The sequence below is a fragment of the Cololabis saira genome, chromosome 21, assembly GCF_033807715.1.
Source record: "Cololabis saira isolate AMF1-May2022 chromosome 21, fColSai1.1, whole genome shotgun sequence".
Taxonomy (NCBI): Eukaryota; Metazoa; Chordata; class Actinopteri; order Beloniformes; family Belonidae; genus Cololabis; species Cololabis saira.
This window is the reverse complement of record NC_084607.1, coordinates 35,774,655-35,846,508: the sequence shown is the minus strand read 5'-3', so window position 1 is coordinate 35,846,508 and position 71,854 is coordinate 35,774,655. Positions and strand designations below refer to the sequence as shown.

Below are 71,854 nucleotides of genomic sequence, written 5' to 3'. Positions count from 1 at the left end.
GGTTTTTCTCAACATTGGCTCAAGCCCACATTTTGCCTTTAGTTTGTTTTCCTTGATTAAATAAACCAGGAATTGCAATTTTGCTATCATCTGTTTTTCAAAAAATCTGCCAAGACCAAGTCACATAAATATGATTTTTCAGAGTATAGAAGAGGCCGAGAGTTGCTTACCTCTTGCTGGTGGACTATTCCCAAGGAAGCAGTGACGTCTCCCAGGCCATTAAATCCAGTGTGAGAATCCAGATCACTGTTGTATTCAATCCACTGGGAAACATGTTAGATTCCAACAAGAGGAAGAAAAGGAAGCTGAATCCATCCTCAATGTCTCTCCAATCTTCTTCCCTGAGAATAATCCAGAGCTTTCCGCAGCAGTGAGGCCGGCAGCGCAGCTCAGACTGCCAGACTGGACCTGCTGCAGAAGCAGCGGTGCTGGCATCAGCTCGGCTTCACAAAGACACTGATTGTCCACCTTGGGGGAGGCAGAGGCCTAGGAGCAGTGGATATTTGCATTCCCAGTGGGAATCTGGATTATTTCTGAAAGGATTTTAGGTCTTTATTTGAAGCCTGCATAGAGGAATGTGCACCTCTCTGATTTCAGACGACACAGGAGACTGTGTTTGTGGATAGGAAACCCTGTGACTGTGACTGGACACTGAGGGTAAATTGTTTGGGCTTCGACACGTTCAACATATATTATATATAAAAAGGTTTCTCAGAATGATATCACATACAAACAGATATGAGCCATCTGCTCCCCTTTTTCATGAAATATTCATTATTATCCGTCAATAAAATTAACATTTTTCAAACATGTTTATTTACAGGACCGTCTCAGAAAATTAGAATATTGTGATAAAGTTCTTTATTTTCTGTAATGCAATTAAAAAAACAAAAATGTCATACATTCTGGATTCATTACAAATCAGCTGAAATATTGCAAGCCTTTTATTATTTTAATATTACTGATTGTGGTTTACAGTTTAAGATTAAGATTCCCAGAATATTCTAATTTTTTGAGATAGGATATTTGAGTTTTCTTAAGCTGTAAGCCATGATCAGCAATATTAAAATAATAAAAGGCTTGCAATATTTCAGTTGATTTGTAATGAATCCAGAATGTAAGACATTTTTGCATTACAGAAAATAAAGGACTTTATCACAATATTCAAATTTTCTGAGACAGTCCTGTATGTTCAAATTTAAAAATTATATACAAGATCTTCCCTCTTCTTTTCATAATTTCTTTTGTGTTAATTCCGATATTCATTCTTATGCCACAAGGCTCAAAGATGATTTTAATTTACCGTTTTGTAGAACATGTAAACATCAATCTTTCCCCACTTGTGGAATTCACTCAATAAATCTCTTAAATCATCATCATCCTTGCCAATGTGTTTTTTGTTTTTTTTACTCCCCCTTGTGTAGATTTTGTTTTGTTTTTTATTCATATAAGGAAAGGATTCTATGTAAGCCACCAGGCTTCTTCCTTTCCTTGCATGTTATTTCAATGTTTTTACATTTATTGTTCAATTTGTCTTATATTGCTAAATAAATAAACTAAACTAAACTAAATATCTGAGTGGGGCTGATGAGGCCCGAGAACCGATAAAAGCAAAGAGTAAGCTAAAATAAATTAAGCTGGTGACCTGTCCGGGGTTTACAGCAACTCTAGACTGAAATGTGAGCGGCTCACGCCTCCCTGTAGTACCCTAAAATGTAATAATTTCCTGAAAATGTAATACAATTTGCACTTAACTCAATCAAAAATGTAATAAAACCCCATAATGTAATAACTTCACTAATAATGTAATAAAATATCCTGACTGATATTGTAATAACATTTTTACCGATAATGTAATACCTTATTACATTATTGGGAATTTAGTACATGGAACTCAAAGTCTGCAATTTAACCCAATAGTCATTCTGGTGTTTCAAATCCAGCGTAAATAACATTCAAAGATTCTTAAAACACAAAATGAAAAACTCTGGACTGAAAATGAACATATATATATTACATTATTTGTCAAGTATTACTATATCAGTTTTGGAAAAAAAAAAAAAAAGTGCAATAAATTCCCAATAATGTAATAAGGTATTACATTATCGGTAAAAATGTTATTATCAGTCAGGATATTTTATTACATTATTGGTGAAGTTATTACATTATTGGATTTTATTACATTTTTGAATGAGTTAAGTGAAAACTTTATTACATTTTCAGGTGTTATTACATTTTCAGGAAATTATTACATTATAGGAAATTATTACATTATAGGAAATGATTACATTATAGGGTGCTACACTCCCTAAAACCTGCTCCAGATTAACAAGGAAAAGAATTAGGGAGAGAGTGAAATCCAACGATCAAACTAATGATCATCACAGTTTTATTCCTTTGACACCAGCCACGACTCAGAATTCTCTTAACCAAAGTTAGTGTTTGGCAGTTCAGGACCTGCTGACCTGCATGTTTTAGGAACTTTGCTGCTCCAACACAGATGCTTTAAGACAGACATGCAGACCCTGCTGCCAAGGTGATGACATGATATTTTGCTGTATGTCAGCTGCAATTAGAGCCATAATAACGGAGGTGTAATGATTTTAACATGATTTTACAATAAAGATGTGATCAAAGTGCAGAATTTCAGCTTTGATTTAAGAGATTTCAGAAAAATATCATGCAAAATACTCCCATTTCTAGGGCCTAAAAAGTATTTTGGCAGTGTCTGAAAAAAAGATCAAGTTTCAACTTTATTCATACATAGCCATTTAAAATAAACGTATACAATTGTGACCATTCACACATCTATAATGGTCCTTTGGCCTGTATGAATGGGTCACCCAAAGTAAGATATTGAAAGTTTTTGGGAGGGGGCCCAAAGTTCATGAAAGAAAAATGAAATTTACAGTGCGATGTGGTACCGTTGGGAATATGAGAACAGTAGACATTACAATACATACAATCAAACAGACATGAGACATTTTCTTCCTCTTGAAGCTCTCCTAACTCTGTACCTGTCTCTATTTGAGCCTCATTTAAATTATTTTGTTTTATGGTGTAATACATATCCAAGTTATGTTGACAAACTACAGATCCTACAAAAGAAAGTGATCTGAGTTATATCATGGAGCAAATTTACTTACTGAGTGTAACATTTTCCACAATGCCTGTGTAATGTACAATAGTGTTTAGACTTAATGACAGACTCTATGCTCCCGCTCATGAACACGCCACAAGGGGAAAACAACTTTTAAAGGGAAAGAAAAGGAAACTGAAATGTACAAGTTTCAGTGTAACCTGCAAAGGTCCAAAGATTTGGAATGAGATTGATAGTTGCTATAAAAGAGTCTGGATCTCTCTCAATTTAGAGACTAAAACTAAAATTGTTATTAAATTATGTCTCTTATTGAATTGTTTATGTACCAATACCTGATGTATTATTTTTATAAGAATATCTTTGTATCTAGGAAATCTGAGGAGGTCTCAGGGTTTTAATGTGTGTTTTTTCTTATTTAGGTGATAAGGTTATTATATGTATAAGTATTATATGTGTAATTTATAGTTGTTTTGCTGTGTGACTGGGCCCCTATTCATAAGCTACAGTAGCTTCTGGGGAGAACCATTTTACAAACCAATTGATTGATTATTATCTGTATTTTTAATTATTTGTAAATAAACTCTAAACTAAACTCTAAACTAAACTAAACACAAATACATACAATCATTCATCCAGTCATCCCAATATCTCCATCATGTAGCAAGGGTATTTTATAAATGAGTAGACAGTAAATTTACTTTTAGATTTCTTTTAAAAATGGAGAAAGAACACAGCGTGTTCAGGTCGTCCTGCAGACAACACTCATACCAGTGCAACGTAAACGCTGTTGTTTGCCTGTTACGAGGTGTTTGTTCCTGGTTTGGTGTTGGTGCTGGGGGGGCAGATAGAGAGCAGGCCCATCAGTCTGGGGTTTAGACCATTTACAACTTCAAACATTATGCAAGCATTATGGAAGAGATTTGAATTCAGTAAGTCTTAGAAGACCAGGGCGATAGGAAAGTGGGCCAGTGGGAGCATCTATAGCAGACCAAGACATGGCACGTATGACTTACTTTTGTAGGCTCTCAAGTTTTAGAAGGTAACTGGGAAAAGTGTTCGACCATATGACCAGTACTGGAGTTGAGGGAGGATGAGGGGGGATGAGGGGGGACGGCATCCCCCCTGAAATAAAAACGGTCCAAATCATCCCCCCCTGTAAAACTGCCATCCCTCCTTTCCATCCCTTATGTCATTTCATCAATGAATGTGGTTTTACTGCTATTTCAACATTTAGAGTCATCACCAGAAAAATAACTTATTTGACAATTTTCACCTGTTTCAAGTAAATTTTCACTTGAAATAAGTAGAAAAATCTGCCAGTGGGACAAGATTTATCTTCTTATTACAAGCAAAAAAATCTTGTTCCACTGGCAGATTTTTCTACTTATTTTAAGTGAAAATCTACTTGAAACAGGTGAAAATTGTTGTTTTTTCCAGTGATGAGTCTTGTTTTAAGTGTAATGAGATTTTTTACTAAAATGAGACATTTTAATTAGAAATAAGACAAATATTCTTGTTAAGATTGTGAGTTTTTGCAGTGATCCATGTTACTTATCCTGTGAAGGACAGAGTCATATTGATAAGTTCAGAAAAGTGTTTTTTATTGTTGTGTTTTGATGTATTTGATGTAAGCCCAGTGGATATTTAAAGCTTACAGAAGGCTGCATTTAACTGCTGCTATGTCATTCCTGCAGTATTTCTGCAGGTGTTTTGGTCACTGCTATTATTTGTAATATATTATATTATTTGTAATCAGCACAAATTATCTGTCCCCATATGATCAAATCCACCATCCCCCCTGATTTTTTTTACAACTTGAGTACTGGTTCTTGTCTATATAATTTTAAATAACAAGGTCTAAGACCAATTTTAAAAAACAAGGTGGACAAACAACCATCCCCAAGAACACCTCAGAGGCAGAACCATGTTCAACCTGGGACCTGCACTCCAATCTTCCATCATCCCCAGACCCCAAAAGACATGCTAAAGACTTGAAGCACGACAGATCAGCGGCCTTGGCATCTGTTTTATGTAAATGTACTGACAGGGTTTCGGATAACTTTTTGCACAAAAGCGCCCCCAAGTGTTGAGAAAATTATTTTGTTTTCAAATTTGAATTGCAGTTTAGCAGTCCCTTGTTGAATCCATCTTGACCTTTAATATTTCCTCTTGGTTTCATTTCCCCAATACCAAACAACGCTCAAAATATGGAGATTTAACATGAGTGTGAAACGCAACGATAACTTTCGTAATATTGCTAAAATTAGGAACATCCTGTCTCAGATTGATGCAGAAAAATGAAACCAATGCATTTCATTACTGGACTTGGCCATTTCACTCAAGAGACATTCAAGAGATACGAGATAAAAGGTAAGATAAAGGATAAGAAACAAATGACACATTAAAAGCTGTTCTGAAGAGGTGAGTTTTGAGATGAGATTTGAAGGTCCAGGTCCGGGGCCGACATGATCCACTGCCCCTCACCCTTCTTCTCTTCTCCTCTTCCATTTTTTATTAATTTTTATAGCCATCATTGTTGTCCATCGTTCTTGTAGTTTGTTGTGCTCTGTTCTTCATCCTCTCTTTCCTGTATCTGTTTTCCTGCTCTGTCCAGCTGGTCTTCAGCAGGAGGGTCCCCCTTATGATCCAGGTCCTGGTCCAGGTTTCTACCCCCTTATGATCCAGGTCCTGGTCCAGGTTTCTACCCCCTTATGATCCAGGTCCTGGTCCAGGTTTCTCCCCCCTTATGATCCAGGTCCTGGTCCAGGTTTCTCCCCCCTTATGATCCAGGTCCTGGTCCAGGTTTCTACCCCCTTATGATCCAGGTCCTGGTCCAGGTTTCTACCCCCTTATGATCCAGGTCCTGGTCCAGGTTTCTACCCCCTTATGATCCAGGTCCTGGTCCAGGTTTCTACCCCCTTATGATCCAGGTCCTGGTCCAGGTTTCTACCCCCTTATGATCCAGGTCCTGGTCCAGGTTTCTACCCCCTTATGATCCAGGTCCTGGTCCAGGTTTCTACCCCCCTTATGATCCAGGTCTTGGTCCAGGTTTCTTCCTCCTAAAGGGGAGTTTTTCCTTGCCACTGTTCATGTTATGTTTATGTAATAATTGCTCGGGGGTTCATGTTCTGGGTCTCTGGAAAGATCCTAGAGACAACTGCTGCAGGGGGTCTCCCATGATGCACCTCTCCTCACTCTGTTCTCTTCTACTCTAAAGTCTGGGATAAACTTGCAGTTCAGACCGCGTGCGCATCATGGCCGCCACGCGTGTCCTGCGTTCATTTGACACATCGATGTGCAAGTTCTCAAAAAGACACTGAACGCATGGCGACCTGCAGTTCTGGCTCTGGTCCCGGTCTGATACCGGCTGGTCCCGGTCTGATACCAGCTGGTCCCGGTCTGATACCAGCTGGTCCCGGTCTGATACCAGCTGGTCCTGATACCGGCTGGTCCTGGTCAGATACCAGCTGATTCAACGGTCTAACATACCGTCTCCGTTGTCGCTGGCGCCATTTCCTTTGCCGAGATCGTAACCAAAGCAATGTTATAATCTCCTCTTCATCCAATGGTGTCATGTAAACGTGTTTGTTCTAATCTGCTACTGCTACTAAATATTTAATCACTTTTCCAACTGTTGCTCTGCTTACTGCCCCCTATCGGTCACCGCCGGTACGACTAATACTACGCGAGCGACGTTGCGGTTGGTGGTGCACGAGAACGGACGCTAACGCAAGCACCAACTGAAAGTATATCCCAGACTTAACTCTCATGACACTGTTATTGTTGATGCGCTTTGAGTGAGACCTGGATAAATACAATCGATTCACATCTTCTGTTGTTAACCTGGCTCTAAAAGGGAGGAACATAAGATCACACCCGACATCTTGACTAAATAAACAACTGATAATAAACAGCTGATATAAAAGCTACGTAGATGTTAACACACATGTCTGTCAGTGGATTCTGATCAGAATCATTTATAAGACTTGAAATTTCCTTTTTAAAACTAATGTTAGACTGCAAGAAGAACAGGAATGTTCAGAATGAGCTCGTACTCATCCCTCTGTTCCTCAATGTTTTCAGATCAGATCAAACAGCTGCTCAGAGACTGGGAGACTCTAATGGGACACCCCCACCTGGTGGACAATCCTTAAATCATCAGAAGGGGAGTGAGCAAGCATCACATACTGTACACACATACATGCACACAATGATTATTTCTTCTTTTCTTTCCCATTTTTTACTCAGAGTTTCTATAAAATCTCCTACTTTAACGATATCGGTGCAGAGGCTGGAGATGCTGAGAAGTCTTTTTTATTTTTTATTATTTTCCTTTGCAAGTCCGAATCACCTTTCAGTTAAGTCTTTGGTCACAAGTCCAAATCCCCTTTCTTATTGTTGTGATGTCCTGTGTGCCACCCAGTCCACTTCTAAAAAAGAAAGATTGTGATCAGGCAGCAGAGCTGTTTGTGTCGTTCCTGTAACGTATGACTGCAGAAACTCTGATGTGAACAGAGGTGAAACTCACTCAAACAAGAGGTGTTGCATGATTGTGTTATTAGGATGTTAAGAGGACAGCAGACTATTGACCATATATATATATATATATATATATATATATATATATATATATATATATATATATATATATATATATATATATATATATATATATACACACAGTGCATCTGGAAAGTATTCACAACGCTTCACTTTTTCCACATTTTCCTATGTTACAGCCTTATTCTTAATTTGATTAAATTAATTTTTTTCCTCGAAATTTTACAAACACCCCATAATGACAACGTGAAAAAAGTTTTTTTGAGATTTTTGCAAATGTATTAAAAATAAAAAACAAAGAAATCATATGTACATAAGAATTCACAGCCTCTCATAGACTATCATAGACTATTCGAGTATCAATAAACAGGAGACTACTATTATATCCTTAGACGCGGAAAAAGCATTTGATAAGGTAAATTGGACGTTTTTATTGGCAACTTTGCATAAATTTGGATTTGGCGAATCTTTCATTGACTGGATAAAAATATTATACAGCTCTCCCAAGGCACGTGTAAGGACAAATGATCAAATCTCTACAAGTTTTACCTTGCAAAGAGGCACTAGACAGGGTTGCCCTCTCTCTCCCTCATTATTTGCAATATTTATTGAACCGTTAGCAGCAGCTATTAGACAAAATCAAAATATTAAAAGGTATACAATGCAAAATATTAGAGCACAAAATAAGTCTTTATGCGGATGACGTACTCCTCTTCCTCCAGAACTCACGATCTTCACTATCACAGACAATTGCACTTATAGAGGGATTTTCATCTCTGTCTGATTATTCTATTAATTGGTCTAAATCCACTGTTTTGTGTGTTAACTGCAATTTTAGGAATATAACCAATACTCAATTACAATCAGGGAACATTAGATATTTAGGCATAGACATCTCCCCTAGGCTGTCAGAGTTAATAAAATTAAATCATGTTCAGCTTATAAAGAAAATAGAAGATGATCTTTCCAGATGGAGCTCTCTCCCCATTTCACTCATGGGTAGAATAGCCACTATTAAAATGATGGTTTTACCAAAAGTAAATTATTTTTTCTCAATGATACCATGCAAACCCCCTCTTTCCTGGTTTAAATCGTTGGACTCATATGTATCAAAATTTCTGTGGAAAAATAAAACTCCACGTATTAGTTTAAAGACATTGCAAAAATCTAAAGAATATGGAGGTTTAGAGCTACCTAATTTTCAGTATTACTTCATAGCCAATAAATTACAGTATATTGTAAAATGGTCAAAAGATCATCCTTTAGATAGTCAATGGCTGGACTCAGAACAAGTGTTTTGTAATGAACTAGAAATCTCAGAGTTACCATTCATTAGTCAAAGTATCAAACGTCATCAATGTTTCAAAAGCATTAATATTAGCACAACTTTATCAGCTTGGTGGGAATTTCTTAAAGTAGCTAAAATTTCACTTTTTCCATGTGACCGTACACCCATATGGAACAACCCAGACATCGTGAAAAATGATAAAAAGATGGTTAACTTCGTTCAATGGAGAGATCAAGGAATATGGTATTTACAGCACGTAATTGTAGGAGGACAGTTTGTACCTTTCAATACACTTATTGTTCAATACGGAGTTAGCAGGAATACAGTATCAACAACTTAAGGCCATAATAAATAAAACATACAAAATTAGCCAATTAGACTTACAACTTCCCGCTAAGATAACAGATTTATTGAATCTAAGTACGTTAAAGTTGTTATCAAAACTCTACAGGTTAGTGTCTAAACTGAACGATTCAGTCTCTCTCCAGATTTCCAAGTGGGAGGCGGATCTCTCTCTTAATACCGATTATTTTCTTGGTCACAAATATGCTTAAATACGTTTACTATGACTAAAAACCCAAACTTACAACTTATACAGTACAAAGTTCTTCATAGAATACATTATACTGGACAAAGGATGTTCCAGATGGGCTTTGTCACCTCTAATATCTGTTCACAGTGCACAGAGAACACCCCAGATAATTTTATGCATGCTTTATGGTTCTGTACACCGGTACAGAGGTTCTGGTAGGAGATTTGTGAGGATTTATCCACATGGATCAACTACAGAATACCAGTGTGCCCCACGGTATGTATATTAGGTCACCTGGGAGACACTCAAATAGAACCTAATTGGACACACCGGGTTCTCACTGCCTTATGTATCGCAAAGAAAACCATTCTAGTAAATTGGAAACAAAAATCCAGTTTATGTATCAACCATTTTAGGAATCTTTTATCAGATCATATTAGTAGTGAGATAATGTCTGCCTCCACTGAACAACATTCGGCTGAATTGCACTCTCTCTGGTCCCCGATTATTGGCTTTGTTACCTAGTGGGGGCGGGGGGGTGGTGATCTCGTAGCCCTTGGGGTTGGGGGTCGGCTTGGGGGGTCTGGGGCGCAGGCCTCTGGTGGCCCCTGGGGGGCGGTGGGTGGGGCGGTGGGGCCCTGTCCCTGGCCGGTGGGGGCCTTGGGGGCCTGTGGGGGGGTTACCTCATGGCGGTGGGGAGGGGGTGGCTGGGGGGGGCTCGGGCGGGGGGCTGTGGCTGGGGCGTCTCCGGGTCTCCCGGGGGGGGGCTGGGCCGTGGACGTGGGGGTCCCACTCGGAGGGCCCGGCCCTGCCTGGGTGGGGGGTGGCTGTCTGCGCTGCCTTGGTCCTCCGTCGCTGGGCGGGCGCCGCGTGCCCCTGCGGATGTGGGGACTCCGTGACCCTCGGGGTGTCCGCCGGGGTGGCCTCGGGGGGGGGTGGGGCCGGCTCCGGGGGGGGCTACCCTGACCGGGGGGTGCACAGGCGGGCGCGGCGGCGGGGTGGCACCATTCCCAGGTGTTTATGTATTATGTTGTCAGTATGAATGGGGGGATGTTGGACCGTTTCCCCCTCCGTCTGGGGGCTCCGGCGGCGCTGGGGGCACCCGTGGAGGTACGGTGGGGCCCTGGCCCGGCTCGGAGGGCCGGCCCCCGTCTACTGGATGGACGGTGGGGGGGCGCGGGTGTCTTATCAGGGCCGGCTTTGCTGGTCCTGCTTCCTGGCTTCGGCCTCCGCTCCCCCTCCTTGCCCCCCTACACGATTCATACGCACATAGGCTAAGGGGCGGGGGGTCCGGGTCGTGGGGGGCACTGTCCCGCATGGCCCGGCACTCCCCGCCTCACGGTTTTAACAGCAAAGTAGACACTGCACATTCAACACTTAATAAATACATTTGACAATGACACGTAGTTCAGGAGGGGGGGGGGTTGGTGTCAATCGATACTTGGCCCTCCCCCTCCCTGTTTTTATGGCATTAATCACATGCACTCAACACCAGGGGCGGGAGGGGGTCCCACATCACCCGCGTTCCCTCGCCGGCCTGGGATAGGTGGGTCGGGATACCAGGGCCTGGCGGGGCTCGCCGTGCAGCCTGGGGTGCCTTCTGGCGGTGCTGGACCCCCCCGGGGAGGGGGAAACGGTGCGTGATTGTGTGTCTGTGTCGGTGAGAATGCGGTGTGGAAGTGTCCTGCCATGGAGGATTTGAGCCTCCATTGGCAGGACAACAAAACTTAATAATTTATCAATATTATATTATACAAAAGGTGGTTATTATTATTATTATTATTATTATTATTATTATTAGTATTAGTATTAGTATTATTATTATTATTATTATGTATAGTATATATTATTATTATAGTATATCTTATTATTAGTATAGGTATCGGATAGGTGAATGGATGAATGAATGGGATGCCTGGGTCTGGGGCCCTCCGTTGTCGGGCCTGCGCGGGTGTCGCCCTGTTGGGGGGTTCCCTCTCTCCGGGCCCGTCTCCGGTCCCCCCCGCTGCCTCTGCGGCGGGGCGCCCCTCGGGTCTTGGAGGGCCACTTTCGTGGGGGCGGGTGCGCCTGCCCGCGTCGGCGGCCGGGGCGGCTCTGTCTCTCCGGGAAGGCTGGCCCCCTGCCGGGTGGGGGTCGTTGGCCTGGAGGGTGAGGGCCTCCTCACGTGTCCGGCCCTGACCGGGTGGCCGGGGATTGCCTGGGTCGCGGTCCGCCGCCGCGGGATCCCTGGCTGCTTCCTTCTGCGCCGTGGGGGCCCCGCCCGCGGGCCCCCTCGGCCGCCACCGCTGGGGGGGAGGGGGGGCTCGCAGGCGGTGGGTTGCCTCCCTCCTACTTCTCCCCTCTGTGGGGTTGCCGGTGGCCTGGGTTCCGGGCTCTTCCGTGTCGGCCTCTGGTCTCGCGGGTGGCGGGGTTGCTCTCCCCCCTCCCCCACTATAGATACACTTCAGGTGGAGCTTTGTTTGGTTTATCACACACACACACACACACACACACACACACACACACACACACACACACACACACACACAGCCACACAGATATATACATATACACACACACACACACACACACACAGACAGACATACTAACTGGCTTGTTCACCTGCATGCTGGCTCTGTAGTTTTTGGGGTTAGGTAGCGGTAGCGGTAGCTTAGCTCAGACTGCGATCAGATCTCAAGATTTGGGTCGATTGCCCTTCCTGTTTTGGTCGGCTCCGTGCCGGTTTCGTGCTTTGTTTGTGTTTTTTTTGTTGCAGATTTCCAGTGCTTGACGTGTGTTTCCGTGTGTTCCTGCTTCCTGGATTGGCAGTGGATGTCGTCACCCCTCCCCCACCCCCCCCCCCAAAAAAAACAAAAAAAAAACACTGGGTTTGTATGTGTATATTTATGTATGTGTATGCATATGTATGCGTATATATATGTATATATATTAAATATAGTAATAATGCACATATATATACACCTTTGGTTTCTACCGTCATGGTATCAATCATTAATATGTGTGCAGACAAGGTAAAAAAAAAAAAAAAAAAGAATTCACAGCCTCTGCTCAATACTTTGTCAATACTTTTTTGGCAGCAATTACAGCCTCAAGTCTTTTTGAATATAACACCACAAGCTTGGCACACCGACCTTTGGGCAGTTTTGTCCATTCCTCTTTGCAGCTCTCAAGGTCCATCAGGTTGGATGGGAAGCGTCGGTGCACAGCCATTTTCAGATCTCTCCAGAGATGTTCAATCAGATTCCAGTCTGGGCTCTGGCCGGGCCACTCAAGGACGTTCACAGATTGTCCTGAAGACACTGCTGTGAAATCTTGGCTGTGTGCTTTGGGTTGTTGTCCTGCTGAAAGATGAACTGTCGCCCCAGTCTGTGGTCAAGAGCGCTCTGGAGCAGGAGATGAACGGTGCCTGGTTTCCTCCAAATACTATGGAACCAACTTCCAGTTTGGGTTAAGGAGACTGACACCACCTTCACCTTTAAAACCAAACTTAAAATGTTTCTGTTTAGTAAAGCCTCTAGTTAGTGTAAACTCTGTGTTAGAGTCAGTAGTCGTAGCTGCAGCTGCAGGACCAGACTAGAGCAGCTGGTCTGAAAAAGCTTCATCCTAAATATGCTGCTATAGAGCTACGCTGCAGGGGGATCCAACATGATCCACTGACCTGCAGTCCCCCCCTACTAAACAAAAAGCACTGCTTAGCAGGACGGCAAAAACTCTGAACATGGAAAAACTACAATACCTGACATGGAAACACGGACGAAACAAACAGTACGGACCAGCAGGGAGCAAGGGAAAGACAAGACCAGATATACAGAAGGGTTAACGAGACACAGGTGCAGACAATCAGGGCAAATGGAAACAGGAAGGTCAAACTAGAACTGAAACACAAAGACACAGGCTTCAAAATAAAACAGGAAACTACCAAAACCATAACAATATCTGCTCTTCTTTAACTCTGACAATATATCTGTTTGTCTCTCTGTTCTTCATCCTCTCTTTCCTGTATCTCTTTTCCTGCTCTGTCCAGCTGGTCTTCAGCAGGAGGGTCCCCCCTTATGATCCAGGTCCTGGTCCAGGTCTCTTACCCCCCTTATGATCCAGGTCCTGGTCCAGGTTTCTACCACCTTATGATCCAGGTCCTGGTCCAGGTTTCTACCCCCCTTATGATCCAGGTCCTGGTCCAGGTTTCTCCCCTCCTAAAGGGGGTTTTGTACCTGCCATTGTTTATGTAATAATTGATCAGGCGTCATGTTCTGGTCTCTGGAAACATCCTGGAGACAACTTTTGTTGTAATGGCTGCTATAGAAATAAAACTGAATTAAATTTATTCTGTTGTAACCTGAGCAAGGGTATCTATGGAGTCTTTGTGACACAACCACACAGACATATACATACACACACATAGCCACACATACATACACATACACACACACACACACACACACACACACACACACACACACACACATAGCCACACAGATATATACATATACACACACACACACACACACATAGACATACACACTGGCTTGTTCACCTGCATGCTGGCTCTGTAGTTTTTGGGGTTAGTTAATTGCGGTAGCTTAGCGCAGATTGTGATTGGATCTCGAGACTTGGGACGGTTGCTGCTCGTGCTTCTGCCGGTTCCGTGCCGGTTTTGTGTTTTGTGTCTGTTCTGTTTTAGATTTTTTTTGCAGATTTCCAGTGCTCGACGTGTGCCTCCATGTGTGTTCTCGTGTCCTGGATTGGAAGCGGATGTCACCCCCCCCCCAAAAAAAATAAAATTGGGTTTGTATGTGTATATATGTGTGTGCGCATGTGTCCGTGTCTATGTGTGTGTGTGTCTGCGTGCTGGGAACGAGTTTGTCAAACAGATATTTCAACAGAGCAGCACTAAGTGGACTTTGCCTGCTGAGCAAAGACACAGTTTATTTGAGGTTCTGCAGACTGTCGGTGCTGTTTCAGTCCCAGAGGAAAGATGACCCACCCCAGGGAATCTGTATGTCTGACTGGTTAACTATGTGCTTGTTCTGTTGTCATTCATCATTTGTGTTCTGCTCATAAGTTTTGGTTATTATCTGGTGCAGTTGCATGGCTGTTTAGTTTATGTAGCAGTGTTGTGTGGACTCCGTGTCGCTGCAGGAGGCCCTGTGGATCTGGTGAGTGACCCGGCCGTCCATCTCAAACTCAGTCCTTTGCTTCCATCGGAACGAAAACAACATAACCTTGTTTTTAAATCTGCAGACACTCGGACATCGGACTACAGCTGGACAGCAGGGTATGATGTGTGTGTGTGTGTGTGTGTGTGTGTGTGTGTGTGTGTGTGTGTGTGTGTGTGTGTGTGTGTGTGTGTGTGTGTGTGTGTGTGTGTGTGTGTGTGTGTGTGTGTGTGTGTGTGTGTGTGTGTGATAACTTCAATGAAATGCAGTCATGTACAAAAATTAGCACCCTCTCTTTAAATCGAGTGCAACGTGTGTTAAAAAATATAAATATAAAATAGCTACCCTCACAAAAACATGCAACAGTCCTGGGCTATACACTGCCCCCTCTGGCCAACCGGGGAACCACATGGAGTGGGGAGGATCTGACTGGAATAACATGATCCTTCCAGGTAGGAGCACTGGGTGATAAAATGGGAAAAAATCAGGATAAAAATATTTTAAAAAAATTTAAAAAAAAACTTTTTTTTTTAGCACAAATGAATCAGAAAAGTGTGAGGGAAACAAAACAGGTCCTGGTAGTTTCAGCAGTAGATTAAATCCCCTCTGCCACACCAACAGACAGATGATAGTCCATGCTCTCACTGCAAAAACTCAAATATTTGTCCTATTTCTAGTTAAAATGTCTCATTTTAGTAAAAAAAAATCTCATTACACTTAAAACAAGACTCAAGAAGAAGATTTTCACTTGAAATAAAAAGAAAAATCTGACAGTGGAACAAGATTTTTTTGCTTGTAATAAGAATTCAATTCAATTCAATTCAATTTTATTTGTATAGCGTCTAATACAACAGATGTTGTCTCTAGACGCTTTCCAGAGACCCAGAACATAAACATAAACATAAACCCCCGAGCAATTATTACATAAACAATGGCAGGTAAAAACTCCCCTAGTGGGAGAAAAACCTTAAGCCAAACAGTGACAAGAAAAACTCTTTAGGAGGAAGAAACCTTGAGCAGGACCTGGATCATAAGGGGGGGCCCTCCTGCCGAGGGCCAGACTGGGGGAGTCAGGGACGTCAGCAGCACAGCAGGCAGGTGGAAGCAGCAACGGGATGACCAGAGGTGGGGGGGGGGGCGTCAGCAGCACAACAGTCATGTGGAAGTAGCAGCGGGATGACCAGAGGGGGGGGGGATAAATCTTGTTCCACTGGCAGATTTTTCTACTTATTTCAAGTGAAAATTTACTTGAAACAGGTGAAAATTGTCAAATAAGTTATTTTTCTGGTGTTATTTTTCTGGTGATGACTCTAAACGTAGCAGTAAAACCACATTCATTGATGAGATGACATAAGGGATGGAAAGGAGGGATGGCAGTTTTACAGATGATTTTTATTTCGGGGGGGATGATTTAGACTGTTTTTATTTCGGGGGGGATGATTTAGACTGTTTTTATTTCGGGGGGGGGGGATGCCATCCCCCCTCATCCCCCCTCATCCCCCCTCAACTCCAGCACTGGTGACGACCCTTGAGAAGAGCAGCCGAAAGGAAAATAAATGTATGCGTGTGTTTTTCATTTAACTTGTTCACCCAAATCCTAAGATCCATAACAATCATATGATTTTTGTTGGCTTTACACAAAAACCTTTAGCAAATAAAAAGAGGAGGTATTAACTGTTGCACCTGACTGTAAGTGGATTTAAAGAATGGATGGAAATGACAAGACTCAGTGATGCAGTGTGGTTACGTTTAATTGTGACTTTGAGCCTGTTTTCCAGGGAGTGCTGTTCTTTTTTTTGCGGCATATCAGGGACAGCTGAGAGAAGTCCTGTTTGACCCGATCATTTTCAACCAGGTGATGGTGAACCAAGGATCTGCTTATGACAATCACACAGGTGTATTCACCGCACCGTTCGCTGGTGTCTACCAGTTCGTATTTGCTGCACAGCTCTGCCGTGGGGACCACAACAACAACTGGTACTTCATGACTAACGGGCACCAGAGAATGTTATGTCATGCTCAGGTACGTGGGGACTCAACTAACCAAAATAACAGAACGCAATGTCATTTGATTAAATACATCTGTTATTGCATTTCAGACCTGCAACACAACAAATGAAATAAAAATCTAGTAACAGCAAAGCATTTATCACTATACAACATCACATCACTTAAAATGAGTTTTGGCATTGAGTTTACCAAGTTATGAAGATTTTCACGTGGTATTTTGTCTCATTCTTCATGCAAACACTTCTTAAGATGTGCAATAATACAGATGTACAATAATACAGACTTTTCATTGTCTGACTGCAGCCAAGCCAAGTCTAGTACCGGCTCCTCTTCTTCCTTAACCACGCCTTTATAATGAGTTCAAAGATGAACTCAGGTGGTAGAGCGGGTCGTCCAATGATCGGAAGGTTGGCGGTTCAAATCCAGCTCCGGCCCAGTTTGCTGTCGTAGTGTCCTTGGGCAAGACACCTTACCCACCTTGCCCCGTGTGAATGTGTTTGAATGTGTATGAATGTTGGTGGTGGTCGGAGGGGCCGTTTGGCGCGATATGGCAGCCACGCTTCTGTCAGTCTGCCCCAGGGCAGCTGTGGCTACAAATGTAGCTACCACCACCAGTGAGGATGTGATTGAATGAATAATGATCTCTGTAAAGCTCTGGGTGCCTTGAAGGGCGCTATATAAAACCAAGCCATTATTATTAGCCTGCCCCCAGCAGGTTATACAGTATGAAAAATGTGAGAAAATGAGAGCATGGAGAAATATCTTAGCAGCCTCTGTTCATAGAGACAATCTATTTAATAGTTTTTGTCATCTTCTTGAAGTGTTTTTTGAAGCTCAGATTGGAGTCGAGCAGCACACCAAGATATTTGAATTCAGTGAGCATCTCAATCTGTCCACCTTTAAAGGGATTGTGACATGAAAAACAAATTTTTCTTGATTTTTTGTGTTTTGTTGGGTGTCTTGACATCAATTACACCCAAAAAACAACGAACTTTTAACATTCAGTGTATTGTGTGCTTTCTGGGATTTTCCGCATAACTATGCAAAAACGGCGCATGTGGTTTGGTGGCGGATCGTTACGTAACGATCCGCTAAATCACCGCCCCCTCCACCCAGCTCCCTGCCTCCTCTCCTCTCCAGCGCGCCATAAAGGCTGATTTATGGTTCCGCGTTACACCGACGCAGAGCTTACGGCGTAGGGTTACGCGGCGACGCGCACCATACGCTGAACCCTACGGCGTAGGCTCTGCGTCGATTTAACGCGGAACCATAAATGAGGCTTAACACAGAGCGGTTTAGAGCCTCCTTTGTTCTAATCACCGGAGGAAAACTGCTAAGAAGACCCGCGGCCACTGACTGGACTTAAGATAAGGGGACAGTGCTGCTTGCATGCCTTTATTTTTATGATTGTTTGCTGTGGTTCGCCCTCCTGCTTTTCCGTGCATGTTTCGCCTCTCGCTCCGACGCCGCTGTGAGCGTATGGCTGGAGGAGGAGGAGGTTTGGAGGAGGAGCGGAGCAATGATTGACAGGAAAGGGGGGAAAGGAAGCATTTTTCACGGCGCAAAAAAACACTGTAATAAAAAGCCAGGAAAATAGTACTAGAGTGAAGTTTTTCTTGTTACACTCTTTTAGACACATTTGAGGGATGTTGGCCAAGACTTTTAATAGTGTTAAAAGCATGTTAAAAATCATGTCACAATACCTTTAACTCAGATGTTTACATCTGGGATGTTCAGCTTGCTTTTGGAAAAGAACATGCCTTTTGTTTTGCCTACATTCAAGGTAAGACAGGATCGGTCTAGCCACTCAGCCACTCCAACCAGGGCATTGGTTAGTTTAGTTGCAGCTTGTTGAGCTGATATTGCATGTGTGTACAAGATTGTTTCATCAGCATAGAGTTGTACCTGTACGTCCTCACAACACTGTGGGAGGTTGTTAATGTACAGACTGAAGAGTAGTGGGCCTAACACAGATCCTTGAGGTACACCCATTGTGCACCTCAAGTAGCTGGAGCATGCATTTTTGATTTTCACACACTGACTTATATTGGATAGGTATGATATTGTCTTAAACAAAATATCATCATTTTTGCAACTCCTGCCTTCTGGTCTCCTGCATCTGGGTCCTACTCAGACCGCTCCCTGACAAATTGTACTTTCATCAGTAAGTTCTTACTTCAGTTAATAAATACAATTAACATTGTGACTATCCTCTTTTAGATCTAACATAAGCAGTCATGCAGGCCTGAAATGCAAAAATGGATAAATATTTATATACAGGACTGTCTCAGAAAATTAGAATATTGTGATTTTCTGTAATGCAATAAAAAAACAAAAATGTCATACATTCTGGATTCATTACAAATCAACTGAAATATTGCAAGCCTTTTATTATTTTAATATTGCTGATCATGGTTTACAGCTTAAGAAAACTCAAATATCCTATCTCAAAAAATTGGAATATTCTGGGAATCTTAATCTTAAACTGTAAACCATAATCAGCAATATTAAAATAATAAAAGGCTTGCAATATTTCAGTTGATTTGTAATAAATCCAGAATGTATGACATTTTTGTTTTTTTAATTGCATTAAAGAAAATAAAGAACTTTATGACAATATTCAAATTTTCTGAGACAGTCCTGTATTATATGAAGTTGATGAGTGATAAACATTACTATGTGTAGATTGGAACTGTTTGCAAATAAATTAAAGTAAAATTTCAGTATCATCCATATCATTTCTGATTTGAGGTTTGAAAGAACTGAAATAAACAAAAATCTAAGCTGTCATCCTGTGCTTTCACAACGCAGATGTCTGGAGGGGACACAAGCCTGAACACCTGTTTCTACATGGAGGAACTAAAGAAAGGGGACCAGGTGTGGGTGAAGCAAAAAGTGGGAGGCTGTGCCTGGGCGAACTCCAACTCAAAAACAATCACATTCTCTGGCGTCCTGCTGGCTAAGGAGGGCATATCCATGCTGGGGGGGGGGTTAGACCCCCGACGCTCCTGCCCTCCATTCAGCCGGAGCAGCTCAGTGGTCAGGTCGTCTGGTCGGACCGTCGTGCCAATGTGGACGGGTGTGTCCATCATCCTACCACTCTGCTTCTTCTTTTTATAATTTTGGTTAAAACATGACTTGTATTTCATTTGGGCTAATATGATTCTCTTACAAAGTTGATAACCCTCTACCTTGTTTGCTGGTGTCCGATTTTGTGTCTGCCATTGATTTGCCGCGGGGACGAATGGTGGAAATTAGCTTATAGCTATAACCATGCATATTTACACTTGTGTTCATCAATATGTACAGTCCCTGTTAACAAATAAATAAATTGAATTGAATTGTGTAGTGATGTCAGAGAACTCTAACAGTAGGGGGAAGAAAACGTCAGCTGGTGAGACGGCGCTGGACAGCTTCATTGCGGCCATATCACTGCACTTACATGCCAACGAGCCAAACGTTTTAACATTGATGAGACGGCGGTTTCCCCACATCCACCAGGAGGCCATTGGCATAAAGAAAGTCAGCACCTACTGTATGAGGGGAGTGGAAACCTTGGCCAGAACAAAATCCCAGGTGAAACGCTGGTCAGCAAAACACAACATCACGGAGCGTGTGCCAAACGTAGGGATAGCAGTACCGTTAGCAGCCTCTAGAGGGGGGCCTTGTTTTGCCTGACATATATCTAAAACTGATGCTGGAAGCACCCTGAGCACCTGTGTCACACAAGAACTTGCGACCGGAGATGGAGTCTGTGATATACAGCAAGCCTGCAGGTTGGCCGACACCCACAGCTCTTACCGAGTGCCGGCCAGTGCGTTTCCCTACGCACTAAATTTGCAAGGAGGTAGGCATTTCTTGGCTTTGCTGCCGAACTTGGCGTGGTAAAAACACATCCCTGATGGCTTTACCTGGCTGGCCACAGCCGTGGCAGAGACAGAGAGTGGTTGGAGCACACAGTCATCCACGGATGCAGCCGGGACGGAGGTGGGCGTCGCCGCAAAACACTTCTTCCCAGCTAAGAAACATGTGTCTGCCTCCCTGGCCAACTGGCGAAAGTCTGGCAGAGTAGTTAAATGGACATGGCATGACAAAGTTATGATTTATTTGGATATGAGGTCATATTTTGAAAAAACACAGTGACAGATTTCTCCAAAACCCATGGGTTACAGTATATGATTTTTCTTCCTGTCGAGAGGTATCTGAATCTGAAATTCCGTGGTCCTAAAGCAAACCAGTGAATTTTAATGATTATTTTACCTGAAATCCAGACTTCCGTTTCAACTTCGTTGAAGTTATGACCACGATATGCAACGCAGTCAATAAGGACCCTTATGACAATAATATGTGCAGATTTTATTAAGATTGGATGAAAGAAACAGAAATTACACTACATAATGTGATGAAAAATGTATAACTGACCAAAAGGTGGCGCTATGGAGTTCATCCAGGATTGGAATATATCCACTTGTTCAGAATGGAAGCATGATTAATTGTACAGATCTTGGGCCAAATTGGACAAAGTATGTGCAAGTTAGAACAACTTTTATGTTCATGGCGAGACACTGAAATTTCACTTGCTCTCACGGCGAAGCCCTTTGATAAAAAGTTATAGTTTTCACTGTCAGTCATCGTCAATGTCTTACCTACTGTGTGACCAGGTTTGAGATGCATCAGCCCATCTCGCTTGGAGCACGGATGCATAGTAGAAGACATGACAATTCCTGGTGCCAACAGGTGGAGCTACAACCATCCTGAATATTCCACCATAGATGTCTTCAGGCTCAGTCTACAATCGTGCAAATAAGTTTTCAACCACATCAAATAATGTAATGCTGAGTTACAGCCAATTAATATTTCATGGCGAGCCTTATAAAGGACCTCAAACTTTGCCGGATCAGTACGGTCAAGCCCTCTGCTAAAAACTTAAAAGCTTTGCAATTTGACATTTTTGAGCAGAAATGGCCAAGAACAAATAAAATGTCAAGATGTATCAGTGTCGAAGGGGTGAAACTGTGGAACGGCAAGGAGTAGGCTCTGCGTTGGTTTAACACAGAACCATCATTCAGGCTTTAGGCGTTTACATGACCAAATATTCGGTTAGAAAAGAGGTAACCCTGGGCTCATTTTCAGGTTTTAAAAAATCGGAATATGAGCAAATTCCGGTTATTCAAAGGGTTATTGGTGTTTACAGTGACTACGTTTACATGCAGTCAAAATTCAGGTTATTGCTAATATTCCGGTTACTGAAACATTGGGAATATTCCGTTTACATGGTAATTAATCATTCAGGATATCTGGATCAAACCAGCGACGCACGGAGAACGTCATGATGCAATTACCGTCATTTCCCCTTCTTGTTCCTGTATCCAAATTCAAAACAAATGCTGCTTCGCACAACTTTTCTCTCTCCTTCTTGTAAATCTTCTATCCCGGTACTTTCTACCGTCTACAAATGCAGAAATGTTCATATCCTTCATTACATTTATGAAGTGATTAGTCTCCTCCTGGTCTTGGTTTCTCCGTGTTTATAAGAACTTCCTGGACTCAAAAGACCAGGATTCCTTGTGAACAGAGCATGTGCAGAAAACAAATTCCTGTTCCGTTTGATGGGGATATTCCGTTTGGCGTTTACATGACCCAGTAACCCAGGGCTCATATTGGGGTTTTTAAAAACCAGAATATGAGCAAATTCTGGTTATTCAAAGGGGTTATTGGTGTCAATTTTCTAACGGTTAGTTTTGTATTTTGATGAATGCAGGAAATTTCAAATGTCTTTACATGTTGCTGGTGTGTGAGTGTATGTGCATATGTGTAGTGTGGATGTGGCTGCAGACCGGGTCCAGCAGGGCTCTGTGTGGCTTAGCAGTCCCGACAGACAGAGCAGCAATTTCCTCTCAGGAGGGATTTGCTGGGGTTTGAGAGCTTTAGCTCCTGCTAGCTGCACGGCTTCCTTGCACATTTTCACACACTCAGCTTGCATGGTGGGCCAATTTGACATTAGTTTGGTGGAAAATTACTATAACAGTAAACTGAGTCAAGCATTCAGGGCTGTAGTGGCCAGAGAAGTACAGGACTGTCTCAGAAAATTAGAATATTGTGATTTTCTGCAATGTAATTACAAAAACAAAAATGTCATACATTCTGGATTCATTACAAATCAATTGAAATATTGCAAGCCTTTTATTATTTTAATATTGCTGATCATGGCTTACAGCTTAAGAAAACTCAAATATCCTATCTCAAAAAATTAGCATATTCTGGGAATCTTAATCTTAAACTGTAAACCATGATCAGCTATATTAAAATAATAAAAGGCTTGCAATATTTCAGTTGATTTGTAATGAATCCAGAATGTATGACATTTTTGTTTTTTTAATTTCATTACAGAAAATAAAGAACTTTATCACAATATTCAAATTTTCTGAGACAGTCCTGTATGAACCCCTTGGGGTTTCCTGGCATGAATTTGCCATAAAGTGTGATCTGATTTGATACAGCCAGATTTAAAAGTTTAAAATTTCCCCAATACTGGAGGAAAAGTAAGTTGACGGCTGGTTGAAACTTCCTCAGCAGACGCTGCAACATGCTCTTGCAGTGTCTCTGGAGGAATTCTCGATCATTCCTCTTTCCAGAGCTGCTTCAGCTCCGACACATCTGTAAAGTGTCTGGTGTGAACGTCTCTCTCTCTAAGATGGCTTTCTGCACCTGAAGAGTTGTTGTGCTTTCTGACATACCGCAGTGACAGATGCATCCTCGCCTGGGCGTTGTCTCACCGTTCCTCTGCTGGAGTGCTGACACGGCCGCATATTTGAGAGAAAGGTGGAGCTGCATGCTTCTAAATGGAATATTTCAAAAATGCAAAGCAGTTGATGAGGACCGTGTGTGTGTGTGTGTGTGTGTGTGTGTGTGTGTGTGTGTGTGTGTGTGTGTGTGTGTAGATGCATATCTCATTGTAGAAATGTCTTTGCGTAAAACCTGAAGCGTGGAACGCCTCTGTTGTGGACAGCCTTTAGCTGCCCACGCCCTCCCCTCTATTACAGGTGAATCAAATAACTCAGAAACTGCTATGATAAAAGCTCAGTTCCCCAACTATTCAAGCATATGTTTTCATCTCATTATTAGGAATGTAGTGTGGTGGAAATCTGAAAATAAAGCCTGACAAAATAACCAAATGGTCTTTATGTCATTTAATAAAAACCTTGCAAGGGATCAGCATACAATCACAACAAAGTATAACTGCACACGGATGGTTTGCTCCGAGGTGTAGGTGTGTTTTATAGACAAATATTGTGTAAGTAAATGTATAATAATCTATAGGTGTGGTGTAATGCCAAATGTCAATAAGTCTGTAAACAGTCAAGAAAGAAATTACAATGTTCAGGTGATCAGTGGTTCCTTCCTGGATTCAGATAAAGTTAAACAACAAACAGAGAGCATAAGATAAGATAACTGCATTTCCAAGACAGTGAGTTTATTCAAAGTACAAGTCTGGAATCAAAATGCATCATATAAAGTATTACCATGTGTCCGAAATGTAGAATACATTGTTATTTTTCCATTACAGTAGAAATGCAGTGATGTATTATCTGCACAGTCCCACCCCTTGAAACATTGTCTTCAAAGCTCCACAGGTGTCAAACTTGTAATTCCAGGGATGGATCCGGCTCCTCCAGGTGAGATGTAAAAGTGTAGTGACAACCCGACACACCTGTGAGAGTCGCGCCTCCCGCAGGAATGTGGATCACGGGCGGAACAAAGGCAACACCATTTTCTCCTTGCCATTCCTAACCCTCCAGGTTTCACCGTAAAAATTCACCCTTCACACTAGTCCTGTTGCCATGGATACTCATCCATTCCCCATAAAAGCACTCCAAAACTAAAATCCCCAAGTCAGAACAAACTGACACTGTAGTAAGCATTTCTTTTTTATACATCAGGGTTTTTTTTTTTACATTTCAGACCTGCAACATTTTCCCTAAAACGTTATGAGAGCAAAACCTTTTAAAACTGTGTAAAATTGTTATTCCTTTTCACCAACATCTAAAGAGTTTCACAGATTCACAGTTGTTGTTGGTCAATTTCCAACTTCCCCAACATCGTCTGTAGGGGAAATGTGAGGACCAGGCAGACCAGTCCATGACCAGCACCCTCTTCCTCCTCACGCGTGCCTTTATAACTTGTTCAGTATTCAGGTGTAACCCACCTATGATCGGCTCCACACTCTCCAGAACCCTCAATGGGACCTAGGTGGCTCTGGAAATAAAATGAATGAGCAAATTTATCTTTGGTTTGGTAGCTTCTATCTTCTTTGTCAACATCTTTGTTAACATCACTGCACTTTTGTGTGTATTAATATGGCTGCACAGTTCATGTCATTTTTGCTCCTTCACTGATTTTACTTTTAGTACAGTAACTTTAGTACTCCGTTTCCCTATTTGAGTTTATATGTTTAGTATAAAAAATATATATTTTTGCTTTAAGGCTGTTTTGATATCAAATGAAGCTGTCAATTCAATTCAATTCAATTTTATTTATATAGCGTCTAATACAACAGATGTTGTTTCTAGACGCTTTCCAGAGACCCAGAACATGAACATAGGGGGGGGCGCAGGCAGGTGGAAGCAGCAGCGGGATGCGGGATGACCAGAGGGGGGTGGGGGGCCGAAGGCAGGTGGAAGCAGTAACGGGATGACTGGGGGGGGGTTGGGGGGCAGGCAGGTGGAAGCGGGATAACCAGAGGGGGGGGGACCGCAGGCAGGTGGAAGCATCAACGGGATGACGGGGGGGGGGGGGATGGGACCGCAGGCCAGCACGCAACTCCCGAGGCTCCGGCCTGCAAACATGCACAAAAGAGAAAAAAGGGGGGCCAGCACAAGAAACTACAGGAACGGTGGGCAAAAATGATAGCTATGAGATACTTATAATAAATAAAAATGGAAATGGAGAAGAGAGGAAGGGAAGAGGAGAGGAGAAGAAGGGTGAGAGGGACCGCCCAGTGGATCATGTCGGTCCCCCCTGCAGCATAGGCCTATAGCAGCAACGAGGCTATATTTCATGAATAGAACAAAATAATATTTCACTTATCTGTGTCCTTTTCATATTTCAACTTTATACACTCTTGTGTAAGAATAAATGCTTATGGATAACAGAAACTAAAACTAATAAATCATGTTTTTCCTCCTCACAGAGATGGGGGTTATGAGCGGATCCGCTGGTCATCCAGGAAACAGAAACAGTTTAAAACCTGTTGCTATGAGAGTGCTGTCAAACCTTTGTGACTCAGGCCACACTTTTCTGTCATGAATGCAATGTGAGGTCACCCTGAAGTGTTGCAGTCACCTGAGTTGTCAGGTGCAGGATGCAGCGTCACGGCCAGAATGCAGCTGCACTGGTTGAGCAGCCGAGCCAGACATTCCAGGACCAGAGTACCAGACCGCACCCTCTCTGCTCAGCTGCAATTACCAGGATCTTCATTGACAACAATCCATTTTCTTACTACAGTCAGCACAAGCTGAGTGCTTTGCTATGCGGTCAATCTATTAAATAAGGATAATGAACATAATCAAATAAATCTGCATCCTCTATTATTTGTATCTTGACCTGAAAACAAATTAATCTGATCAATTAGTGTACACCTCAAACAGTATGGGACTTTTTTCACTGTGCCAATATGTATTTAAGGCAAAGCAAGTTTATTTGTATAGCACAATTCCACACAAGGTAATTCAAAGTGCTTTACATCAACATTAAAAGCAGCAAAACACAATTAAACAGTAAATAACAAATAAAATGAAATAAAATGATAAGAAAAGAGGTAAAATAATAAAAAGCACAAGTTGTTACAAAGTAAGAGTACAGCAGGTACATCTCATTCTTACAATGGTAAGAATTACGTTTCTATACGGTCAAAACGTACAAAGACCGGGTCAAATACAGGATTACAAAAGTAATCTGTAGCAATTCATACGGTAAATTAAACCAATTTGACAATTCTATGCCACATTCCTGTTTCCAGGTCTTATTTCACACGACTGACGAGAATTACGTTTCTATACGGTCAAAACGTACAAATAGAGTGTATTACAAAGTAATCTGTGCCGATTCGTACGGTGAATTAAACCAATTTGACAATTCTACGCCACAATGCCTACATTCAAGGCTTATCCATAACTTCGCGCGGTTTTCAAAAAGTATTAAATTTTTGAAAACCGCGCGAAGTTATTTAATTTAAGAGTATGCTTAAATAACAAATACAATGAAATAATGAAAAAATAATGAAATAATGTCTCCCACCCCCTTCATGAGACTGTCAGAGCTCTGGAGAGCTCCATCAGTGACCGGCTTCGTCACCCGCGATGCGTCACTGAGAGGCATCGCAGGTCCTTCCTCCCCGCTGCATCAGACTTTACAACCAGGCTGATCTCAGTAGCTAACGGGCAATAATATCATGTGCAATAATCATATGTGCAATAACCATATGTGCAATATCCATGCAATACCTGTCTACCTCACACTCATTCTACCTGCTTTTTTGCACTGTTTTTCTTTCCTTTGCACTATTTTTTTATCCTATATTTTTTTATCTTTTTATCTCCACTGCAATGTGTATATACTGTCCATATTTTGTAATTATATATATCTTTTACTTTTTACCTTTTTACCCCCTTCCCCGCATGCGTGTGTGTGTGTGTGTGTGTGTGTGTGTGTGTGTGTGTGTGTGTGTGTGTGTGTGTGTGTGTGTGTGTGTGTGTGTGTGTGTGTGTGTGTGTGTGTGTGTGTGTGTGTGTGTGTGTTAAATGTACTGCTGCTAACACGTGAGTTTCCCCATTAGGGGAGTAATAAAGGACTATCTTATCTTATCTTATCTTATAAAATGATAAGAAAAGCGGTAAAATATTAAAAAGCACGGCAGTAGAGTACAGCAGGTAAGTATTAAATTTAAGATTAGCTTCAGTAAACAGTAATGTTTTTATCCTGATTTAAAGGATCTACAGTTGGAGCAGACCTCAGGTCTACAGGAAGTTTGTTCCACCGGTGAGGAGCAGAATAACTGAACGCTGCTGAACCTTGCTTGGTTCTGGTTCTGGAACCACAACAAACCAGATCCAGATGAAGCTCAGGGGTCTGGGAGCTTCATAGGAACTAACAGATCCAGATGAACCTCAGGGGTCTGGGAGCTTCATAGGAAATAACAGATCCAGATGAACCTCAGGGGTCTGGGAGCTTCATAGGAACTAACAGATCCAGATGAACCTCAGGGGTCTGGGAGCTTCATAGGAACTAACAGATCCAGATGAAGCTCAGGGGTCTGGGAGCTTCATAGGAACTAACAGATCCACCATGTATTTTGGTCCAATACCATTCAGGTCTTTGTAGACCAGCAGGAAGATTTTAAACTCTATCCTTTGACTAACTGGAAGCCAGTGTAGTGATTTCATGACCGGTGTAATATGGTCCAGTTTCCTGGTGTTTGTAAGGACTCTGTACAGCGTTCTGGATCAGCTGCAGCTGCCTGATTGATTTCTTGTTAAGGCCTGTAAAGATGCCATTGCAATAATCCAACCTACTGAAAATGAATGCATGAATACGTTTTTCCATGTCTTGTATAGACAGAATCACCTTAAGTCTAGCGATGCTTTCAGGTGGTAATAGGCAGATTTAGTGATTTAAGAAAAAACATGTAGCCAATAAAAAGGGGGACCGGAGAGTGTGTTCCAACTACAGGGGGATCACACTTCTCAGCCTCCCCGGGAAAGTCTACGCCAAGGTACTGGAGAGGAGATTACGGCCGATAGTCGAACCTCGGATTCAGGAGGAACAATGCGGTTTTCGTCCCGGTCGTGGAACACTGGACCAGCTCTATAGCCTCCACAGGGTGCTCGAGGGTTCATGGGAATTTGCCCAACCAGTCTACATGTGTTTTGTGGATCTGGAGAAGGCATTTGACCGTGTCCCTCGTGCCATTCTGTGGGGGGTCAGTGAGTATGGAGTCCGGTGCCCTCTATTAAGGGCTGTCCGGTCTCTGTATGATCGAAGCAGGAGTCTGGTTCGCATTGCCGGCAGTAAGTCAGACTTGTTCCCGGTGCATGTTGGACTCCGGCAGGGCTGCCCTTTGTCACCGGTCCTGTTCATAATTTTTATGGACAGGATTTCTAGGCGTAGCCAGGGGCCGGAGGGGATCCGGTTTGGGGACCTCAGGATTTCGTCTCTGCGTTTTGCGGATGACGTTTTCCTGTTGGCTTCATCGGACCGGGACCTTCAGCATGTGCTGGGGCGGTTTGCGGCCGAGTGCGACGCGGGAGGGATGAGAATCAGCACCTCCAAGACCGAGGCCATGGTTCTCCACTGGGAAAGGGTGGCGTGCCTTCTCCGGGTGGGTGGAGAAGTCCTGCCTCAGGTGGAGGAGTTCAAGTATCTCGGGGTCTTGTTCATGAGTCAGGGAACGATGGAGCGTGAAATTGACAGACGGATCGGTGCAGCGTCCGCAGTAATGCGGTCGATGTTGAGCTGAGGTGGCTTGGACATCTGTATCAGATCCTCCTGGACGCCTCCCTAGGGAGGAGTTCCAGGCATGTCCCTCCTCCCTAGGGAGGAGTTCCAGGCATGTCCCTCCTCCCTAGGGAGGAGTTCCAGGCATGTCCCTCCTCCCTAGGGAGGTGTTCCAGGCATGTCCCTCCAGGGGGAGACCCCGGGGAAGACCCAGAACACGCTGGAGAGACTATGTCTCTCAGCTGGCCTGGGAACGCCTCGGACTCCCCCCGGAAGAGCTGGAGGAAGAGATGGAGGAAGAGCTGGAGGAAGAGCTGGAGGAAGAGCTGGAGGAAGTGTCTGGGGTGAAGGAAGTCTGGGCATCTCTGCTGAGGCTGCTGCCCCCACAACCCGGGAACGGATAAGCGGCGGACGATGGATGGATGGATGTAGCCAATACTAAGTACCCCCCCCCCCCCCCCCCCCCCTCTCCATAAACCATAAAACCAGATATTTTGGCTGTTTGCTAGTCTAAAGCACAACTGAGGTTCACAAAACTGCTTCTGAGCAAACCACAAGACTTAGGACCAATGTCTGATGAACAGATGAGACCAAAGTCAAACTTTTGAAGTTTAAAGCCCCAACACCAGGGCTAAAACATAACACAGCATTTCAGCAGAAACACCTCACCAGCACTGTCAACCCCGCTGGAGGACGGGTTAATCACCTGGGGCTGGTTTGCAGTCACAGATTGTTTAGCTGATATCAAGTACAGTCCTGAAACAGGTTGATGATTCCTGAACGAAAACTACATTTCTTTATATTACATTTAGCAGAGGATTTTAAAACAGAGGATCAAGTTACAGTAACATAGAAGAGGCCCCATTTCCACCTAGCAAAAACGGTGGTGTTTTCATGTGTTTTGGCTGTTCGTTTACACGAAAACGAAGCTCAAAGTCACCAAAAATTTCATTTCTGAAAACTCTGGCCAAAGTGGAGATTTGCAAAAACTTAGTCTTCACGTTTGCTTGAAAACAGAGGGAAACGGACATTTAGGGCCAATACCAATGTTCACCCTACTTTCTACCACTAGCCCTAAAAATGAAGCCACAGGCGTAGGGCCCTTGTAATCTTCCCTAGGGATTGGGACACCACTTTCTACGTCACTGCGTGGTTTACGTTCAGGTACGTAAGCGACTGCGTAGTTACGTTTGCACATACGTCACACCATATCAGGAAACCCAGAGATAAAAGCTGTTTTAATTTCAGCTGTAGCGCTGTTAATATGCCACTTTATTAAGTTTTAATATTTTTTCAGGCGTAAAAGTAACCGTTAAGATCCCCAACCTGGGCTCAGTTTATCCAAATAATGCCTGTTAAGAAATTTGCTCCGATGTTTTCGGGGGATGAGAAGAGAAGATGAGTTGCCGCGTAACCTACGCCGTAGGCTCTGCGTTGGTGTAATGCGGAACCATAAATCAGCTTTTATTCTGGCGAGATCTGAAAAGACTTCGCAACAACGGGCAAGCGAGTGATTATGTACATTCACTGAGTGAATATTATGAAAGTAAAATATATATTTCTCGCTAGAAATGTAATCAAAACGCATTTTTATGCAGAAACTAACTCAAAATATTGATTTGACAAATGTCCGCCATGTTTTTTTGTTTGATTCAGTTTGCAAATGATGACGTAAAGCATTCTGGGAAATGTTCTCTAGCCCTCGTCGGCGAGTCAGCATCTGAAATCCCTCGCTGTGAAGGGCTAGATTCATACACACTAACCCTCGTTATGTCCACTAGCCCTACATGCAAAGAGGAATTGGGACACCACTACCCTCACGGGAACATTCAAAATTTAGGGGTAGGGCTGAAAAGTAGGGGTAGGGGGGGGGATTAGGACTGGCCTCTAGGCTTCAGAACATCACATTATGAGACAGAAACGTCACCAGCGTCATGAGTGCGACCTGTGTTTACAATTTGTTTGGCCACCATCGATATTTTCTTGTATTTTACCTGTTTTATATTCTAAAGTCACACTTAAAAGTAACTCCACTTCTCTGTCACTCCAAACCAAAGACTCTCGTTCATCTTGGAAGTAACTGGAAGTTACTCGTGTCATTTGTTGATGTTTTTTTCCAGGATTCTGATTGGCTAGCATGACTTTATCTTCTCGTTACACTGCCCCCTGTAGGTTTGGCTGCTCATAGCACCTTAACAGCTATTTATGTGGGTTCGTGTAAATGATGGTATTTTTCAAAACGTAGAGGGGGAGATATCCGTTTTTGTAAATACCGTGTGTAAACGTGGCCTAAGATGACAATCAAGTGCAGCTCAAGAAATTATAGGAGGAGCACAGTCACCCGGTGCAAATGAAAGTTGTGCATCATCTGTGTAGCATGTAAATGAATAAACTGGCCCAGGGAGGTGCTGTACGTGGCAAAGAGAAGGGGCTCGAGTACTGAGCCGTGGGCCACCCTGGTGGAGCGGTAAGTTAATGAAGAGACATGGATGAAGTCAGACAGGAAACATCTACTGAGAGTTACTGCTGCTGAAGGGGGATCTACACACTGCTGTATCATGGGGGTACTTAGTGTTGCCCTCAATCTTTTTTCTTTCAGGCTTCATTTTGCTATGTTACGACGGAGTATTAGGGCCAAACTAAGACAAAAAAAATGGAAATTACGAGAATAAAGTCATAATAATATGAGAATAAAGTCGTAAAATTACGAGAATAAAGTCGTAATATTTTGAGAATAAAGTCATAATATTACGAGAATAAAGTCGTAATATTTTGAGAATAAAGTCGTAATATTTTGAGAATAAAGTCGTAATATTACGAGAATAAAGTCGTAATATTAAATATATTATAAATATAACTTCACAAGATGCTCAATATTCCTCATTTTAACACATGGAGAAGATGTTCTTCCTTTTCAGAGTTCTCATAAATTATATTCTCATAATATTACAACTTTATTCTCATATTACGACTTTATTCTCATAAATTACGACTTTATTCTCATAATATTACAATTTTATTCTCATAATATTACGACTTTATTCTATTACGACTTTATTCTCATAAATTACGATTTTATTCTCGTAATATTACGACTTTATTCTCGTAATGTTACGACTTTATTCTCGTAATATTACAACTTTATTCTCATAATATTACAATTTTATTCTCATAATATTACAACTTTATTCTATTCCGACTTTATTCTCATAAATTACGATTTTATTCTCGTAATATTACGACTTTATTCTCGTAATGTTACGACTTTATTCTCGCAACATTATGACTTTATTCTCGTAATTTTCAATTTCTTTTTGTCTTAGTTTGGCCCTAATACTCCGTCGTAGTATGTAAATATTGGAAATAGGGGAAAAAGAAAGTTATTGGGTTGTTCATCTGTGGTTGTATTTGTCTAATTCTGACACTCTTTACGTTAGGATGACTTATGTATTTACACCATCAATCATAAAAATTTAGGGTAGGCATTACTCTAAATATTTTGAGTCCAGATGAGTTGATCTCATTACTCAAATGAGTCTATTGCCCAACACGTTTCCATGGAGCGGCAGGTGGAGTTTCCGGTTGCGCTTTGACCGGCCAGGTATGTTTGCAGGGAGGGTTTGGCACACTGTTAATGTTTAAACACAACACAGACTGTAAACTGTGAGCTCCATGCAGGGCCGTCCCGGAGCTGGTAGAGGGGGAGCAATGCCCAGGAGTGACTTAGGTAGGAGCACTGGCTGATAAAATGGGGAAAAAATCGGGATAAAAAGTTGATATAAAAAAAAAAACAGACTGTAAACTGTAGCCTTTACTGAAGCATCTTATTCCCTGACTCTGACCCTCCTATCAGTTTAGATGTGGAGGAATGTGGCAGTGATTCATTCAGCGGGAGGACGGACACAGTATCACGTTTACCTGCATGACACAGTTAGATAACTGCTTCCTGTCAGACAGAGAGTTCCCCACAGAAAACCCTTTGATTATTCCTTTTTGTTTACACAAATGAGACAAAACGTTTTTCCTGTTTGTGATTTTCAATGAACTCAATGAGTTTTTAGAGGGAAGGACACAAACAACAAAAGTAAAGAAAAAACTTGTTTACTGTCAAATGTTTGCCTGATGTTCCATTCGTCGTTCAGCGATAATCATTCTAAAATCCTAAAAAAGTCATCATAGTACACTGTATCTCAGCACCAACTGTAACTGTAATTTATTTAAATCACGTTAACATTTGTATTTTGTTGATTGTGGTTCATTTTAATCATATCACTAAAATTAAAACAGAGACTACCTACACATAGGCTTCAGACTATAAGTTTACTTAAATGGTTCTGATATTACAGATCTGACATAGTTTGAAAATGACAGCTCTTTTACCTTGTAAAAATTCCAATTATCGTAAAAATTAAAAAATAAAAGTTTCAAAGTTTTAAATCCAAAGGCTTTGAAAGCCTGAAAAAGATCTGGATGGCCGGCAGGGGAGCGTGGGCGCCTACCGGGGCCAGTACAACTGGCCCCACCTCCTGGCTTCGGCCACCGCTCCCCCTCCTGCCCGCCCTACACGACTCGCACACACATATGTCCGAGTGGTCGGGGGGTCCGGGGCGTGGGGGACACTGTCCCACGTGCCCCAGACTCTCCGTCCCACGATTTTAATAACATCTTAGACACCGCACACTCAACAATTAATAGATACACTTAACAAGGATACTTAGCGTCTTGGAGGGGGGGGGTCATTGTCAAATTATTGCCATTATTGCATTAGCCACATTCACTCAACACCAGGGGCGGGAGTGGTGCCTACTCCACCCGCGTTCCCTTGTCGGCCTGGGGCGGGGTGGTCGCGGTGCCCGGGTCCTGGCGGGGCTCGCACTGCTGCCTGGGGGGCTACCTGGCTGGATGGATGGATGGATGGATGATAGATGGATGGATGGATGGATGGATGGATGGATGGATGGATGGATGGATGGATGGATGGATGGATGGATGGATGGATGGATGGATGGATGGATGATGGGTGGATGGGTGGATGGGTGGATGGATGAATGATGGATGGATGGATGGATGAATGAATGGGATGCCTGGGTATGGGGCCCTCCGTTGTCGGGCCCGCACGGGTGTCGTCCTGTTGGGGGGTTCCCTCTCTCCAGGCCCGTCTCCCCCCCCCCCCCTGTTGGGGGGTTCCCTCTCTCCGGGCCCGTCTCCGGTCCCCCCCGCTGCCTCCACAGCGGGGCGCCCCTCTGGTCCTGGGGGGCAGCTTTCGTAGGGGCAGGTGCACCTGTCCGCATCGGCGGCCGGGGCGGCTCTGTCTGTCCGGGCAGGCTGGCCCCTCACCGGGTGGGGGTGGTTTGCCTTGGGGGTGGGGGTCGTTGGTCTGGAGGGTGAGGGCCTCCTGGCCACATGTCCGGCCCGTGCCGGGTGGTCGAGGTTCGCCTGGATCCCGGTCCACCGCTGTGGGTTCTCTGGCTGCCTCTTCCCATGGTCGTCCTCGGCTGCCGCCGGGGGTAGGTGGGCCTCGCTGGCGGTGGGTTTCCTCCCGCCCTCTTCTCCCCTCTGTGGGGCTGCTGGGCGCCCTCCCTCCTCCACTATAGTTACAGTTCAGGTGGAGCATCGATTGGACATCTGCTCGTTCACCTGCATGCTCGCTCCGTAGTTTTGGGGGTCAGATAGTCGCGGTAGCCTAGCATAGTTTGGTTGGTGGATTGGGTCCCGGGACCTGGGATAGTTGCTGCTCCTGTTTCTGCCTGTTCTCGTGTCTGTTTATTAATTTTTTTCTTCTTGCAGATTTCCAGTGCTCAACGTGCGCTTCCATGTGTGTTCTCGCGCCTTGGATTAGCAGCGGATGTCCCTCCTCACCACATTGTGCAGGACACTGCATGTAGATATGTGTTGAAACACAACCACCTCATTGCCATGACACCAATGCCACTTCCAAGTTCAAAGATACTAATATTTTCATGTAGGCCGAAACATGTTTAAGAATCACTTGGCCAATAGTTTACGGACAAATTTGTGCGTTCAAATTTCATAAATGACATCCAGTGACCAATAATATGATGTTTTAGATTTAAGTTGTAAGATAAATGAGTTGCACAAACTTTAAAGTTAATGTTTTAGAGAAGGTTTTGGTGGTTTCCTGGAGGCGGCTTATCAGGGATATCCTGGGAAAAAAGATACGTTACAACATTGTTTTCCTAAACCAGACAAGGAATCACAGAAACACAGCAATTTTCACATCCTTTTTCCAGCTGATAACAGCCTACACATCCATGAGAGGTCACAGCTGCTGGATGACGCTTCTTTACTCCTGCAGAGGAATGGAAACAATCACTCTTTCCAATAAAAACACTGCAATCAATTCAAAGCTTCAGTTTAGCAAAAGGACTAAATTTTCACTGCTTACAGAAACCTTGGGGCCTCATTTATAAAAGAGTGCGTAGGATTCATACTAAAAATGTACGTGTGCTCAAAAGCCGAAAATGGCATGCGCACAAAAAAATTCGGATTTATAAAACCGTGTGCACGCACACCTGTACGCAATGTTCTCTTTATAAATCACAGTCCAGCTGGAAGGTTGTGCAGGTGAATTCGCCTCATACCCTGCCCTCTACACGCCACTTTCTATCATGAATGGTCAATGCAAAGTACTTAATGACTGTTTTTGCATAAAAATGAGCCTTCACGCGCAGCGCCTGGCTGCAGTCTGTTTCCCACACTGCTGTGCGTCAGGATGAATGAGACATGTGTCGAGCCACCGTGCCACTAAATGAGGCCCCAGGACTGTCACTTAGTGAGGAGCACTGGGTGATAAAATGGGGGAAAAATTGGGGTAAAAATATTATTAAGAAAGAAAACAGACATCATCAGGAAGGGATTAAATCAACATTCAGAATGAAGCAAACATGATAGATGGCAGGATATACGCTCTCAGAACATTATTAAATGAAGCATAAGAACAAAAAGCAAGAACAGTTCGTAATACTTGCCGTTTTGATAGGAACCCTGTGTAGAGTTGTAGTATCAATAAGGCACACACACACAATTGTTTAATTCAATTCAATTCAATTTTATTTATATAACATCTATTACAACAGAAGTTGTCTCTAGGATCTTTCCAGCGATCAGAAAATGACGCCCGAGCAATTATTACATAAACAATGGCAGGTAAAAACTCCCCTAGTGTGAGAAAAACCTTAAGCCAAACATTGGCAAGGAAAAACTCCCCTTTAGGAGGGAAGAAACCTGGACCAGGACCTGGATCATAAGGGGGGGTAGAAACCTGGACCAGGACCTGGATCATAAGGGGGTAGAAACCTGGACCAGGACCTGGATCATAAGGGGGGACCCTCCTGCTGAAGACCAGCTGGACAGAGCAGGAAAAGAGAGAACAGAGAGAGAGAAGGAAGAACAGAGAAAGGAGTGACACAGACACAATGGCTAACTGGTGCAGTACAGGGATGACAATATAAGCAGATGTAGACAGTGGACACTGAGGATGTCAGCAACCATATAGCAGACATCCACACAGACAGGTGGAAGCAGCAGTGGGATGACCAGAGGGGGGACCTACAGGTCAACATGCAGCTCCTGAAGCTCCGGCCTGCAAACATACACAAAAGAGAAAAAAAAAGGGGGGCGGGGGGGAACAATGGACAACAATGATGGCTATGAGATACTTATAATAAATAAAAAAGGGAAGAGGAGAAGAGAGGAGAAGAGAAGAAGTGTGAGAGGCACCGCCCAGTGGATCATGTCGGTGCCCCCCTGCAGCATAGGCCTATAGCAGCATATCTACCACCAAGATATATTTGAGACCAACTATTATAGTCTTGTTCTATAGCTGCAGCTATGATTACTGACTAACACACTAGAGTTTACACTAACTAGAGGTTTACTAACACTAACTAGAGGTTTACTAACACTAACTAGAGGTTCACTAAACACTAACTAGAGGTTTGCTAAACACTAACTTGAGGTTTACTAAACACTAACTATAGGCTTTACTAAACAGAAAGGTTTTAAGTTTGGTTTTAAAGGTGGAGGTGGTGTCAGCCTCCTTAACCCAGATTGGAAGTTGGTTCCATAGTAACGGTTCCTGATAGCAGAAGTCTCGTCCTCCAAATCTACATTTCAGATACTCTAGGAACTACGAGTAAACCTGCACTCTGAGAACAGAGAGCTCTGCCAGGAACATAAGGTACTATCAGGTCTGGCAAATATTGCGGAGCTAGGCCGTTTTGAGCTTTATACGCAAGTAATGAAATTTTAAATAGGATTCAGAATTTTACGGGTAGCCAATGGAGCAAAGCTAATGTGGCACATAGGATATTTATATATATATGTATATATATATATATATATATATATATATATATATATATATATATATATATATATATATATATATATATATATATATATATATATATATATATATATATATATAATTTCCTGCTCACTTAAATATGTTATTTTATGTATAGCTCTTATATTGCATATACCGCAAACCAAGGCAACATGGTCCTGAAAGGTCAGCTGGTCCCAAGAAGGTCAGTTATTTACCAAAGAGAGGCCCAACAAGGTGAGAAAGACGAGAACACAGAGTCCTGTCTGACTGGTTCAGTCACTGCAGTCCTGACTGCCACACCCCCGATACAAACTCCCAGCACACACTCTCACACACTCCCAGAGACTCTCACACACTCCCAGACACTCTCACACACTCCCAGCACACACTCTCACACACTCCCAGAGACTCTCACACACTCCCAGACACTCTCACACACTCCCAGGAGACACTCTCACACACTCCCAGGACACACTCTCACACACTCCCAGGACACACTCTCACACACTCCCAGGACACACTCTCACACACTCCCAGGACACACTCTCACACACTCCCAGGACACACTCTCACACACTCCCAGGACACACTCTCACACACTCCCAGACACTCTCACACACTCACACACACACTCACACATTCCCAGGACAAACTCTCACACACTCTCACACACTCACACACACTCACACATGGATACTGAGTAAGAGTGTTTATTTTATTAAGAGATACCATCGTGTCATGTTTTTTCTCACCTTTTCTAAGGCAAAACCGTGACAGACATTCGCAGACATTTTATTCAGCCTTTCATTTTATTTTTCCCTGCCTCTCACAACCTTGCAGTCACACCCTGTTTTACATGGTTCAGAGTTTGTTTGCATCTTTGTGTCATGACATCACAGCCTGCAAGGGTCCTAGCCGTGCTGGGGTTTTATCCCTCCTTTCCTCTCCCTCAGAACAGTCAAGTGTCCAGTTAACAACACTGTCGCAGACTGAAATAAAAAACGTGCATGGGTGGGTGCGCAGTGGCGCCACCAGGGGTGGCCAGGGGTAGCCATGGCCCCCCTACAAATTTGCTGGCCACCCCATTGGCCTCAAAAAAGAAAGAGGGATTTTGTAATTTGTTTTAATTTATTTGGCGAATTTAACAAATTTGATGACTGGGATGCAGGAGAGGAGAGAAAAGAAAATAGCCGAGCGTAGCTGAGTGGACTAGAATATCTCCCGTTACCAAGGAAACTGAGTTATGGCTTCTTAAAAAACTTTGTAACTTACCAGGTTCCAACGGCTGCAGACAAGAGATTAAAGGTGACCTATAATGGCATTTAATGTATATTTTAAACAGGCCTTGAATGTCTTAAAAACAATCTAAAGCTTGTTTTTTCTACATAAATCATAAATCCAGCCTGTGGGCCCTGTCACTAGTTTTACCGCTTCTAACCCCTTTTTCTGCGCCTCATTTTTAGGGAAGGGGGGGTATGATAATGAGGCTCTGTGCTGATTGGCTCCCTGAATGACGTGTAGCAGGGGAGGAGGATAAACCTGCTCCGCCACAGCAGCCCGAGCCTGTAAATTATCACAAAACTGAATTTTCACAAATGGAAACTTTATTGTTAAAAAAATAAAATATGAGTTGTATATAAATAACATTTATGCACTATTTCAGCCGGATCTGCCCGGCGGATGCTGAACGCTGGCCCCGGAGCCACGCCGGGCGCCCAGCATGGCTCCGGGGCGCATCGCGCATCACTGCGGCTTGAACCGGGAAATCTGACCGGTTCCGACCGGCCGGGACCGCAGGAACCCGCCTGGACTGGTAGCAGGGACTCCCGGGGACCGACCAGCGGAATTTCAGCCGGATCTGCCCGGCGGATGCTGCGCGACGGGCGCCGCAACTCCACGGCGGGCGCACAGATCGGCTCCGGAGCGCATCCGCGGCGCATCGCCCGTTAGCGGTGATCAAACCGACAGATTTGGCTGAAAATCTCGGAGGGTGAAGCTGATCCAGCCTGGGACAGACCCCCGAGGACCCAGCTCTCAAACCACCCGGGAACCTGGATGATTTAACCCGGATCCGCTCCGCCGCGGCGCCGCGTCCGACTGGCTCAATGAAAGGACCGCTCCAGCAGCGGAGAGAGCTGGTTGTGGGCGTGGTTTCAGCAGCGGAGGCTGAACCTATGGAAATCTGCTCCTGTCGTTACGTAACGACAGGAGCAGATTCTAATCGGCTCAAAAAAAACCACGTGACACTGGGGGACTCTGTCCGGCTGGGGTCAGAGACCTTGCAGAAATTCATGGTATTTTGTCTCCCCTGTGCTGGCAGGGTGAGGGGAGACCACTTTATATATGTTAAAACAAGAAAAAACGTGTTTTTCATAATAGGTCCCCTTTAAATAGTCGCTCAGCCGCGGCTTGTTATAAAACTAATAATTTACACTGAAAACACATTAAAGCATGAATAACTGATTTAGTATTTATGTTTTTTGGTAAGTAACCGTGGTATAAGCGGGAAAATGCCCTTCTAGGTGTACATTATCAGAAACATATGGACAACGCGGGGGCGTGAACCGCGTCGTCCATATATTTCTGATAATGTACACCTCGTCGGGCATTATCCCTATATATATATATATATATATATATATATATATATATATATATATATATATATATATATATATACTGTATATGCCTTAGGTTTACCAACATGGTATTAACCATTAACACATATGGGACAAGTCAGAAAGTTCAAAAAAAGTATTTCTGAGCCTGTATACTACAACAGTATAATAAAATCGTTTTCATTGTCTTTAAGGATTGAGTTTGCCTTTCCCATTGACAATAAATCCAAAAAGTCCTTCAGCCAATTGTATTTATGAAAGCAGTTTGGCTTGCGAATCTCCCAATTCATAAGTATGGAAATTACCAATTTGCCCGGACTGTCATTAGACAACACGAGAATAATGGAATAATAATATGACTTGTTCTGTTGGTCACATGCTTCTTTTTTTATTTTACTTATTTTTCTTTTAGAGCTGGACCTGAACTGACGCTAGAGGCTCCATCCTTCTTAAAGTTTATCTGTACAAACCCTCCCCCCACCCCCAATTGTCTTTTTTTTTTTTTTTTGTCATTGTAATGTTTCTCTTTTTGATTATGTGAAATGTGGTATTGTTAACCTTTTTTTTTATTGTTTCTGTCTTCATTTTGAAAAATAAAAATAATAAATAATAAAAAAAAATAAAAAAAAGTATAATAAAATCGTAAGGGCAGGTGGGCGTGGTCTCGCTCCGCGGCCCCGCCCCCGGGGATGAGTGACAGGTGCGCGGGCGGCGCCCCGCACACTAACCGGTGCCGGGGACCAGAGCAGAGCAGAGAGCAGAGAGCTGCTGAGCGCACAAACCCGCATCCTCCTACCGCTCCACCTGTCCCGGGACTGATCCCCGCTGAGAGGAGACATAACCCCCGCTGAGAGGAGACCTGACCCAAGCTGAGAGGAGACCTAACCCCCGCTGAGAGGAGACCTAACCCCCGCTGAGAGGAGACCTAACCCCCGCTGAGAGGAGACCTAACCCCCGCTGAGAGGAGACCTTACCGCAGCCATGCTGAAGAAGAAGAGCAAGTCCACCGCCATCACGCAGCCCCGGGCCACGTAAGTGATGCTTATACTCACCAGTTATTGTTGTTGTGGAGCAGCTGATCAGCTGAGCTGCTTATGTCACGCAAACCTGTCATGACTTTGATTTATTTGGGATTAAATCACATTATTATAACTATTTATTATCATTTCTACACAAACATACCCCTAGTAGATGTGGATAAAGAGGAATCAGGTCTGGTTTTTTTCTTCTTCCTAAAGTGTTAAAGCCATCAAATCATGGAACAATCTTTCTACCTACCTGAAACTTTGCACAGACTTCAATGTTTTTTCTTTTGCAGTCAAAAAGTGGATTTTAAGGAATCAGACTTGTCAACATTAATTTTATAACTGTTTTACAAGTTTGATAAAATATGTTACCTGTATTTTCTTGGGTATTTTCTTATGTCCCTCTGTTATGTAATATGTTTTGTACATGAGTGTGTGAGTGGTGTGTGATGTGTGGGTGGATATGTGTATGTACTGTGTATATATTATTGATTTGTTTTGTATTTGACGCTCTTACCTTTTATTATCCATATAAGTAATAAGTAAGCTAAATCCGGTACAAAGCATCTTTTCTCATCTCTGAGACTAATGTCATTTTGTAAAATTTCCCTGACACAAATAAACTTAATAAATAAAATAAATAAATAGATAAAAGAGTTCAGAATTCAGAAACTCACAAACCAGCTGGAAAACGCTCAGAAATGGATTTTTAGAACCAGGCTTGCACCTGTGACAGACGTGAGCAGCTTCTGCTCATCTGGGGAAGTATTTCCATAGTTCAGAGTGATGACAGGGGCCCTAGCGGAGCCAGAACCGGCTATGGAACTTTATTCTGGTGCTTATTCTGAACTCATGCCTCCTTGTTTGGGGCTTGTAGTAAAACAACAAGTGTGAAAGCTGTAGGGTTTAATTGCAGCTCTTATTGCACAATGGGTGCTTTAACTCTGCAGTGGGTGTGCCTGATAAGCCGAGTAATAAAGTTGCCCTGACCGGTTTGATAAGTATTCTGCTGGCCTGGCCTGCGTGGAAAGACGACGCGGGAGAGGAATGTGGTGCCGCCTCTCCCACGATAAGGCTGCGATGCTGCTGCCCAGCCCCAGCACCCTGGGGCGATAAGGCTGCGATGCTGCTGCCCAGCCCCAGCACCCTGGGGCGATAAGGCTGTGATGCTGCTGCCCAGCCCCAGCACCCTGGGGCTCGCCGGGGCGCCGCCCCGCCCATCACCAGGGTGGAGCACGGCCTCGGGCCGACTCTGCAAACGTGACAGTCCAAGGTTTAACCCTTGGACTGTCCTTGGGTCAAAATGACCCAATTCTTCTATCATTCTTTCCTCCTTCCTTTCCTCTTTTCCTCCTTTTTTACCCTCCTTTACTCCTTTTTCTTCCTACCTCCCTTCCGTCATTCGTTCCTTTATTACCTTCTTTGCTTTTCCTTCCTTCTTTCCTTATTTTCTCAATTCCTTCCTTCTTCCCTCCCTTCTTTCCTTCCTCCCTCCCTTATTTCCTTTTCTCCCTTCTTTCCTTCCTTTCTCCCTTCCTTCCATATTTTCTCCCTTCTTTCCTCCCTTCCATTTTTTTCTCCCTTCCTTACTCCCTTTCCTACTTCCTTCCTTCTTTCCTTCTTTTCTCCTGTCTCCCTTCCTTCCATCTTTTCTCCCTTTCCTACTTCCTTCCTTCCTTCCATATTTTCTCCCTTCTTTCCTCCCTTCCATTTTTTTCTCCCTTCCTTACTCCCTTTCCTACTTCCTTCCTTCTTTCCTTCTTTTCTCCTGTCTCCCTTCCTTCCATCTTTTCTCCCTTTCCTACTTCCTTCCTTCTTTCCTTCTTTCTCCCTTCCTTCCATTCCTCCCTTCTTTCCTTCCTCCCTTCTTTCGTTCCTTCCATCTTTTCTCCATTCCTTCTCTTCCCCCCCCCCCTCCCCTGACCCACAGACAGCACCAGGGTAAAGGTGTTCTGTGACGCCTCTCGGGTCCTGTCTCCCTCTGAGCTCGTCCAGCTAACTCTGCTTCCTAGAATCTCCCTCATGTGACTTTGTTGAGTCATACTTTCTGACTCTCCTGTCACAAACATGTCAGTAGTAATTCAATTCAAATTCAAATTCAATATTACTTTATTTATCCCCAAAGGGAAATTAATTTAACTAATTTCTGATCAAAGTCAGAAATTCTGGGTTTACTCTTGCAAATGATCTTTCTTATAATGTCTGAAATTCAGAGTTTTCCTTTTGTAAATGTATAATAAAAAAAAGGCGCCTCAAAACAGAATCCTCTGAGATCTGGGAGCCTGTGAAGGGCCCGTATCCAGAGGAAAGTTTACGTTTAAGTTTATGTTAGACGGGACAATGCTTATTAATGAACACTACATTAAGCAGTGTAAATACACCGGGTTTTAGTTTAGTTTCCACCTGCAGTCCCCACAGAAAACATAAAAACAATTCAGTCAAACAATACAATTAAAACAGGGAACAAACATAAAACATACATAGTAGCAAAATATATTTAGCAGCATTTAAAAGCAGTATGGATTCTATCTTAGAGTGACTTGAGTTTAAAGTGACTTGAGCAAAAATGCATATTACGATAATGAAATAGCAGCAATGGTAATATTATGGTACTAGAGTATCCAAGTTGTGTAACATACAGTACAAAGTGTGTGTTGCATTGTACATAGTACATATGAATTAAAACAGTAAAAAAAAAAAAATAACATTAAAAACAATAAAAAACAGATAATTAATGAAACATCAAGAAAACTGATTTCAGTTTTCTTTCAACTCTGAGGGACTCTGGCTCCCTAATTTTCGTCTACATATCTGGCCCTGCTGGCCCTGCTGGCCCTGCAGGGGGGATGGTGGATTTGATCATATGGGGACAGATCATTTGTGCTGATTACAAATAATATAATATATTACAAATAATAGCAGTGACCAAAACACCTGCAGAAATACTGCAGGAATGACATAGCAGCAGTTAAATGCAGCCTTCTGTAAGCTTTAAATATCCACTGGGCTTACATCAAATACATCAAAACACAACAATAAAAAACACTTTTCTGAACTTATCAATATGACTCTGTCCTTCACAGGATAAGTAAAATGGATCACTGCAAAAACTCTAAATCTAACAAGAATATTTGTCTTATTTCTAGTTAAAATGTCTCATTTTAGTAAAAAAAATCTCATTACACTTTAAACAAGACTCATCACTGGAAAAAACAACAATTTTCACCTGTTTCAAGTAGATTTTCACTTAAAATAAGTAGAAAAATCTGCCAGTGGAACAAGATTTTTTTGCTTGTAATGAGAAGATTTTTCTACTTATTTCAAGTGAAAATTTACTTGAAACAGTTGAAAATTGTCAAATAAGTTATTTTTATGGTGATGACTCTAAATGTTGAAATAGCAGTAAAACCACATTCATTGATGAAATGATATAAGGGATGGAAAGGAGGGATGTCAGTTTTACAGGGGGGATGATTTGGACCATTTTTATTTCAGGGGAGGATGCCATCCCCCTTCATCCCCCTCAACTCCAGTACTGGCTTAATGACAGTACTAGTAGTAGTAGTAGTAAAAGTTGTCTCTAGGATCTTTCCAGACACCCAGAACATGAACATAAACCCCCGAGCAATTATTACATAAACATTGGCAGGTAAAAACTCCCTTAGTGGGAGAAAAGTCTTAAGCCAAACAGTGGCAAGGAAAGAATATGTGCCTTAAGGGTCCAATGTAGTCCAGATTATAGTCCAGATTAGGCCCAGAAGTGTCTGCTCTCTGGTATGATATCCTAATAACCAAGTTTTACTCTGTTTGCTCCGTCTGCAGCTCTTGTTTTTCAGGTTTTATTTGATGCTTGTTTGCCGACATCAGCAAAGCTTTGAAACATTGGAACAGCAATAGGATTGATCTGAAAACATATTCAGTGTTGAGGAGCCGCCTAGACAATAATTTGGACCGCAGAGGTGTAACACCACTAGTGCGTGTTGTGGAAGACCCTGGTAGTCCAGGTTTGTGCTGCAGACGCGTGCAGGACGAGCAGGCCGGGGCTCGGCGCCAGCAGCAACCTGACACACCCTCCATGACTCAGAGCTGCAGAGTTCTGGTTCCAGTTAGACCCTCTCCCTCGTGGAAACACACGAGAGCTGTTTCTTACTGTTTTGCTCCAGAACCAACAGAAACACTGAGCCAGTAAAGGCTCCCCGGGATCAAGGGCCAGCGTCTTTGTGACAGCGAGCGCGTGGCTTGGTTTGAACTGATGCAACATGACATTTTTTTGCTTAAAAATCCAAACAAAACTGTTTTTAGCTCGATAATGTGGCAGATCCTCTTAAACGCCTGGGCAGAGGGGGTTTATATCTATCTGCTTTGATAAAAGCTCGAGACAAACCAGTAAAGCAGCTCCAGTCATGTAGGGACGTAACGCTGGCTGCTGTTTTCAAATGTGCATTAAACCATCAATTTGTGTTTTTTAAAACTCATTTGGCCTTGAAATGATTTTTTTTTTAAATAAAGCTGAGTTAGTTTGACGAGTACATGTTTATGATTGTAAGCGTTTGTTCTCAGCGCCCTGAAATCCCCCTTCGGGTTTCTTTTCTGCGGATGGGTTTCTGCAGAAATTCTGCCCGTTGCTTCTGCAGAACATGATGGAACACCTGTTTGAACGTGTTCTGTCACGGCTTCAACCACTGGCTTTGGAATGACAGTTTTGCAGAATGCATCCTGAAGGCATGATGTAAGTCACGCAGACGGTGCTGAACGGAGGGAAATCTGCAGGCGTCGTTAAGAAAATCCTCTTCCTGATTCCTAGTTTCCTAGTTATTTATGACGACATTGTTTGACTGGTAAGGGTTGAACGGATTGTCCTGAAACGCCCCAGTAGTCAGGTAGAACCAACGGCAATGTTCAGTTGAGACGTAAATGTCCTCAAAACCAAGAAAACAACAACAGAGAGCAGTTGGGCCGAATGTTGTTCAGTGGAGGCAGACATTATCTCACTACTAATGTGATCTGACAGAAGATTCCTAAAGTGATTAATACATAAGTTGGACTTTTGTTTCCAATTCACTAGAATGGTTTTCTTTGCGATACATAAGGCAGTGAAACAAGTCTCCTTGTTGTCTTCTTTTAGGATAATCATGACCTGGATGACTGAGAATCAACAAAAGCTCAGCAAAACATCCCCAAGCACTTTTAGTTGCTTTTCTTTTAGTTTCATCAGTGCATGAAACAGCCAACATTTTAGCTCAAACATTGGATTCTTGTTTAAACACCAGCGGGAGTCGGAAATATCCATATGGAACAGACTCAGAGAAATGCTTCGCGCAACTTTTCTCTCACCTTCTTGTAAATCTTCTATCCCGGTACTTTCTACCGTCTACAAATGCAGAAATGTTCATATCCTTCATTACATTTATGAAGTGATTAGTCTCCTCCTGGTCTTGGTTTCTCCGTGTTTATTAGAACTTCCTGGACTCAAAAGACCAGGATTCCTTGTGAACAGAACATGCACAGAAAACAACTTCCTATTCCGTTTGATGGGGATATTCCGTTTGGTGTTTACATGACCCAATATTGGGGTTTTAAAAGGAGTAACCCAGGGGTCATATTCAGGTTTTTAAAAACCTGAATATGAGCAAATTCGGGTTATTCAAAGGGGTTATTGGTGTTTACATGGCCGTGCAAATTCAGGTTATTGCCAATATTCGGGTTTTAAAAGGGTTATTGATGCATGGAAACACAGTCAGTGAATCAAAGAGAAACAACTATTGTGCAAAAAACCAAAAAAAAACCCCCAAAAAAAAATCACACACACAAGAAGAAAAGAGCGCTGAAAGTTCACTACTGCTTCACAAACCGGAAATGCGTTGCTACCAAGCGAACCAATCACAGCCCTCTCGGTCTGCGTTGGGTCGTAGTTCCATTTTTTAGGAGGTGCAGGTCAGGCTACGGTGTAGGCTATGGAGAGACTCCCGCGTAGCCGCCTACCCTACGGAGTAGGTTTAACACAGAACCAGAATTCAGCCTTTAGTGGTTGGGAAAAGAACCTCCCTCAACACATTTGTGGAAGTTGTTGATAGCGGACTATATTTCTCTGGAAATACTGAGATTTGGAATTAGTGGTCAGAGGAGCCTTTTTACAGCAACATTTGGCAAAGTGTTGGAGTACGTGGGAACTGCCTGAAATGTTGGATTCTGCACGGCTCAAAAGGCAGAGAACCCAAAAGCACAACACCAAACAGAGTATCAGAGTCCAAAAGGCTTTAATCAGGTCGAACGTAGGCAGGAGTCAAAAACCGGGCAGACAGGCAGATCAGGTGGACAAATCCAAAGGGGGCAGGCAAAAATCCAAAAACCGGGAATCAGGCAAAGTAGCAGGCAGGAAGAAACAGACAGACTCAGGAACGCTGGAAAGCTAGGCGTGAACACTAGACAATCTGGCAGAGGGCATGTGGAAGTGGGCTGGTATATAAAGGGGAACTGATGACCATGGAACCCAGGTGTGGAGATGGAGGGGGAGCACAGGTGAGGGGAATGAGTGGATTGACTGGCTGATGAGGGTGGAAAGATCTGGAATAACAGGAGAGTGAGTGATCATGTAAAAAACATATCCCAAGCTTACAAACCATGACAGATTCACTGAGGACCTTAGGAATCATTGCTGTGTATGTATTCTGGATCTGCTACATATTTTAAATTATTTGTATATATATACTGCACTGGACATGTATAATTTTAAAAATACATGACAAAAAGAATATAAAAAAAAACACCATCGGGAGTTATGAGATCAGCAGAACTTCACCCCTGACTTCAACTGAGTTACACTTTTTTTTTTTTTTTGACAATAAGCTTGTCGGTGTCCTCTGGCGGACAAACCATGTAATGCAGGTGTAAATACTGACATGCCATCTGAAACCAGTCATGGTGACAGTTTGTCATAGCTCCAACCTGCTCTGAATGTTTGCACTACAAATATCTGGGGACAGTTGTGCAACTGCTCGCTCTTCTGGCATCTACACACTTCCTCTACTGAGCATGCACAAAAGCAGAGCGCATGGTGGTTTAGGGTTGTCATGGTGACTACATGGGGTGTGTCTGCTGGATGGCATGAAGGACAAACCTGCAAAGCAAGTTTCTTTTACTTAAATGGGCTGTGTAAGAAACCCTGTTGCTTTTACCAACACAAAGATGAGGATTTCATTTAACCCTTGTGCTGTCTTTGGGTCAAGGGAGGGTGAAGGGAGAAAAGAAGGAATGAAGGAAGGGAGAAGAGATGGAAGGAAGGAAAGAAGGAAGTAAGGAAGAAAGGAGAAAAGAAGGAAGGAAGTAGGAAAGGGAGTAAGTAAGGGAGAAAAGATGGAAGGAAGGGAGAAAGGAAGGAAAGAAGGGAGAAAAGGAAAGAAGGGAGGGAGGAAGGAATGGAGAAAAGGAAAGAAAGAACAGAGGGAAGAAGGAAGGAATGGATAAAAAAAGGAAAGAAGGAAGGAAAAGCAAAGAAGGTAATAAAGGAACGAATGACGGAAGGGAGGTAGGAAGAAAAAAGGAGTTTATTCCTTTGTTCGTTCGTTCGTTCGTTCGTTTGTTCGTTCGTTCGCTCGTTCACAGCGAAGATGATAAAAATTCATCCCTGAGAGTTAACTCTGGAAAGCGTCAAAGATGCCCTGCATTTTCAGATAATGCCAGCTGATTAATTGTTATCAACTTTAGATGTATGAATACAGTAATTAAATATGAAGCCAGTTTGTCTCAGTGCTTTGACGCGAGGTCAGATGTTGTTCCACTGTGCACAATGCATATTCTCTTGCAAAAGATCAATGTCTTATTGTGTCTGTTTTGTCTCTGTTTTGAAATAAATAAATAAAGCTTTGCTTCGTGTATTTCCCCCGCGTAGAAAATAAGTACATATAAATATCAGTAAACTGGAATTGTGGCCAAATATGAATGTCCATGGACCACTGGTTCTTGGTAACTGTACCAAATATTAATGTCCATGGACCACTGGTTCTTGGTAATTGTACCAAATATTAATGTCCATTGACCACTGGTTCTTGGTAACTGTACCAAATATTAATGTCCATGGACCACTGGTTCTTGGGGTAACTGTACCAAATATTAATGTCCATGGACCACTGGTTCTTGGTAACTGTACCAAATATTAATGTCCATGGACCACTGGTTCTTGGTAACTGTACCAAATATTAATGTCCATCGACCACTGGTTCTTGGGGTAACTGTACCAAATATTAATGTCCATGGACCACTGGTTCTTGGGGTAACTGTACCAAATATTAATGTCCATGGACCACTGGTTCTTGGGGTAACTGTACCAAATATTAATGTCCATGGACCACTGGTTCTTGGTAACTGTACCAAATATTAATGTCCATGGACCACTGGTTCTTGGTAACTGTACCAAATATTAATGTCCATGGACCACTGGTTCTTGGTAACTGTACCAAATATTAATGTCCATGGACCACTGGTTCTTGGTAACTGTACCAAATATTAATGTCCATGGACCACTGGTTCTTGGTAACTGTACCAAATATTAATGTCCATGGACCACTGGTTCTTGGGGTAACTGTACGGGTCACTGTCAAGTCCAACTGCCTTTAATTTAAGCCGATAATCGGCTGTTATCCCGTCTTCTCCACTAGTTGCAGACGTTTTTGCCAGTTAGATGTTTTACCACTCAGTGTGAGTAAGGGGGCTGGTCCAGTGGGGAAGTGACGTCGATGCAGACCCTCTTTACCAGATCCTCTACTGTGGTCAGAGACTGTGGGAAGTGATCAAAAGAATGTAGCGGAACTAGTTCCCCACTGCTGGGTGACTGTCTGGACACTCAGGAGCACTGACTGCTGTATGGTGTCATTGTGCTGACAAGCGTGTGTTTGGTGTTGTTGCATGAAAGTGTGCAGGGAATGCTGGGACAGGTTGACGGGTGTGGCTCTCTGCATGCCTGCTGAGAGATCCGTCCTCTTCTAGGAACGTGCATTGCTAAAAGAAAAGCTTGTGCACATTCAAGACTAGGGTTAGAAGACATTAGATAAGAAATGATTAAAGGTCAATCAGGATCAGAAGAATATTGTCTTATTTAGAGTAATGTAAATAATTAGGAACGCAGAAATCGTAAGAGCAGCTGTTGTCCTCTCTGGACGGTCTCTGGACGATTTTGACTGGTTTTTTTTCATGTGGGTTTGTCCTCCAGAGCTCCCTCCACCGAGCTGAGCGCTCTGATCGAGAAGCTGCAGAAGAATGCTGACAAAGTGGAGAAGAACATCACTGATGTGGAGCAGAACCTTAACAAGGTACCGGAGACCAGAAACCGTGCTTCCTCATTTACCGTCCGCTGAAAGAGTGGGATGCCTTCACGGAGTGAAGTCACGATCCCACAATGATCACTTAAATGAAGCAAACTACATGTGCTTCACTGCAGTAAAGACCAAAGCCCTTTATTGAAGGAGGCATTTGTCCTCAGTCTCCTGCTTGAGTTGATAAAGTCTTAACTACGGAAGTCTTGAACAAATGGGTCACAGTTGTTTCACTTCACTGAACTGTGAATCTTATTGTGAAGTCTCAGTTGGTTTCCTGCGTGTGGATTGGACTGATTTCCTGATAGATCACAGGAATACACTCTAAAAGTACTGTTGAAACATCTCCAGAGAATGTTCCTGCTTCATGTGCTTTCTTGTCTCTGTCGCAGGACGTGAGCAAGATCAACGACGGGAAGCAGCCGCTGTACCAGGATGACACCAACAAGAGAATCCAGAACTCCCTGGAGCTGCTCACGGGTCTGGACGAGGACGCCGTCAACGCCAAGCGCCTGCAGCACCCCCAGGCAGAGATGATTGAACAGGAGTGAGTACTTACATCACTGTGATGAACAGATGCAGCAAGCAGCAAGAAAAGTGATGGGAACCCTTTGAATATGACGGTTTTCTTCTTCAACCTGCTATAAATGCAGCCAAATGCCACGTGCTGATAACAAACTATTATAGTTTTATTGAACACACCCATTAAACAAGCACAGCGCGGAGGGAAAGTTTATTTGTACAGGACTGTCTCAGAAAATTAGAATATTGTGATTTTCTGTAATGCAATTACAAAAACAAAAATGTCATACATTCTGGATTCATTACAAATCAACTGAAATATTGCAAGCCTTTTATTATTTTAATATTGCTGATCATGGCTTACAGCTTAATAAAACTCAAATATCCTATTTCAAAAAATTTGAAAATTCTGGGAATGTTAATCTTAAACTGTAAAGAGAAAAAGAGAAAAAAAGAAAAAAAAGAAGAAAAAAAGGAAAGAAGAAAAAAAAGGAAAAAAAAGGTTAAACATTTTTGAAAAAGCTCCAGGAGCCACTAGGGCGGCGCTAAAGAGCCGCATGCGGTATAAAGTATTACCATGTGTCCGAAATGTAGAATACATTGTTATTTTTCCATTACATCATCGTACCAGCCAGTAACTTTTCATAAACGTGTGTGTTCAGCATGAGACAACTGCGGGACCGAGTGATGAAGCTGAAGGAGGACCACGACCGCATCTACCAGCTGATCCGCTCTGAGGGGCTGCCCAGCATCAACTGGGGCAACATGATCGACGAGAAACAGGTAAGAACGCATGCAGCACAGTTCAGAGTCCAGAGTTCAGAGTCCAGATCAGCTCCAAAAACCAGTGCTGGACCATTCTGATGTGCCACATGTGCTGCATATGGTTTATTTTGTATTTTTTTTATTTAACCTTTATTTAACCAGGTCGGTCCCGTCGAGATACAATAACCTCCTTTTCAAGGGAAGCCTGGCCAAGACAGCAGCCAGAGAAACATTACAAGTGCAACAATTAAAAACAGACACCACCAACTCACTCAATAAAATAAATAAATAAATAAATAAATGTCCAACAGAGATGAGATCCTTCAGATTGAGTGTCTTCTGTAGGGAGTTCAGGCAGCAGGTGCAGAGAACTTAAAACAGTGTTTACCTGGTTCGGAATGCACCTTTGGCACGTTTAGCAGATATAAATCATTGGAACGTAAGCAGTAATTGCTGTGGGTTCTGGAAATGTAGTTGCATAAATAATGTGAGAGTAGACCAAGGATTGCTTTATAGATAAAACTGTACCAGTGGATGAGACGGCGCGTCGTCTAAAATGTTGAAAGAGCCGTATTGGACCAAAAAAACAAAAAACAAATATGTCTGGAGCCGCAAAAAATGAAAAGTCTTGTATCAGCCTTAGAATGAAGACAACACATGCTGCATGTTTCTATATTAGTTATAACTGGGGGAAGATTTGTTCTTTCATTATGCACTTTGAGAAAAAAGTCAAAATGTCAAGATAAATGTTGAAGTACAATCTCGAGAAAAAAGTCGAAATGTTGAGAAAAAAGTCGAAATGTCGAGGAAAAGTTGAAATGTCAATAAAAAAGTCGAAATGTCGAGATTAAAAAGGAAAGGAAAAAAAAGAGAAAAATATGAAAAAAAAAGAAAAAAATCAGAAAAAAAGAAAAAAAAATAAGAAAAAAAGGTCAAACATTTTTGAAAAAGCTCCAGGAGCCACTAGGGCGGCGCTAAAGAGGCGCATGTGGCTCTAGAGCCGCGGGTTGAAGACCCCTGACATAGGTTTTCAGATTCCAGAGATGGGAACAGTTTCTCTTGGCTGAACAGTGGCTCACACTAGCTTGCCCTGCTTTGTCTTCTTGCGTAGGACATCCTGAACGGCAAGAGCTTTGGCCAGGACCTGCCCTCGCTGGAGGCCGAGGTGGAGGAGCACAACATCTTCCACAGTGAGGTGGAGGCCCTGGCTCCTCACATCTCCGCCAACGGAGACAAGGTATGAACAGGAAGACCCAGAGCTGCCAGTTTCTGTCAGTATTTGGGTTTAATCATCAGTGATCATCACAAAACTGTTCCTGTTGATTTTAAAGTGGTCGAGCCAATGTTTTTATTTGGTGATCTCTTGTTTGCTCTGTCTGCAGGATTACGTCAGCAACCTCCAGATGAAATACAACAAACTGCTGGTGAGAAACTCCGCATCGGACACAAACACATTTAGATTTAGATTTATTTATTTGCACAGTTAAAAATTACACAAATAAAAGTAACAACTTTACAAATGAAAGTGCAGGAAGAGGCGGAAACTCAAAGAGCTTATCAGGTGTCTCCACCTATAGTTAACATAACATTTAATATCATACTTATAAGAACAAAATATACAAATGAGCAATTAGAAATATATAGATGATAGAAATAAATGAAAATTACAAAGAATTTACACAAAGAAAAATGATCAGATATATGAATAACGATAAAGAGTACTATTTAATAATTAAGAAACAAACAACAAATAAACAACTAAATAACAAACCAAATGAACACAAACAAAAAATAATTTCAAGAAGATTACACAAGACGGTCAATGTGTCTGTACATCCATTACTTATGCCAGAGCAGTTCCATTTACAAAACAAAAACTAAGTGGTGTTTCAGACATCCTTTAAAACCTTGTACAGAGAAGTATTTTTTTGCTAAATGGGAATATTTCATAGTTTGACCCCCCGGTACCGTAGTGCATATTTACCCCTGGTTGTAACACATTTTGGAGGATGCAGATCTAACGCTCGACGTGTTGCATAAGTCTGGACCTGAGAGTTTGTAGTGAAATAGTCTTTGAGGTGAGCAGGAATGCTTTCCTCCTTTAAGACCTTATAAATAAAAACACATGTCTGATAAATATTTATGTTATAAATGTTGAGAATATAAAGTTTCTGAAACAGCCCCTTGTCATGTTAATAGCACCTGTACTTCAGTGGCTGCCGGTGCCGGCGGTCCCGGCGGTCCCGGTGCCGGTGCCCGGGACTTGCCTGTGCAGAGACCCTCACGTGTGCTTTCTGTTGCGTAGGCTAGCTCCAGCGCTCGCCAGCGCAACCTGCTGAGCCTGCGCGACTTCATGCAGCGCTGCACCAACGAGCTGTACTGGATGGACCAGCAGGCTGACGAGAGGATCAACTACGACTGGAGTGACGCCAACCTGGACCACCCGGCCCGCCAGAGGCAGTACCAGGTGGCTGGAGACCCCGCACACACACACACGCACACGCACACACACACACATAGCCACACAGACACACATACACACACACACACACATACACACACATAGCCGCACAGACATATACACACACACACACTCTCACACACACACACACACACACACACATAGCCACACAGACACACATACAAACACATAGCCACACAGACATATATATACACACACACACACAGGCACAGAGACACACATACACACACATAGCCACACAGACATATACACACACACACACACACTCACACACACACACACACACACACACACATAGCCACACAGACACACACACATACAAACACATAGCCACACAGACATATATACACACGCACACACACACATAGCTACACAGACACACATACACACACATAGCCACGCAGACATATACACACACATAGCCACACAGACATATACACACACATACACACACACACACAGACACACACACACACACACATAGCCACACAGACACACATACACACACATAACCACACAGACACACATAACCACACAGACACACACACACATAGCCACACAGACACACACATACACAGACACACACACATAACCACACAGACATATACACACACACACACACACACACACACACACACACACACACACATAGCCACACAGACATATACAGTACACACACATACACACACACACACACACATAGCCACACGGACATATACACACACACACACACACACACACACACACACACACACACACACACACACACACACACACATAGCCACACGGACATATACACACACACACACACACACACACACACACACACATACACACACATAGCCACACAGGCATATACACACACACACACACACACACAAACACACACACACACACACACACACACACACACACACACACACACACACACACACACATATAGACATATACATCGCCCCGTTCACCTGCATGCTTGCTCTGTAGTTTTGTGGGTTAGGTAATCGCGGTAGCTTAGCTTAGCTTAACTACCTCCACCTAGTCACGTGTCTCATATGACTCAGTGAAGAAGCCAGTGGCCAGAACTCAAAAGACCTCACGCCATACTTGGTTCCGTTATACTCACCACTTGCTGAGATACACCAGATGTATCTCCTAAAACGACCTGAGATTACTCACACACACACACACACACACACACACACACACACACACACACACACACACACACACACACACACACACACACACACACACACACCGCATGAAAGCAAAGATTGAGAATCACTGCACACACAGACTGATGAATAAATAAAACAATAAACAATAAATGAAACATAATCCCTAATTCACTTTTGTTGAACCCGACAGAATTTCATCAGTAAATGTCTGGAGTCCAAGGAAGCCACCGTGACCAAGCTTAATGACGACAGAGATAGGCTGGACGCTGAAGACCATCCCGGCAAGAACGTCATTCAGGTACGTGTTTATCCGGGCCTCATGTTGGCTCCTGCGGAGTCCCACAGGGATCTGTCCTAGAGCCTGTTGGTGCTTCTGTCGCTAATCATTCACCAAGACATCCTATTAATGTGACATTGTTTAAAATTTGATCAGCTGTTCAGCAGCCATTTTGAAAAGTCAGCCAAAAGTTTTTTTCCTTCCTTGCTTAATAGACTGTTTGGTACAGGTGATAAATGTGACAGATGCTCTTAATCACTTGCTAACCATACACATATGTTCTTTAGCTGCCCAAAGCTGTGTTCATGCTGGTCATCTTTCTATAATACTCTCTCAGCCCTTTCATTTCTATTTTTGGTGTACCTGAAGATTTTAATAGTTTTACTAAGAATATAATTGCTTTTTCCTCTCTTGTAGCTCGTAGACGTATTTTACTTCAATGGAAGGACCATTTTCTATTTATTTTGTTTCATTTTATTTTTTTTAATTATTTTTGTTGTTGTTTTGTGTGTCCTGTATTTTATTTTATTACTTTATTTTTCCTATTATTATTGTATTCAGTCAGAGTTTGATTGGTAATTGGTACTTACTTTGGGACCTGTTTATAATTATGTATTTTATAGTGTGTGTGTTTTGGGGGGTTTGTTATGTTAAAGGAGCATGAGGCTCCTTTTAAGAAATGAGACTCTCTAGCGCCACCCTTCCCCACGACGGCCGTCGGGGGTACTGCAGCCAACAGTGAAGCCGGCACGGGAGAACGGGGAGAACGTGCATGCAGCGTCATGTGACGTCACATCCGCAGGACGGCGCAGGAAATTCCGGCCCGGAATTGTAGCACATTTTGCAGCACACAGCCTGTTCAAGGCAACGGAGAGATACACTAGAGGAATCATTCTTTTGGGTTTGGAACGCTTCATCTGACTATTACTAGAAAACTTAAAACGTATACAAATTTTTTTCATAAATCCTGCCTCAATCCTGCCTCATGCTCCTTTAAGTTTTGTGTCTTTATTTATTTTACTTTTTTTTTGTTTGTTTTGTTTTGTTTTGTGTGTGTGTGGTAATTTGTCGAATCCTTTAAAAAATGTTTATTGTGTAATATGCATTACATCGACTACCCAATAAAGAAACATCTGTTCTCACGTATGTAGCCGTCACTAATCAGTGGTCCACACATGTTGTTGTCAGGCTCACATGGAGGCGGTCCACGCCGACTGGAAGGAGTACCTGAACCTGCTCATCTGTGAGGAAAACCACCTGAAGCACATGAATGAATATCACAAGGTAGAGGACGGAGGGCAGACCAGCGGTAAAAACGCACTTTCATGTATACAGCTCATCTGTGTTTATGTGTGCTGGTTTGTTTGTATGTTTGCAGTACCACAAAGAGGCCCGGGACACCCAGGACCTGCTGAAGCGTCTGGAGACGGAGGTCAACCAGAAGTACAACCCAGAGTTCAAAGATGTCTACCAGACGGAGGGCCTGATCAGAGAGCTGGAGGTGAGACCTTTTACCACAGCGTGTACTAGGCCTGTGTTGAAAAGATCGATTCTCCGATTTTATGTCTAATCGATTTAATTTTTTTTTTTTTTTTTTTTTTTCATCATTACATTACAACTTTTGGTATTTTTTTGTTTATGCCCAAAAAAGGAATATTTTGTTGGACACGAGAATAACTTGTTCCATGTTTTTGCCTTTAAATATGTTTAAAGGTATGAAAACATTAAAGTTTTCAGTAATAATTGCATAAATTGTCTATATTTCTTTGCTTTATATACTGTCTTGGGGTTACATTTGCATAAATGTTAAAAACCAAATTCTCATAAATGGGGAAAAAATAAAAGCGATTTCTTTCGTCCTTTGTTCGCTGTCCTGGATCTGTTTGATAATTCTGACCCACAATGTTTCTGAAAGCAGTTCTATCAGCATTCTGGGAGGTGATTGGTCATATCATTCATGCAACAGCTGAAAAAACAGTTTTATTAACAGTAACCCAAATCAATATCGGATCGAATCGAATCGGATCAAATCGGATCGTGATAATCGATTCTGAATCTTAAGAATCGGAATCGAATCGATTCTTGATATTTGAATGGATCCCCAACCCTAGCGTGTACTGCTGACACCTTTTTAAATGGGCTTTTAGATGATTCCTTTTAGTCTTTCTCATATCCTCTTGTTTAACTAGCTGTTCTTGTTGTTTTAACTCAGGTATTATGCTCTTATGGTTCTAAATTGTTCTTATGCTTGTTTTAGCAGGTCTTGCTTTCTAGACCTACTTTTAGGATTTTATTTTATACTTTTAAACTCTTTTAGTTTGTATTTTAACTTATCGTGCTTTCTTTTAGCTTATAGCTCCAGTGTTTTCCTACGGAAGAGTATTAGGGCCAGGCAGGAGAAAAAAAAAATAATATTTTAGAGAAGGAAGATTTTTTTTTCATTATGCACTTTGAGAAAAAAGTCGAAATGTGGAGAAAAAAGTCGAAATGTCGAGATTAATGTTGAAATACAATTTCAAGAATAAAGTCAAAATTTTGTGAATAAAGTCGAAATTTAGTCTTTTTTCTCAACTCAAAATTCAATTCACGAAATTTTTACTTTATTCTCGACATTTTGACTTTTTTCTCAACATTTCAACTTTTTTCTCAAAATTGTACTTCAACATTAATCTCGACATTTTGACTTTTTTCTTGACATTTCGACTTTTTTTCTGGAAGTGCACAAGGAAAAAAAATCTTCCTCTAAAATATTATTTTTATTTTTCTCCTGCCTGGCCCTAAAACTCTTCCGTAGTTTTCCTCATGGGGGGGCCCCATTACGTTTTATGTTTTATGTAAAGCGCTTTGTGTTGCATTATTTATTTTGCATGAAAAGCGCTATACAAATAAAGGTTGATTTGATTTGATTTGATTTGATTTGATTTGATTTGATTTGATTTGATTTGATTTGATGTGATGTGACATGTTCTGGAGCAGTGAAAGATGCCCCTCTGTCTTGCAGGACCAGGCCAAGGCCATGGAGCACTTCGACGAGCGCGTCAAGGCCCTGCAGAAGCGCAGCCTGCAGGTTCTGCCCCTGAAGTACCGCAGGGAAACCCCGCAGAAGCTGCTGCCCGTTGAAGCTCTGTGTGAGTTTGACACAGATGAGGTACGTTCCCCGGGTTCAGGTCTGGACCCCCCAATAATCCTACACCAGGCAGCTCTCCAAGCCTCCCATTTGTCATTTATAATTGATTTATTTCAAAACAGGGACAGTGCACAATAAGACATTAATCTTGTACAAGAGAATATGCATTGGGCCAGGTTGTAGCAGCTTGCTATTTTCCACCTATAGTCCCCTGGCAGGTTGATGGAATAGTACATAATAATTAGTATAGAAAAAGAAAAACAGCAGAACAAAGCAAAGAGACAATAGATAAAACAGATACATAGAAACCTGGAAGCAGATTCAACAGAGCATGGGATCTGGCAGATGTTGGCACCTAAGATTTAAAGCTAGGCTGCCACCAACACACACACACACATACACACACAGTGATTTTCTATTTATTATATTTACAATTTACTGGTTTTTTTCCTCTGTTTGTATGAGTCAGTTTTCCATAACTAGTGAGAACATGACAGTTTTGTTAACCTCTGTGCCTCACTTGGTGAGGTTGATATTCTGATGGGGATGGTTCATAAATGAGTTTCCGGATGTGTGCAGGGTCCGATTCTGCGCGGGGAGCGCTACACCCTGCTCCGGAACAACGGCACCAAATGGGACATCAAGGACGCAGCAGGACACAAGGTCACCGCCCCGGCCGTCTGCTTCATGACCCCCCCCACCGACCCCGAGGCCGTGGCCATCTCTGACAAGTGAGTGTTGGAGCCGCTCCCTGGACTCCTGGACTCCCGGCCAGGGGGCCAGGGGGCCAGGGAGCCAGGGGGCCAGGGGGCCAGGGGGCCAGGGGGCCAGGGGGCCAGGGAGCCAGGGAGCCAGGGGGCCAGGGAGCCAGGGGGCCAGGGGGCCAGGGAGCCAGGGGGCCAGGGGGACAGGGGGCCAGGGGGCCAGGGGGCCAGGGAGCCAGGGGGCCAGGGGGCCAGGGAGCCAGGGGGCCAGGGGGACAGGGGGCCAGGGGGCCAGGGGGCCAGGGGGCCAGGGGGCCAGGGGGACAGGGGCCCCTCCAAAGATCTTTCCTAGGGGGGGCCACATGGGGCCACTTAAATTCTTGGGGTGGAACTAAAAGCCATCATTACAGAAGTTTTATAATATACTGTTGTAGTATACAGGCCCAGAAATACTTTTTTTTTTTTACTTTCTCGTCTGTATAATATAATATATATCATATTTATTTTAATATATTATATATTTATTTTATAAAAAATAATAATAATAATAATAATAATAATATATATATATATATATATATATATATATATATATATATATATATATATATATATATATATATATATATATATATATATATATATATATAATTATTATTATTATTTAGTTTGAATTTTATTTATTTTTATATATATATATATATATATATATAATTATATATATACAGTACTCGAGTTGTAAAAAATAAATCAGGGGGGATGGTGGCTTTTATCAAATGGGGACAGATAATTTGTGCTGATTACAAATAATATAATATATTACAAATAATAGCAGTGACCAAAACAGCTGCAGAAATACTGCAGGAATGACATAGCAGCAGTTAAATGCAGCCTTCTGTAAGCTTTAAATATCCACTGGGCTTACATCAAATACATCAAAACACAACAATAAAAAACACTTTTCTGAACTTATCAATATGACTCTGTCCTTCACAGGATAAGTAACATGGATCACTGCAAAAACTCACAATCTTAACAAGAATATTTGTCTTATTTCTAGTTAAAATGTCTCATTTTAGTAAAAAAAATCTCATTACACTTAAAACAAGACTCATCACTGGAAAAAACAACAATTTTCACCTGTTTCAAGTAGATTTTCACTTAAAATAAGTAGAAAAATCTGCCAGTGGAACAAGATTTTTTTGCTTGTAATAAGAAGATAAATCTTGTTCCACTGGCAGATTTTTCTACTTATTTCAAGTGAAAATTTACTTGAAACAGGTGAAAATTGTCAAATAAGTTATTTTTTTGCTTGTAATAAGCACCACTGGTCTCGGCACAGCCACAGCAGTGTGTTTGTGTGTTTTCCGCAGCCTGGCCAGCCAGCAGAAAGCCATCAAGCAGAAGATGGCGAGCAGCAAGGCCACGCTGCAGAAACGCTTCGACGAGCTGAAGAAGGAGAGCGGGGCTGGCACAGCTACAGGTACCACACACAGTCCCACATCACCACTTCACCACCACAAATACTACTTTCTCTGTTCCCAACTAATAACTGGGCTTCATTTCATTACAAAAACCCCAGTTGTGACAGATGTAACCGTGTTCCTGAGCTGGGGTTCCCAGTGAAACTATCATTTAGGCAGAATCAAAGCAGCTTACAAAACTGTGACTGTAAACCCCAGATTTTAATCAACTGGAACCATCTGATGAGTTAGAGGACAAAATGATGCTAAACTGACATCTGGGCTTCAGTGTTCACGGCATCCCTGCAAAGGATAAAATAGATGGATGGATGTTCAAGGCATCTGCTACAACAGATAAAAAATTTGAAATTTGACAGTAAAAGAAACTTTTAGTGGTTGACATTGACATTTTTTAAATATGCAGCATTTGAGATCATTGACAGGAGAAACCACAGGAGAGCAGGAATCAAGAGTTCTCGTTCTGACAAACATTTTCTGTTGCTACGGACACAAATAATAATAATAATAATAATAATAATAATAATAATAAATTTAATTTATAATGCACTTTCCATTCGGAGAATCTCAAAGTGCTACAAGAGAAAAAAAAAATCATTGGTCATAGCTAGCTAAAAAGGTGGGTTTTAAGCCCTCTCTTAAAAGAGTACTAAAAGACTGACTTTAAAACTAACTTTGATTCCTATTTTAAAAGTAGAAAATGAAGTAAAAGCTGCGTAGCTCTGAGGCTCTGAGGCGTCTGGTTCACATGTGTGCTGCAGAATGTGCTGAGCAGTGTTGTGCAAGTTCATACTTCTCATCAACTAGTTCAATGTTAAGTTCACATAGTTTAAAAATGAACAGTTCACGTTCATAGTTCACCATTTTCACTTGGAACTAGTTTAAATTCAGTTCATACCAATATTTTTAGGTGAGAAGTACGAATGAAACGCCCCCCTATCCTAAAACTGTTCACTGTATACAATCATGTATTGTCCTGGTGCAGGGGTCGGCAACCCAAAATGTTGAAAGAGCTATTGGACCAAAAACACAAAAAACAAATATGTCTGGAGCTGCAAAAAATGAAAAGTCTTGTATAAGTCTTAGAATGAAGGCAACACATGCTGCATGTTTCTATATTAGTTAGAACTGGGGGAAGATTTTTTTTTTCATTATGCACTTCGAGAAAAAAGTCGAAATGTCGAGAAAAAAGTCAAAATGTCGAGATTAATGTTGAAGTACAATCTTGAGAAAAAAGTCGAAATGTTGAGAAAAAAGTCGAAATGTCGAGGAAATAGTCAAAATTTCGAGAAAAAAAAAGTCGAAATGTCGAGATTAATGTTGAAATAGAATCTCGAGAAAAAAGTCAAAATGTCGAGAAAAAAGTCTAAATTTTCCGAAAAAAGTTGAAATGTTGAGATTAAAAAGGAAAGGAAAAAGGAAGAAAAAAGAAAAAAAGGAAAAAAGGAAAAAAAAAGAAGAAAAAAAGGTCAAACATTTTTGAAAAAGCTCCAGGAGCCACTAGGCGGCTCTAGAGTTCTAGGTTGCTGACCCCCGTCCTAGTGGCTTTTCAACTTTCCTCAGAGGCTGTAAATCTCCAACATTGTAGTCCATTATCAGTGTTTCTACCTGTTGCAGGTAAATCCTCCCCCTGAAGGTGCAGCAGTGGGACTGGGGTTGTTTGGGGCTGTTGGGTCTTCTTGCTCTTTCCTGATCACTTTGTTTGATTATCAAGGACTTGCAGATATTTATCACACTGGACGGATGCTTTAACTCCACATGAAGTTTCAAATGTGAAGTTGACGAGGCAGACGCTCAGACTTGTTTTCTCAGCGCAGGTGGACATACAGGACTGTCTCAGAAAATTAGAATATTGTGTTAAAGTTCTTTATTTTCTGTAATGCAATTAAAAAAACAAAAATGTCATACATTCTGGATTCATTACAAATCAACTGAAATATTGCAAGCCTTTTATTATTTTAATATTGCTGATTATGGTTTACAGTTTAAGATTAAGATTTCCAGAATATTCAAATTTTTTGAGATAGGATATTTGAGTTTTCTTAAACTGTAAACCATGATCAGCAATATTAAAATAATAAAAGGCTTGCAATATTTCAGTTGATTTGTAATGAATCCAGAATGTATGACATTTTTGTTTTTGTAATTGCATTACAGAAAATCACAATATTCTAATTTTCTGAGACAGATTTTTACTCTGGGAGACGATGTGTAAAATTCCTGCAGATAATGATAAGGATCGTCATCTGACGACTCGCTGACGCTGCGTCCACAACGTCTCTCTTTCACACTGGTCATGTAAAGACCGTTGCCATGGAGATGGTGCCCGTTGTTATGCTAGTGTGCACTGCATTGTGGGTAATGTAGTGGGAAGTCATCTCGTCGAGTAATAATTGGACCTAAACAGTGAAGCTGAAACTCACATAATCTGAACAGTTCATATTCCAGTTCCTGATCTGCAGAATGAACACGTTCACGTTCAACGTTCCCTCATTGAAGGCGTTCATTGAACTGGTTCTTGCACAACCCTGTTGCTGAGTGTAAATGAGATGTCCACGGACCCAGCATAACCAGTGATTGTGTGAACACAGACAAGGACGAGCAGCAGTGCCGCCAGCTGATGGCCGGGCTGGACAAGGTCTCCAGTGACCTGGACAAGCAGGAAAAGGCCATTAAAGCTCGAGTGCGCCCCCCGCTGGAGCAGAACCGGCCCCTGCAGGACAGCGCTGACCGCCTGCAGGACATGAAGGTAATGACCTCCCTAATGACCTTTCTTATTTTATTAAAGCATTAAAGCATAAAGACAGCAGTGAAAGCAAGCGTGTGTTGTGTATTTCTCCTCCAGGACGTCTCTGCAGCTGTCAGTAAGATCAAACCAGAAAAGACGTCCAAAGTAGAAGCAGCAAAGAGCTTCCTGACCTCCAAACCCAGCTGTCCTAGCGCTCCCCAGCTGCACAGCAAGGTGGACGAGGCCAACAAGAAGTTCAACAAGGTGGAGCAGCTCCTGCAGTGCTCCCAGGACAAGTACGTCACCTGATGCGCTCCTCGTTGTTTCTCTGTCTGAATCAGATCAGCCACATCATGGGAGTTTGCTTCTGAGCTACTTGGAAGCTGGACTGCTCACATTAAGGAGTTGGCTGTTTTATGGGATGTACCTTTACTCTCTGAAACTGTTCTGTTTCTTTCAGACTGAAGAATTCCAACCACCTGGAGACGTCTATTCAGAATGCGAAGACAGTTCTGTCCACGTACGAGAACAAGCTGGCCAGGGAGGAGGTGGCTCCGGCCGACGTCAGCTCGCTGGACAAAACTCAGCGGGAACTTGCAGTGAGACGCCTTTAACACTCTTTGGTCTTAAACAGTCTTTAGCATTCCTGCAGCCGTGTGGAAATGTATGTAAAGCCTGTACCTATAGGCTATACAGCAGGGCAACTGGGTTGGTTTTAGTTAGGACGCGTGCTTTAAACAAATAAAAAAGCTCAGACATAGGATCCAGGTAGGATATGCCAATCCATTCATTTGATATGCAGCAGCACTCCAAATGAACATAAATCCACTGTTTAAACTTACAAACATAAACCTGTGACTGAATGCCAGTGTCTGTCTTGCACGGTGGAAAACTGTCTGTCTTCCCTCTGTCGCACCTGAGTGCAATCACCACCCAGGAAGGTGATAATGGTTTCTATGACAACCACCCACCAAGACTGATTGAATGATTGACAGGTGTAATATGACGTCACCATAAGGGGAATGACAACTCATACTCAGTTTGAGACCCATTTAGCAATATGTTTAAATAAATGAAGCAAAATAAATCATTTGCAGGATGTTGGATCAAACCTGAGGTCCCAGAGGTCGGTGATTGCAGACATGGATCAGAACCTGCGCTCAGCCAAAGGCAGCTGCGACGACATGGCCGTCAAGTTCCAGGAGCACTGCCCTGATATTGAGAGACAGGAAGCTGACGTGCAGAAACTCAACAAGCGTTTCAACAACCTCAACAAGCAGGTGGACGGCAGGTGAGACCGTCTGGACGGGAGGATTGGATTTGATTTGATTTGAAGAATTTATTTTGAACATGCATGATAAAAAAAGATAACAAAAAAGTACAGCACTTCATATAATAATAGTTCACGGATCCACCAACATGCTCTAAACAGAGTAGGATTGAAGTAAACACTTATCCAGTCCTAGCCCTGAATCTACATACATTCTTACATCTAACAAGACAAGTTTCAATAAACTTACTTATAAAACACACATACCTACTTTAATAACTGTTCTATATAGTGATATAATACTCAATTATATGTATATAAATATAGTCAAAAGCAAATAAAACAAAAAAAATGCCCAGCATTAATTTGTGCTACTAACTATGTATGTACTATAGAAGTAATTATAATGTATCATTACTTTACTATAATACTACAATATAATAGAGAACAATCGACAGCAATGGTATAACAATATACTTGAATAACTATATAAGAGTAGATATGATATACAGGACTGTCTCAGAAAATTAGAATATTGTGATAAAGTTCTTTATTTTCTGTAATGCAATTAAAAAAACTAAAATGTCATACATTCTGGATTCATTACAAATCAACTGAAATATTGCAAGCCTTTTATTATTTTAATATTGCTGATTATGGTTTACAGTTTAAGATTAAGATTCTCAGAATATTCTAATTTTTTGAGATAGGATATTTGAGTTTTCTTAAACTGTAAGCCATGATCAGCAATATTAAAATAATAAAAGGCTTGCAATATTTCAGTTGATTTGTAATGAATCCAGAATGGATGACATTTTTGCATTACAGAAAATAAAGGACTTTATCACAATATTCTAATTTTCTGAGACAGTCCTGTACACATACAACAATATAATAGAGAACAATAGACAGCAATGATATAACAATATACTTGAATAACTATATAAGAGTAGATATGCTATATATATACTGGTTCATATATTTACCTCCAATTATATACATAAAAATCTGATTGAACAGAGGTTCTGTGCCTCAATAATTACTGGACCTTACACCACAAAACGACATGGTACTTCTGATTGCAGGACTTCACAAGGGTTTCTTTTCCTTATAGGTCTCAGAGCCTGCAGAGAGCCAAAGTGGGATACAACAATTACCGCAACAATTATGACAATCTGAACAGCTGGTTGTCTCGTGTCCCCAACTATGAGCCCCGTGAAACTGACGATGTGAGACAAGTGGAGACCAAGCTGAAGAACCAGAGGGTGAGATGAGTGTGTGTCATGGTTCCTGGGAGGGAGGAGGATCCATCAGTGACACTGGTAACACTCTGAAAACCTCTTGTTCTGCAGAACCTGCTCTCTGATATCGCAAGAAAGGAGTCTGACTTGAACAGCGTCTCCAAAAACGCCCAGGTGTACCAGCAAGCAGTCAAAGTAAGATGCTAGCTTTAACCGTCGTTAGCTTTAACCCTGCTACTGTCTTTCCTCCTGCTCTCTCCTTCCTTCTCCCTTCCTCTTTTCTCCCTTCCTTCCTTCCTTCCTTCCTTCCTTCCTTCCTTCCTTCCTTCCTTCCTTCCTTCCTTCCTTCCTTCCTTCCTTCCTTCCTTCTTTCCTCCTGCTCTCTCCTTCCTTCTTCCCTTCCTCTTTTCTCTCTTCCTTCCTTCTTTCTTTCCTTCCTTCCTTATTTTCTCCCTTCCATCCTTCTTTTCTCCCTTCCTTCCTTCCTTCCTTCCTTCCTTCCTTCCTTCCTTCCTTCCTTCCTTCCTTCCTTCCTTCCTTCCTTCCTTCCTTCCTTCCTTCCTTCCTTCTTTTCTCCCTTCCTTCCTTCCTTCTTTCCTCCTGCTCTCTCCTTCCTTCTCCCTTCCTCTTTTCTCCCTTCCTTCCTTCCTCCCTTCCTTCCTTCCTTCCTTCCTTCCTTCCTTCCTTCCTTCCTTCCTTCTTTTCTCCCTTCCTTCCTTCCTTCCTCCTGCTCTCTCCTTCCTTCTTCCCTTCCTCTTTTCTCCCTTCCTTCCTTCCTTCCTTCTTTTCTGCCTTCCTTCCTTCTTTCCTCGTGCTCTCTCCTTCCTTCTTCCCTTCCTCTTTTCTCCCTTCCTTCCTTCTTTCCTTCCTTCCTTCCTTCCTTATTTTCTCCCTTCCATCCTTCCTTCCTTCCTTCCTTCCTTCCTTCCTTCCTTCCTTCCTTCCTTCCTTCCTTCCTTCCTTCCTTCCTTCCTTCCTTCCTTCCTTTCCTTCTTTCCTCCCTTCTTCTCTTCCTCCTTCCTTGACCTGAAGACAGCACATGGGTTAACTGGCTGAGAAAAGGAGGGAATGGTAATGTGGTTCTTCTCTGCAGGACTACGAGAATGAGAGTGAGAAGTTCCGGTCCATTCTGGACCTGGAGGACGGACTTGTGTCTCAGACCTACAAGAGGAGCAGACTGGAGTCTCCTGCCATGGTGGTCAAGGCCGAGGTGAGACGGTCAACGCTGAGCATCTTTACAGCCTGTTTCTGTCTGCATCAATCAGGCCTGCAGGAAATACAATATGCAGGCCTGAGCTCTGAACTTTTACTGATGTAAGGCTGGTGTAGAGTTAAGCCTTACCTTATTAAATTAAACCTTTTTGGGGTGGTGAGTAGGATAAACACGGGGACAACTTCTGCTGAGTTCCAGTGTACTTTAATGTCCCTCAACAGTGTAGGATTTTAGAACATCAACAGCACCTAGTGCCGTACTGTGGCGTATCACTCCGCCCAATCTAAAACAGACTAATCACTACAGATAAACTGACTAGTGTCATTATAGTCCCTGATTTACATCACAATATAAAGAATATATTTATAAAATAATGAACCCTGAATTACCAAAATAAACTTCTTAACAAAAATAAATCTCCTCTTACACTTATAAGGTGAGCGTGAATCAATCTTTTTATGATGTAAAATTGTATGTATTTATTTACTTTTATCTATTTATTTAATTTTAGTTAAATTTCTGGAAAAGAAAAAAGTCAAATCATACATGAGAGAAACTATTCAGTTTGTGTCTAAATATTTGTACTTGTATGAAACTGAACATCATAATGCAAACCTGACATTTACTTTTAGTTCAGTTTGTGGAAAATGGTTGGCCTGGCTTTCTCTTTAAAACTTAAACAGTTATAAAGCATTACAAACTGTAACAATAGGGCAAACGCTCAGCATTGTTTTGTATTTTGTGTCTTTCAAATAAAAGATAATTTTTTTTCCAGTCATATGTTCCTCATTCAAGGTTGTTAAAAAAATACTGCTATAATATCGTATCGTTATCGTGACCTCAATATCGTGTATCGTACCGTATGGTGAGATTAGTGTATCGTTACAGCCCTAGTAACCACTGTATTTCTGAGGCCTGTTATTGAATGTTTTGCAGGAAGCTGCTATCGAGGCCAAGTTTACTGAGGTGAATGCTGTGAACAAGCAGAGGCTGCAGAACCTTGAGTTTGCCCAAAGTCTTCTGAACCAGGTGAAGTATTTTCAAATTAGATTGACAACGGTGCCACTCATAAAAACAACCGTGATAATGATGGTTATGAATGTCCTCCTATAGCAACCCGAGGTTCCCATGATCCAGGCAACCAACGTGAAGTCGGTTCACGCCGCCGCCCCGGGAGAGGAGCCCTGGAGAGTCAGGAAGCAGCTGGAAGATGAGGTCCAGAGGAGAGAGCAGCTGGAAAAAGAAATCGAGACCATTCAGACTGACATTTATCTGCTGGAAGGACAGAAACCTCAGGATACGATTGTCAAGAAAGAGCTGATTAAGAAGGTTCCGGACCCCCAGCTGGATGAGGAAGTTCACAAGGTCCAGCAGAAGCTGTCAGAGGAACGCCGCACCACCCACGTCCTGGAAAATGACCTGGAGGTGCTGAAGCTGAAGTTGCGTGGCCTTGAAACAGAGATCAAAGAAGGGGCTCAGCAGTACACCGTGAAGGAGGTTCTGCGTATAGAAAGAGACCGAGGGCAGGAGGAGGAGGTTCGCAAGCTCCGGGATGAGCTGGAAGAGCTCAGAAGGCAGAAACTTGCGAAAGACAATGAGCTGATTGAGATCCAGAGGCAGGTGACGGTCTTAGCCGAGGAGAAGAACAAGGAGCAGGAGGTGATCACCGAGGAGGAAGTGGTTAAGGTCCAGAATGACCCCCAACTGGAATCAGAGTACCGTGTGCTTCTGGACAGGAAACAGAAAGAAATGGATAGCAGGAAACAGCTGGAGGACGAACTGCACTTTCTCCAAGAGAAGCTCAAGAGGCTGGAGAAGGAGAAGGCAATGGCAGAGGAGAAGATCTCCATCAAGGAGGTGTTGAAAGTGGAGAAGGACGTCGCCCTGGAAAGAGAAATAGAAAACCTCAGGAGGCAGTATGAGGATGAAAAGACCAAAAGAAGATCATCTCAGCGAGAAAGGGCTGACCTCCAGAGGAAAATCACAAGTCTGGAGGAGGAGAAGTCCAAGGTGGTGACTCAGGAGAAGGTCCGAGAGATCGTCCGCCCCGATCCGAAGGCTGAGAATGAGGTTGCAAACCTCCGTCTGGAAATGGTGGAACATCAGGGGCGCTATAGAGATGCAGAGTTCCAGCTCAAATCCCTCCAGGATGAGCTGAGCATGCTGAGAAACAGAGGACCTCAAGTGGAGGTCAAAGAGATCATCAAGGAAGTCATCAAATACAAGACGGATCCTCAGACTGAGAAAGAGCTGGAAAGACTTCGCAATGAGATTGTTGATAAAACCCACCAGACTGAGAAATCGGAGATGGAAATTCGCCAACTTAATAATGAAATCGGAAGATGGAAGGAGACAAAACCCCAAGTGCAGACTAAAGAGGTGGTCAATGAAGTTCTGCAGTACAGAGAGGATCCCAAAACCAAGGAAGAGATTGAGACCCTGAAGAAGAAGCTGGCCGACGAGCAGACGAAGAGACTGGATCTTGAGAGAGAACAGTCGACCCAAGAAGACAAGATTAGAGTCAAGAAGATGGACCTGTCTCAGGTGCGAGAGAAGATTGTTCAGCAAGAAGTGGTCAAGATGGAAGAAGACGTTGTTCTCAAATCAGAGTGCAACACCTTCTCACAGAACATCAGCAACGAGCAAAAGCAAAAGGAGAATCTCAAAGCCGAGCTCTTCCAGCTGCAGAGGCAAATCGCCGACCTGGACATGCAACTGGAGGAACTGGAGCGCGAGCGAAGGGCAAGGCGCGATGCAGAACTGGAGAGCCAGAGGCTTCGGGTCAGACTCAACGAGCTGGAGATCCGCGACAAAGAGAACCGGGAGAAGGTGACCGTCAAGCAGAAGGTGGTCCTGCAGCAGGATCCCCAACAGGAGAAGGAGCACTCCATCCTCAGACTACAGCTGGACGAAGAGCGGCATAAACGCACTCTGCTTGAGAAAGAGTTGAACGCCCTGGTCCAGCAGCAGCTCACCCTGGAGAAGGTAGACGTGAAGGAAAGGGTCGTTCGCACGGAGAAGGTCCAAGTGGAGAGAGACCCAGAGGCCGAGATTGAGATCGAGGACCTGAGGAGAACTTTGGACGATGAGAAGAGGAGAAAACGTGAACTTGAGCAGGAGTTGACGGGTCTCACTTCCAAGTTCTCTGACATGGAGTTTTCCAACACCAAGTCTAGCAAAGAACTGGACTACATCCGTGACGAGAGTAACCGCCTGCAGCAAGAAAACCAAAGGCTGCAGAACGAGATCCGCAAGCTTCGCTCTGAGATCGAGATCACCACCAAAGAGACTCGGCTGATCACCGACTCTGCGCCAAGAGAGGATGGGAAGAACCTGGAGCTGAGGCTCGACTCGCTGCAGAAGGAACTGGGAGACCTGAAAAAGGTAACGACCCAGAAGGACGACGAGATTGAGAAACTCCAGAAGAACTTGGTGGCCGTGAGACAGAAAAGAGAGCAAAGAGAGAGCCATCTGCGCAGGTCCATCGTTGTCATCGACCCAGACACGGGCAAAGAGATGAAACCGGAGGAGGCGTACAAGCTGGGCTTGATCGACTGGAAGATGTTCGTCAACCTGCAGAGCCAGGAGTGTGATTGGGAGGAGATCACGGTCAAGGGTCCCACCGGGGAGTCCTCAGTGCTGCACGACAGGAAGTCGGGGAAGAAGTTCTCCATTGACGATGCGTTGCGTCTTGGGCACATCACCAAGCGACAGCTCCAGCAGTACATAGATAAAGAAATCACCATTCAGGAGTTTGGTGTTATGGTGTCGGGCAAGACAAAGTAAACTTTCTAAATTCATTTTCTTGGTAGAAGAATGAATCTGCTTCAACTCATTTGGGCTCGTGTAAAGGTCTCCATGTTCCTCGTTGTCCTTCCACTCTCACCTTAACTCGGTGGTGGCTCAGCTGACTTTTCTTCTTTGTCCTTCTCTCCTGAGTTCAAAATGATTTTCGTTTTTTTGTCATTATGCATATTCAGTTTTGTGGCTCTGGCATGGGTATGTGGATTTATAATTTAACTGTTACATCCATTTACATGAGGCTGGAGGGAAAATTATTCTGATTATTATCTTTGATTTGTTTGAGTTGGTGCGAGGATCGACAGCATATCCCACATGTGATGTGATTTTATTTATGGTGAATGTGTGCTCTGCAGATTTGAATAAAAGTCAAATTGAGAAATTCATGTTGTTTTGGGGTTAATTCATTTTAAATGTAATGTGTACACCAAGAGTGATTACACCTCCAAGCTTCATCACTTCACTGCAAAATGACTCAAAGCAGAAACGCCTACACTAAATTTTAGGTTGGACCTTAGAGGGAAAAAGGAAAATGGGAAGCTTTTTCAAGAAAAGATCAAACAGACTTGATCACACAGCAGCAAGTTTGGAAAATGCGTGATTGTTTCAGGGAGAGAAGAAGCAGG

At 42.7% G+C, this 71,854-nt stretch overlaps 2 protein-coding genes across 2 annotated transcripts; both read left to right on the top strand.

Moving 5' to 3' along the window:
• Positions 1 to 14,367: 14,367 nt before the first annotated feature.
• LOC133422809 (multimerin-2-like) lies at positions 14,368 to 19,980 on the top strand. The gene is made up of 5 exons (XM_061712911.1): positions 14,368 to 14,476; positions 14,565 to 14,636; positions 14,722 to 14,755; positions 16,415 to 16,659; positions 19,458 to 19,980. The coding sequence occupies exons 1-5, from the start codon at positions 14,456 to 14,458 to the stop codon at positions 19,764 to 19,766; spliced, it is 681 nt and encodes a 226-aa protein (XP_061568895.1). The 5' UTR covers positions 14,368 to 14,455; the 3' UTR covers positions 19,767 to 19,980.
• A 20,865-nt stretch (positions 19,981 to 40,845) lies between these two features.
• Positions 40,846 to 71,614, top strand: ppl (periplakin). Its single transcript, XM_061712865.1, has 22 exons — positions 40,846 to 41,137; positions 50,337 to 50,436; positions 50,832 to 50,986; positions 51,624 to 51,744; positions 52,838 to 52,963; positions 53,109 to 53,150; positions 54,032 to 54,193; positions 55,577 to 55,684; positions 56,852 to 56,947; positions 57,042 to 57,164; positions 58,665 to 58,811; positions 59,370 to 59,521; positions 60,868 to 60,977; positions 63,567 to 63,724; positions 63,821 to 63,999; positions 64,164 to 64,302; positions 64,801 to 64,994; positions 66,088 to 66,238; positions 66,326 to 66,409; positions 67,308 to 67,424; positions 68,364 to 68,456; positions 68,541 to 71,614. Exons 1-22 carry the CDS (start codon positions 41,088 to 41,090, stop codon positions 71,211 to 71,213), a joined length of 5,280 nt encoding a protein of 1,759 aa, XP_061568849.1. The 5' UTR covers positions 40,846 to 41,087; the 3' UTR covers positions 71,214 to 71,614.
• The last annotated feature ends 240 nt before the right edge of the window (positions 71,615 to 71,854 follow it).

What these genes read in the sequence shown, in the direction of transcription:
- LOC133422809 (XM_061712911.1), top strand. Translation starts at nt 14,456, where the DNA reads ATGACCCACCCCAGGGAATCT. An exon ending in CAGGAGGCCCTGTGGATCTG is followed by an intron (nt 14,637 to 14,721) that starts GTGAGTGACCCG and finishes TTAAATCTGCAG; the next exon opens with ACACTCGGACATCGGACTAC. An exon ending in GAATGTTATGTCATGCTCAG is followed by an intron (nt 16,660 to 19,457) that starts GTACGTGGGGAC and finishes TTCACAACGCAG; the next exon opens with ATGTCTGGAGGGGACACAAG.
- ppl (XM_061712865.1), top strand. Translation starts at nt 41,088, where the DNA reads ATGCTGAAGAAGAAGAGCAAGTCCACCGCCATCACGCAGCCCCGGGCC. An exon ending in CCGGCAAGAACGTCATTCAG is followed by an intron (nt 55,685 to 56,851) that starts GTACGTGTTTAT and finishes TGTTGTTGTCAG; the next exon opens with GCTCACATGGAGGCGGTCCA. An exon ending in ACATGAATGAATATCACAAG is followed by an intron (nt 56,948 to 57,041) that starts GTAGAGGACGGA and finishes GTATGTTTGCAG; the next exon opens with TACCACAAAGAGGCCCGGGA.